Below are 72,089 nucleotides of genomic sequence, written 5' to 3' on the forward strand. Positions count from 1 at the left end.
TAAGTCTGCATCTAGGCAGTGACTGTGATTCTTCCTTTTGGGACACTGACAAGTCCTGGCACATCCTCAACTACTGGGGGCCACTAAGAACAAAGAATGTATCTGAGACAAAGGATACTTGGGTTGAGCTGACTGACAAGGTTCATCCCCTACATGAGAACCAGCACCCACCACCCTGCAGCCCAACAAGACTAACATTGTTTTATCTACTGCACAGAAACCAACAAAAAGTCAAGGAAAATGAAGACACAAAAGAGCATGTTCCTCTCAAAATAGAACTAGATAAATCTTCAGAAACAGATCTTAGTGAAACAGAAATAAGTCATTAAACTGATAGAGTTCAAAATATCAGCCATAAATATGCTCATTGATTTAAGAAGAGCAATGTATGAACAAAATAAGAACTTTTAACAAAAAGAAAATATCTTCAAAATAACAAATAGAAATCACAGCACTGAAGAAAATAATAATTGAACTGAAATATTCAGTAGAGGGCTCAATAATAGACTAGATAAATCAGACAAAAGGCAACAATCAGTCCATACCTACTAATAATTACCTTAAGTGTAAATTTGCTAATCAAAATATAGAGTAGTTGAGTGGAAAAACAAATGAGCTTATGCTGCCTATAAGAGACACACTTCAAATTCAGAGATGCACATAAATTAAGAGTGAAGGAATGGAGATATATTCCATGCAAATGGAAGCCAAAAGAAAGCAGGGGTAGTAATACCCATATCAGACACAACAGACTTTAAGCCAAAAACTATAGCGAGAGACAAGCAAGATCATTATATAGTGATAAAGGCATCAATTCATCAAGAGGATATAACATTAATAACTGTTTCCCCAATATACATGCATCTAAATACATAAAGCAAGTATTAACATATATGAAGGGAAAAATAGACAGTAATCCAACAATAGTAAAGAACCTAGATATTTCTATTTCAACAATGGATAGATCATTCAACCAAAAAAATCAATAAAGAAACAATGGACTTGAATGACACATTAGACAAGGTAGTCCTAGCAGACAATTACAGAACATTGTATACAACAGCAGAAGAATACAGGTTCTTCTCAAAAGCACATGGAACATTCTCCAAGATAGATCATAACAGGACACAAAACAAGTGTTACTGAACTAGAATTTAAAATGCTTAGAATCTTAATAAACTAGATCAATGCAACTAAGAACTGTCTAACAGACATACAATATGGACACAACTTTTGCTAGACTTACCAAGATAAAAGAGAGAAGACACAAATAAATATATTATAAATGAAAGAGGAGACACTACAACTGATACCACACAAATACAAAGAAAGGATAATAGGCAATTATTATGAAAAAATTATAAAGCAACATATTGGACAACCAAAAAGAAATAGATAAATTCCTGGAAACATAAAACCTACAATGACTGAATCGGGAAGAAACTGAAAATCTGAAAAGACCAATTACTAGTAAGGAAATTAAACCTGGTGAATAATACCAAGAATTTACAGAAGAACTAATGTCAACTTTCTCAAATTCCTGCAACAAATAGAAGAACAAGGCATACACCTATGCTCATTTTAAAGGCCATCATTACCCTGATACCAAAGAAGACAAAGATGCTACAAAAAAAAAGAAGAAGAAAATAACAGGACAATATCCCTGATGTGAACATAGATGCAAAATGTTCAACAAATATTAGCAAAACAAATTCAACAGGATATTAAAGGAATCATACAACATGGTAGAGTGGGATTCATTCCAATGATGCAAGGACGGTGCAGCAGCTACAAAACAATCAGTGTAATATGTCACAGTAACAAAGTGAAGGATAAAAACCACATGATAATCTCAATAGATGCAGAAAAAGTATTTCACAAAATTCACCCTTCTTTCATAACAAAACTCTCAAACAATATGGCTATGGAAAAAATACCTCAACATAACAAAGTCTATATACAACAAAACCACAGCTAATATCATACTCAATAAAGATCAGGAATAAGATTGGGACTTTCGTCATGGTCCAGGATGTCCACTCTTACGATTCTTATTCATTTTCATATTATTCATTTATTCATATTATTCAATTTGCTAAAATTGGCTTAAAATTCTGAGAGTGGATAAGAAAGACAAAAGGTAAGATTAGACTGAAATGTTTTTGTGATATCTCACAGGATTGTTGTTATTGTTCAGTTGTTAAATTGTGTCCAACTCTTTGCAACCCCATGAACTGCAGCAAAAATGCCAGGCTGCTCTGTCCTCTACACTCTTTCAGAGTTTGCTCAAATTCATCCATTGAATCGACGATGCTATTCAACCATCTCATCATCTGCTGCCCTCTTCTTTTGCCTTCAATCTTTCTCAGCATCAGGGTCTTTTGTAATGAGTTAGCTCTTCGCATCAGGTGACCAAAGTATTGGAGCTTCAGCTTCAGCATCAGTCCTTCCAGCGAATATTCAGGGTTGAATTCCTTTAGGAATGACTGGTTTGATCTCCCTGCTGTCCAAAGGACACTCAAAAGTCTTCTCCAGCACCACAATTTGAAAGCATCAATTCTTCAGCACTCAGTCTTCCTCATGGTATAACTCTCACATCCATACATGACTACTGGAAAGCCCATAGCTTTGACTATATAGACCTTTGTCAGCAAAGTGATGTCCTTAATCTTGTCCTTCATTATCCTGCCTATTGTTCAAGTGAGTTATATTAATTCCAATCAGCAAATATATAATGCAGTCTTTCTGTGCCAGGTACAATTCTAAATTTTGAGGATACAACTGTAAAAAAATATAGACTCATTGCCTTTCCTCTAAGAGTCCGTAGAATTCTTTGAAAACATTTCTTTGTATTCATGATGATGGTTTCCTATTATCTAGAACATATAATTTCAACTTCTACTTTAGGCATTTAATTATCTACATGAGTTGAATGAATCATTATTTATCTATAATAGGCACACATACTTTTTGTTCCCTCAATGCAGTTTGACCCTTCTTCTGGAAACAGCACAAATTTCACTTAAAATCTCTCCCCAACCCTCAATGTATATGATTACTTGATGAGAGGGTAGAGTATTTACCCTACCTGTAGTTCAGAGTGGGCCTGTAACTGAAAGCTGACCCATCTGAGCCTTTTATATCAGAGACCACAGCTCAGATAGGGACAATAGGCCCTAATCACACCACTTAGACCTGAAAAGACTTCTGCAGAAGAAGCATAAAGTTGGAGGTGGTCATGGTATACTAGGGAAGAACAAATATGATTCCATAAAGGATCTATTTCTTTGAATCTTTGTATTTCATTGTTTTTGCTATAAGAATGTTGTCTGTAGCTTGAAATACACAGAATAGCCCATTTTCAAAGCTCTGACCTTTAAAGGTATGTAACATTATTCCTATACAGAAATAAAACATTGCAAAACAGAGAATACCATTTGCCTTGTTGGAAGCTTATAGGAATATTGTGACCAAACCTTCATGAACAGCTGGAAGAACAAAGGATCCCTGCATCAAGAAGTCTATAGTGGTCAATCACACTCCCTCCCCTTCCAGTATAAAAAAGTCTGAATTCTTAACTCTGGAAGATGGTTCTTTTGGATACTAGTCCACCATCTTCTGGATCTGCTGGCTTTCTGAGTAAAGTTGCTACTCTTTGCCTCAACAACTTGTTTCAGTATTTACTGGTACAACAAGCATCATGAGCTTGGACTCATCAACAATGGAGAGGATGTAACCACAGACCAATCAATGACATGGACCTGGGCAACTGGGGGTTCCTCAACCCCTCCCCTGTCCCTGGAACTTACATTCTGCTCATTGTTCCCACATCTGGAACCATTTTCAAATATGCAGCCTTGAGAGAGTGAGATATTGTTGAGACCATCTGGATGATATATATGACTGAACTCAGTTAAGCCTGTGGGCAGGTATGGAGAACCACTCTTCTTGAAGCTGCCAAAAACAAGCTTCAGTGTATAAGTTTCCTTGCTTATTAAATGTGCCACATACCAATCTGAAGTGGCCTTCCTCACCGAGCTTTCCTTCCCTTATATCTTCAGTTCAGTTTAGTTGAAGTCTTCAGTTCAGTGTAGTTGCTCAGTCATGTCCGACTCTTTGCAGACCCATGGACTGCAGCACGTCAGGCTTCCTTGTCCATCACCAACTCCTGGAGCTTGCTCAAACTCATGTCCATCAAGTTAGTGATGCCATGCTACCAACTCATCCTCTGTCATCCCCTTCTCCTCCTGCCTTCAATCTTTCCCAGAATCAGAGTCTTTTCAAACAAGTCAGTTCTTCGCATCAGGTGGCCAAAGTTGTGGAGTTTCATCTTCGGCATCAGTCCTTCCAATGTATGACAAAAACCACTACAATATTGTAAAGTAATTAGCCTCCAACTAATAAAAAATAAATGGGCAAAAAAAAATATTCAGGACTGATTTTCTTTAGGATTGAAGTGTATATATGTATGTATCTGTCTATGTATGAAGTCTAGTTTGTGATACAAAAGGAAATCATTAGAAAAGATCATGTCCCTTTTATAGCTGATGTTGCTAAGGGATCATGAATATAGAATATAGGATGAAGCTGCTAGGAGCTCAATATACAATATAAAGAAAAGAATCTGCCTGAGATGGAGCAAGTGGACATTAGCAACACGATACAGAGGCTACATAATTTTTTTTCATGGAATCTAGCTCTACTTGAAACCATTTTTGCCTTATAAATGTTTCTAGGTAGGTTGAAATAGGGATTTTGTTATCGTAAGCAAAATCTTCCAGTCTATTTAGTAGCATAGGTTTATAAATATAAATTATGGAATCAGATGTTATATGATCTAACTTCTCTTGTTTTTAAATGAATGAAGATGAGTAAGTTGTTTACTTTTTCTATGGCTAAGTTTTCTTATCTGTAAAATGGGAATGATAATAGTATCCACATCCTAAGATTGGTATAAGGACTAAAGCGGATAATGTGCCCTTCTATCAATTAGCTGGCACAAAGATAGGCAGAACAAAGTGAAAAGATGATTTTTATCATTGCCAGGCTTCCCTAGTGGCTCAGCTGGCAAAGAACCTATCTGCCAATGCAGGAGACACAAGAGATGCAGGTTCAATCCCTCCAAGATGCCCTAGAGAAGGAAATGACAACCCATTCCAGTATTCTTGCCTGGAAAATTCAACAGACAGGGGAGCCTGATAGGCCACAGTCCATGGGGTGTCAAAGACCTGAGCACAACTGAGCGCACATACACACACAATCATTGTCATTCATGTTTCAGCTTTTAGTGCAAAAGGAACAACTCAGTTTCTGGGAGTTACTTGTCTGCCTCAATGTGTTTAGTGTGTTTAACTTAGCACTACTTCATGTAACAAATATTTACTACACTCTCAAGTGTCAAATGTATTGTATTTTACCAATCATAAAAGGATGAAAATATGTGATTATTGCTTTTGACATTAAACCAAGCTTAAATGCAGTATGAAATGCAATTCATATGAAAAGCAGCGTTCATATAAGAGTGTGTTTATACTGGTGTGTGTAAGAACAGACATATGCAAGGCAATAGAGGAATGAAATAACAGAATATGGAAGCAATGCAGAGGTAAAAAGTGGACTATGCAACTGAAAAAAGAGGACTGTAACCAGATAGAAAGTGAGGTTGAGGGAGCCAGGTTTGTTCAACCTGCTCTGAAATAAATTATACCATGAACCAGTTGTTAAAAATATATCTATAATTATTATGCAGACAGAAACCTGTTTCCCCATTACAATAGAGGGAATGTAACTGTGAGGAATGTGTAATAAGGTAGAAAGGCTGAATCTCTCCATTGCTGTCTGTAGAGCTTCTCTACCTCATATCAGCATAGGACTATACACAACAAGCTCCATATCATGAAACAGTAAATTTCTACCTTCTATGCACTCTTGTATATTGTGAGCTTGTTCTATTGTCAAAAGTCCCAAAGACACAGATGAAATGAAAGAGTGGGAACGATTCATACACATTTGTTGACAGAAGCTATGTCTCCAGCCCCAGACTCCAAACCATTGTCTGCAGCTTTCTATACCTGCACTTGACAGCTTCTCTTCCTGAAATATTCTCCCTCAGATATTTGAGATGCACACTCCCTCTGTTTTAAAATATTTTCACCTTAGAGACAATTTTCATCATCATCATATCAAAAATGGTACTACCTACTGATATCTTACATTTTATTCCACTTTATTTTCTTCTAGAACTCTTATAAACTCTTCATGGGAATACAGACATTGTTTTTGTTTTTTCAAAATTCTAGCACCAGGTTTCAAACACCATACTTATTCTGGACACTTGTGATATATGTGGGAAATGCAATAGCTGCTAAAAAAAATATTTACTAAATGGATAAGTAAAAATGAAATTAGGTAAAATTAATTTTAAAATCATTTTATCTTGAGATAATTATAGACTCACATGAAGTTGTTAAAATAATTAAATTTATGTTTAGCCAAAATACTTTTAATTAGTTAAATTTCCCACAATGGAAGGTAGTCAGTTTTTGTAATAAGCTATTATCTGCCACCTTCAAAACTACTCTGAAAGGAACACTGCTCTGCCAATCAGTCAAGCTGAATATATTGTCTATTTTTCTTATGTTATGTACATGCTTTGTACAATTCATAAAATAGAATAATTTTTAATTATAGAAAACAAATTGCACATCAAATAACACATACAAAAATAAGTGAAAAAATTTTCTATTCTTTCATTTTTATATAGTCATATTTTATAAAGACTCAAAGAAAATCATGACATTACAAACCCATCAGGTCACATCATTTTCAGATTTTTTTTCTTGTATATGACTAGTACAGATATTTTAACTAAAACAACAGAAAAGAAATAGAAATTATAAAAATATAAAAAATTCTCAAAATATAAATTATAAGGATGAGATCTGTTTAAAGTGAAATTTTACTACCTAATGATTCAAATTGATTTCTTTCTAGGATGATCCCTTTATTTATTCACCAAGTATTCATTCAACATATATATATATTGCACACTTAAAATATGCCAGGAAATATTATAGGGAATTTATGACTCAGAGAAAAAGGAATCATCTTGCTTTCATGAATATTAAATTGGAGATTGTAGACACACACTCAGCATATACATGTTCACATATACACTCACAGACAAATCAATAAAATATGTACTCTAACAGTAATCTATCAATAAATTTATGGAGGAATAGAAAGCAGGGCAGAAGTAAAGAATGACAGGATGATGGGGAATTGTAATTATAAACAGTTAAATAGTATGGTTAGAGAAAATCTTCATTGAGGTGATTCACTCAAAGATGGGAAGGAAGTAATCAATGAACCACACTCTGTGGGAAGAGTAGTGACCCTAAATCAGTTACATGCCTACTGTGTTTGAAACAGTGGAAATGATATAGGGGTAAGGAAGCAGGTGGTTTGGTTAGATAGGAAATAGAAGCTGAATAATTTAGGGCTTTGGGGCCAATGCGAGACCTTTGAATCTGATGGAAGGGATCTGAGTATTCTGAGCAGAGGAATATCATACCCTTACTTTTGTTTCTCTGTGATCACTCCAGCTGCCACAGGGGCAAAAGGAAGACCAGTTAGAATTGAGTTGTAAGCTACTCTTAAACCATCATCAACCTGTAAGAGTTGAGAAACGAAAAATAAAAACATTTTCAATACTGTATGTATGGAGAATAATGAGTATCTCAGGAAGCTTTAAGTGAGTATTAAGTAGCTGAAAAAAATTTCCCTGGAAGAATGCTCCAGGCTGCCCCTTTCATCATTGGCCTAACTCTCTCCTAACTATGTGTAAAATACTCGTATTTCTTTCTTTCTCTCCATTGTGTTCACCTTTTTGTTTAAGGGAGCATAACTGTTAAGCTTCTGTTATGCTTTTCATCTTTCAAAGCTTTGTACATTAAGCATAATCCATACTTTGTATCATACATCAAAACAATTAATGTACAGTACTGAATTAGAGAGTTAAACATAAAAAGAACTTCATCTCCACTTGATGTACAATATATGCAAAATTTCCATTTGAATTAATGAAATTCACTCATGAGCTCTGTGAAGAGATAATTTTCAAGAGCTAGATTTATCAGAAAAAATATATATATAGATTTATATATTGTTTAATTGACTTATAAAGTGCTAAAATTAAATGCAAAATTTTTAATATTTCAATGTAAAATAGAGTATCTTCAGATACAGTATCTGTAAGACTAATTGTTAAATGTCTGGCTTTTACATATATGACTCTATGATTTTTTAATTTTTTTTCCTAAACATCCACTTAGTGTTTACAGTCCTCAAATACTCTAACAATGTTTCAATTGCAATGTTTCCCTTCTAATGCCAGACCATTTAGGATGTCTATCCAAATATAAGGCATCTTATTAGGTACCATGGGAGACTTAAAATAGAGAATACTTGTCCTGATGGAATTTGTAATCAGTTATTTTAATGCAAATTTGCACACAGTAACAGTTATTTTCAAGTTATTGGTTTACAAATTTTGCTAGTACAGATAATAACTGAACTAGACCTGAAGAAAGAATGAGTTCAATAATCACAGATAGACTGTGCCCACCTCCCATCATCCCCCACCTTAAGGATAACCTATCCCTTTGATGGCCTGTTTCAAATCATGTGGTTCTTTTTTGAAAGTCAAAAGCACTGTGTATTTGTAATTCTGAAAACAAATAATAAGGCATTATTTTTATTTAGCATACAGTTTTGTAGTGTTTCGGCATCCCTGAGGGATCAGATGTTAAAGAATCTGCCTGTAGTGCAGAGGACCTGAGTTTGATCCCTGCGTTGGGAAGATCCCCTGGAGAAGGGAATGGCTACCCACTCCAGTGTTCTTGCTTGGAGAACCCCCATGGACAGAGAAGCTGAGTGTCTCTTATACACTATAAGCACCAATCTATGAGTTTCATGTACATCCACTCATTAAATACATCTTGATCCCATCGTATAGATAAGCTTATTCTACACTTGCTCCCTGCCCTCCATACACACAGAGAGAGCACATTATCCACAGCAGTGAGCCACTGGGAACACATCCCTTACTGGCTTTAAACCTTCCAACAGCTTCCCAAGTCAACCAAGAGATAATGCAAATTCCTTACTATGGTCTCTAAAATATTACATAATCTGGTCCTCGCCTGATTCTCTGTTCTGTTATTCTCTTGATTCCCCACGGTCTGGCCGCGTTGATTGCCATTCTGTACCTGCACTCACCAATCTCGTTCTCCCCTCGGGGTGTTTGTACTTATTCTTTCCTCTGCTTGTAAATGTTCCTCACGGTGTTGTCCCAGTTGCTGCACTGGTGGCTTTGAACTGGAGCTCCTTTGGGAATGCAGTTCAAGGGCATCCGGACCTGTCTGGTCCAGGGGCAGCAAGGAGGTGACTCTTCCCTGGCACCTCAGCCAGCAGGAAACATGTTTCATCTACTACCCCTACACTGCCTGGGCCCTGGTGTCCTAGGAGTCTGACTTTTATGACCAGGCCTTGCCCTTCCCCGTGGCATGCTGATGTAGGACTTCGTGACCTGGGATAAAGACGCTGGGATGGCGCAACTGATGGACCGTGACCTCTGGAAGCTCTCACAGTCAGGATGGAGGAAGCACAACTAGGGACCCAAAGTCAACTTTGAGTAAGAGAACCTAAGGACGGCTGGCTTCAGAGGCTGCCCCAGGGTCACCCGGAAAGTGGTGTTGAGAATGGTCTACCAGTCCCAGAGGACCACCGCTGCAAGCAGGACTCAGCCACCGACCCTGCCTGGACCACGCCTGGCTCTGGGGAGCAGCAGGTGAGCTCACAATGCTGTCCGTCTCTCATAGGCACAGGCAGCCGGCGGCTCCGCATAAACCCGGTCTGGCTCCCCAGAGACTTTGGTGAAAGGTGTGACGGCCTGGGCACGTCTGTCCTAGGCCAGCGGGTGGAGGGAGCCTTCCCCTCACCCCGCAGCCCTCCGCTGAGCTTAGAAGAGCCGTGTGGCCCGGGGGCAGCGCGCCTTCCCCGTGGTCACGTGGGCAGCTGCGCATGCGCCACCTGTGGGCGCCGCGGGTGTGTCTGTCCTGCGGCAGGCTGATTTCTACTGAGAAGCAAACCAGCAACGCCCCCAAGTCTCTCTCCTTTCTTCAAAGGAAGCCCAGGTAACCTGCCGCCGAGACTGGCAGAGTTGACCTTCAGCCAGGACTGAAGGAGGGCAAGTCCAACCTAAGCGACTCTTTTCCCAGCGTCATAAACTCACACTTCGGCACTTCAGTCCTGCTCGAGACTAGTTGTGATGCAGTGTGCGTCAGATGAGATCAAGTCCCCTTTTCACTGTGGCCATTCCTTTGGGCTATTTAATTTCTCCCCCTCCACCTCCTCTAGCGTTGTAATAGGCCTTGTTTATTTTATTCCACAAGGTCCCTTTGGCCGTGAGAGCACTTGAAGAGAGTTAGGCTCTTGGTTAAGTAATGACTAACTGAGTGACTATATGAACTTCAAATTTATTTTTAAAATTTTAAGTTTCTAAACAAGTTTTTGCCATCCATAGACAGAAATTTTAAATGTTTACTTGATTTCGGACCACTGTTATGAGTTAACCTGTTCGCCAAGAGTTGGATGCGACTTAGCGACTAAACCACCACCACCCATTTATTACTTCTGTAGTTTAGTTTAGTCTCTTAAGTCGCATCCATCTCTTGCGACCCCATGGACTATTGCCCTCCAGGCCGCTCTGTCCGTGGGATTCCCCAGGAAGCATACTGGAGTAGGTTGCCAGTTCCTTCTCCAGGGGATATTCCAGACCGAGCTAAAGATTACCCTTTGTTCAGCAAGCATTTTATCTATTGGGGATAATAATGTAATCTTTAGAAAAGCACTGAGGTGGATTTTAACCTGAAATATTCTTCTAGTAAATAGTTTTAAAATATTTTAGAATTTTATTTGCATTGGCAGGAGGATTCTTTACCACTGAGCCACTGCAGAATCCCAATAAATGTGTATCTAATACTCATTAAATAAATGGTTTTTGCTTCCATGCGCAGTGCTATGGTCAATCTCAATAATGTTTTCTTTAGAGCAGTAATATTAATTGGATGTTATTATATATGAAGAAACTGAGGTAAACTGTTTTTCAAGAGACCACAAAGGAATAGGCAGAGTTGATAGTATTTTAACCTGCTCTGTCTAACTGTTGAGCTAATGGTCTAAATGACCCCACTAGACTTACTCTTTCACTATCACGGTCTCCGATAATAATAGGGAAGAAACTTTGTATTCTATTACAAGTTAGCCACTAAAGGGATGTTGTTTGCAAGCTTAAATTATACGTAACTGCCCATCTCTGGGACTCCTACTTCCCAGGTGGTAAGCATTAAGCTCAAATACCTTTGTTTAGCTTATGAGAGACACCCTGACCAGGTTCACCTGTGAATGGCTACAAACAGAAAGATATTAACACATCTCATCTGGAGTCTGGGTTTCCCTGACTCCAGCTCGTAGAGAATCTGCCTGCAATGTGAGAGACCTAGGTTCGATCCCTGAGTTGAGAAGACCCCCTGGAGTAAAGGTAAAGGGTCCACTCCAGTATTCTGGTCTGCAGAATCCCATGGACTGAATAGCCCATGGGGTCACAAAGAGCTGGATACGACTGAGCCACTTTCACTTTTCTGGAGTCTGGTCTTAATTTTACTCCCTCCCTTTTTAGTGTAAAAGAAGCCTGAATTCTAACTCAGGGAAGTTGGATCTTTGGGATTCTAGTCCACTATCTCCTTGATATGCTGGCTTTTCAAACAAAATCACTCTTCCTTGCCCTAGTAGCTCATCTCTCCATTATTGCTCTGTTGTGCGGGAAGCAGTATGAGCTTAGACTTGGTAATGATAACTTGCTTTTCTGATTGGCGTTAGTGTCCTAAGTAAAGGCCCTCAAATATGAAACATGTCTGTGAGTGGACTTGATACATATCACTTGCATGTGCTGTGGCAGTTACTGACTGAGATCCCTGTTGTATAATACCCTTATTTCCTAGAAGGGGCCTTCAAACCCATGTGTTACAGGTAGAGTATTCTCAAGGAAAAAAGCTGCAAACCCACATCTGAATTTACCCTAGGAAAAAATAAACCTACATTCTGTTATATGACTGTGATCTCGTGGTTAATTTGTTGTCACGAAGCCACAGCATACATAGTCTGTTTTATTCTCATAACACTGGTAAATTTTAGTTTGGAAAATACACAATTACTTTCTAAAATCTGTTATGTCTAACTGGTAGAGACAGGTAATAGCACAAAGTATAGTTTTTGAAAATACATAATTATTTTCCAAAATCTATGATATGCCTCTCCAGTAGAGCCACATACTAGCAGACAAATTGGTGAACAGTACTCTCTTTCTCTCTCTATATATATATACACACACACACACACACACACACACACACACACACACACACACATCCTTTTTACTCACAGCCTCTTGGCCAAAATTAGTGCCTACCTGCAAGTGCAAACACATCAAGAATGTAATGGTGAGCTCTGTCTCTAAGAATTCTAACAGTAAGAGTGTTGTATTCTCAGAGGAAATACTACAAAACAAACATTGACCCTAATTGTTCTTCACTAGGCATAAAACCTTCAAGTAAAAGTGTAAAATATTTTCAAATTGTTTACCAGAAAAATATTTCAGGTAAAAATCCACCTCAGTGTTGTCCTAGCTAAAGAGTACCCTTTGTTCAGCAAGCATTTTATCTATTGGGGATAATAATGTAAAGATTTGGGTAGAGAATGAAAAAAATACACCTCAGTAACCACATTTCTATTGACAGAAGTAATTGGAAGGTTGCAATGAAATAGTGCTCATAATTATGCAAGTCATTGTAAGTCAACTTGGCTTGGAATTTGCACATCTAAAATAATAATTTTATGAATTTAATTATTACCACATGAAAGAGTACAAAATTATCTTGCCTGACTAGAATCATATTTATACCAGTATAAAATAGTTTATCTCAATTTTGGTATTTTTGTGGTTATTTAATGTATATTGAGTATCTGTAATGAACAAGTTTTTAAAATCCAGTATTGTAAATTTCTTTGATAGTATCAGCAGATGCCATTTTTAAAAATTAGCAATTTGTTCAATGGAGTAAAGACAATTTAGGATGCCACATAAAAAGAGAATGGATTATTTTCATCAGTTAGGGCTGCTGTAACAAAGGTACCATAGGCTAGATGGCTTAAATAACATTTATTTCTCACAGTTCTAGAGGCTGAGGTGTCCAGGTGCCAGCAGATTCAGAGTCTGATGAGAGTCCTCTTCCGGTTTCATAGATGGTGTTTTCACTGTGTCCTCCTCACATGGAGGGAGAGAGCTCAGGGCTCTTAATCTCCTTAAAATGGTACCAATCCCATCACGAGGGCTCTACCCACCCTGATATCCTCCAAACTTAATTACCTCACAAAGGCCCCACCCACTTCTAAACAGTCCCCACATCACATTAGGTATTGGGCTCCAACAGATGAATTTCTTGGGGGACACAAGATTTCAGTCCAGAATGATGCAACAGTATGGGATTTTACTTTGTTTTCTCTTTATAAGAACAAAATTAAAGCAATTCTATATTTCTATTCCTTTTAAAAACAAAAAAGCATCACAAATTAATTCATTGTCATAGCCAAGAGATACCAAGTAGTAAGTAAAGTTTATATGGTATTCTAGATCAGAAAAAGTACATTAAATAAAATATAAGAATTCTGAATAAAGTGTGGACTTATGGTACATTAACTGTGACACATGTATCATAGAGTAATATAGTAATGGGGGAAACTAGGTGTGTAGTATATGGGCACTCACTGTATTATAATAATTTTTTTGTAAGGCAAACTATTTTAAAATAAAAGTTTATTTGAGAAAGCAACTCATAATCCTGAAAATAATATTTTTTCAAAACAACATAATTCTTTCTATATGAAGGTGAATTTTGTCTTTTTCTACCTGAGTATCATGTTATGTTTTTGATAGTAATCTTTTATATTGTGTAATTCAAAAGCCCATAAGGTAGAACAGAATTAGAAATCTCATAGAATATAGTGAAAACAATTATGGATATAATATCCCCTGTACCCTTCAGGGTGACATACTTGAAAAAGTTACATGCAGTCACTTCAGCATATATATACTGTTTGACCATGGATATTAGACTGATCTTTTCCTTTCCCCCAAGGAAAACCTCAAAATGCTTTCACATTGATTGTAAAATATGTAAAATAAAGAAGAAATAGTTATCAAAGGAAATATATGATTGAAATGTGTTGTTGGGGAAATACGGTTAAAACTAAATCTCCTATTATCCCTGATAACTTCCACAAAACTAGAAAAGAAAGAAACAGTTTCATTATTGAGTAAACATTGAACCAGAAGGTGATGCCTATCAGAGGCAATCTGCTAAGGAGATTGCAAAGACAGAAAGACATCTCACCCTTTAAATAGTCAAGTATATACCCATTGTCTACTTGTTTTCAAGATAAACAATATCTAGTCCTCAAGTGAGAGGATTTGCCACATCACCCACCATACATAATTCATCCTCAACTCAGCTAGTAATTGGATGACAGTCTGTGTTAGTTTATTGGCTTTCTCAAAGGAAACATAAAATCCTATCTGTTTGACAGGAGATAGTTTTGGAGTAAGGTGCCCACAAGTTTAGTTTACAACCCTATGACAGAAATAGAGAGGTAGGGGCAGTATGTTCCTTGATTTCCTTTTAAAGACATATTTCTCAGGTTCTTGACAAAGACATTTCTGGGTTACAATGCTCTAAGGCTTGTCCTTAGCGGTTTTGAAGGTATCTGAATACATTTCAAAGAGTTTACAAGAAAAAAAAATAGTTAAATTTTCTAAAGTAAATCCTCTAAGGAAGACCCAGAGGGATGGGGTGGAGAGGGAGGTGGGAGGGGGGACCGGGATGGGGAATACATGTAAATCCATGGCTAATTCATTTCAGTGTATGACAAAAACCACTGCAATGTTGTAAAGTAATTAGCCTCCAACTAATAAAAATAAATGGAAAAAAAAATGTGGGCAGAAATGCAAAAAAAAAAAAAAAAAAAAGAAAAATGAGAAAGTAAAGCACCTTCTCTAAGTTTCAATGGGGAGAATAAAGCCTCTTTTTTTTAAATTAATTTATTTTTTATTGAAGGATAATTGCTTTACAGAATTTTTACTGTTTTCTGTCACCCCTCAACATGAATCAGCCATAGGTATACACATATCCCCTCCCTTTTGAAACTCCCTCCCGTCTCCCTCCCCATCCCACCCCTGTGGGTTGATACAGAGCCCCTGTCTGAGTTTCCTGAGCCATCCAGCAAACATTTCCCTTACAGTGTCTACATGCACTTCAGTCATTTGAACTATCACTCTCAGAAATATCAGTGGAAACTCAGAAGTAGACCCAGAAAATGAACGCACCTAAACTGACTTTGGAGAAGAAATAGTAGAGAATTAGAGTCAAATTATTTATATGTTTAAGTTATATGACTATTTTAGCAATATTTTGAAAGCCAAAATAATTACCTTTTAAGTACAATGTTCTTGAAAACATGGAATTATTATACAAATTATTATTGCCCTAAGATTCTAATTATAAGCAGTTAGGCTAAGTGATATTTTAATATCAAAAGTCCTTAACTGAAAAGTTCCACTCCTGTTGAGTAAGCTCATTTGTAAGCTTGTAAGCTCATTTCAAAGTAGAAGATATGTACAGGACACTGTACACTTTGCACATTCACATTTTACATTTATGATCCACTGGAATTTGAACAGGAATGTTTTTCCCATATAAATATTCAAATGATCCCATCACCACATATTGAAAAGAATATCCATTTTCTCACTCACTGCATCACAGTGATAGTTTTGTCATTATTCAGTTTACCATATATAAGTGGTTCTGTAGTGATAGTTTTGTCATTATTCAGTTTACCATATATAAGTGGTTCTGTTTCTGGACTACAGTTTATAATGAATCTTCATGTCTGGCACTGTGAATACTCCAAGTTAATTGTTTTTCAAGCTTGACGATTCTAGGTTGTAATGATTCTATGTCATAAAGATTTTGTGTTATAAAAATTACCATATTTTTCTCTTTTCTGTATGTTTCTTTCCTCAATGAGTCAGTGTTACAAAGAGTTGTTTTGCTTGTGGTAGGAATAAGAACATGAGAATGTTGAGGGTTGTTAATTGGTCTTTGCTAATCCTTCCTATGCATGTGTATTATATTAATTGGTTAAAATGTTTATGAGAATAAGACATTTGTCAAAATTGTGCTAGAGAAATAACAAGATCCGTCTATAACCTAATTTTAGGTAGGCTCCTCTAAGACCTCGAGGCCTGAACCTTGGCCTTTCATTCTTGTTGGACCTACATGGCCCAGTTTTAGCCAGAATCCTCCTTAGAACAGTTTAGCCAGAACCCCCACCCTTGATATCTTACCTGATGAAATTCTTCATGCATACCATACCCCAGGTGATATCTGACAACCATGGCCTACCTTTAATAAGAATCCTGTTTAAGCAAAATCCTCACCCCTACTCTGATGATTCCTCTTAGAAATTTCCCACCCACTGAGTCCCATCCCATTCCTTTCTTTTCCATGTTGTATTTGGATTAAACTAAAGTCTATATTGAGATTTCTTTTGCCCATAATAATCTGTTTTTATCATGGTCCAGGTGGAGAAGAGGATGGCAGAGGATGAGATGGTTAGATAGCATCACTGACTCAATGGACATTTTTTGAGCAAACTCCAGAAGATAGTGAAGGATAAAAAAGCTCAATGTGCTGCAGTACATTTGGTTGCAAAGAGTTGGCTATGAGTTAGTGACTGACCACACACATGCAGCTTTGGTTATCTTGAACAGTTGTGGTGCCATGACTTGGATAGGATCAACTTCACCATTTGACACCAGGACCTCTCACCCAGGAACCCAAATGCATGCCTTTGAAGCCTTTGTCTTCACTCCTGGGTGATTGATCAGGGATCGGTTGGTGAGTCTGTCTCCCAAAGCAGTGCTCTAAATGACGGTCCACTGAAACACAGTAAAGACAGATTTTGATTCCTAAGATTCCAGTTATTCTCTGAAGATGGATTAGAGGTCCAGGCTTCCTTGTTTGAAAGATACCTACTGGGCTAGAGAAAAGTCTTTCTTGCTAGCTCTTTGTTTGGTGTGATGATTTCACACAGTGACTCAGAGACTGGAAATTTTTCTTGGCTCATTGTTTCAAGTAAGAATTCATTTCCTGACTCCTTGGTCTGGAAAATTCTTTCTATTTGTCTCATATAGAAACTCAGTCTCCAGCTCCTGTTCTGGAGAAGTTTTCCTATCTCTTTGTGAGGCCTCTTTGTTCTCTTGGTCCTGCTTTTACCATGGAAATGTCTCTAGTAACTGAAAACCCCATTCTTGAAACCATATTGACTTCATGCACCATCGACCTTTTCCCTTTGTTGTTGATATAACTTTACAAATAGTAACATGAAACATCAGTAATCTCTTTGGGATTTAAGATTTCCCAAAACTGGATCCACGAGGAACTTTCCCTTCCCATCTTCTGTCCCTCTCTCCTTTTATCACCTTCAGTCTTCCCTTAACCTCCCTTGAGTTCTCTGTAATATCCTGCTTCAAACCTCTAGCTCCTCCATCCCTTTGTCAGACTTTTCCTTTCCCATTATACACCCCCTCAGTTACCTGCCCACATCATATCTTTCAAGAAACCAAGGAACCCCCCAAAGCAAGTTTTTGAGGATGAATGAAACAAAAGAGAAAAAAGACTACATAGAAACACACTGGATACCTTATCTATTCATATGAGTTTTGGAAACATCCAGAGCTATTTATTGTTCCCTTAGGCTCTTACCTAAAACAAAGCCCACAGTCTCCAAAAGATTACTTATTAGGGCAAAGAAAATCTTAAAAATCACCTTCATAAATATTGGTTAAAGGCTGTAGCTTTCACATTGAACAGGTACTCTTAATTTGTTCCATCTGTTATAAACACAAGAAAGAAAGAGAAAGTTAAGGTACTCGGTTGTGTCCAACTCTTTGTGACCCCAAGGACTGTAGCCCACCAGGTGTCTCTGTTCATGGGATTCCTCAGGCAAGAATAACTGGAGGGGTTGCCATTTCCTTCTCCAGGGGATCTTCCCGACCTGGGTCTCCTGCATTGCAGGCAAATTCTTTACCAGCTGGGCCACCAGGGAACTCCAATAAACACAATTCACACACAAACATAAAGTAAAGCAAGGATAAGAGTATATTACTCTATTCATCTGATGCATTGTTAAAATTTTATTTAATTAAACAAAATGGAGTATACTTACTTTACAATGTTATATTAGTTTCTGCTCTACAATGTATATCAGCTATAAATATTTATATACATATGCCCTGACCAGAAAGCTGAAGAAGCTGGAGTTGAATAGTTCTATGAAGACCTATTAGACCTTCTAGAACTAACATGCAAAAAAGATGTTTTTTTCATTATAGGGGACTGGAATGAGAAGTAGGAAGTCAAGAGATACCTGGAGTAACAGGCAAATTTGGCCTTGGAGTACAAAATAAGGCAGGTCAAAGGCTAACAGAGTTTTGCCAAGAGAATGCACTGGTCATAGCAAACACCCTCTTCCAACAATACAAGAGAAGACTCTACACATGGATATCACCAGAGGTCAATACTGAAATCAGATTGATTATATTCTTTGCAGCCAAAGATTGAGATGCTCTATACAGTCAGCAAAAACAAGACTGGGTGTTGACTGTGGCTCAGATCATGAACTCCTTTGTGCCAAATTCAGACTTAAATTGAAGAAAGTAGGGAAAATCACTAGACCATTCAGACATGACCTAAATTAAATACCTTACTATTATACAGTGGAAGTGACAAACAGATTCAAGGGATTGTATCTCATAGAGTGCCTGAAGAACTATGGATAGAGGTTTGTGACATTGTACAGGAGGCAGTGATCAAGACCATCCCCAAGGAAAAGAAAGGCAAAAAGGCAAAATGGTTGTTCAAGGAGGCCTTACAAACAGCTGTGAAAAGAAGACTGGCTGAAGGCAAAGGAGAAATGGAAAGATATACCCATTTGAATGCAAAGTTTCAAAGAATAGCAAGGAGAGATAAAAAGCCTTCTTTAGTGATCAATAAAAAGAAATAGAGGAAAATAACAGAATGGGAAAGACTAGGGATCTCTTCAAGGAAATTAGAGATACCAATAGAACATTTCATGCAAAGATGGGCACAAAAGGGACAGAAATGGTATGGACCTAATAGAAGCAGAAGATATTAAGAAAAGGTGGCAAGAATACACAGAAGAACTATACAAAAAGATCTCATGGCCCAGATAACCACTATGGTGTGATCACCAACCTAGACAGATATTCTGGAATGTGAAGTCAAGTGGGGCTTAGGAGGCATCACAACAAACAAAGCTCGTGGAGGTGATGGAACTCTAATTAAGGTATTTCAAATCCTAATAGATGAGGTTGTGAAAGTGCTGTACTCAATATATCAGCAAATTTGGAAAACTCAACAGTGGCCACAGGACTGGAAAAGTTCAGATTTCATTCCAATCCCAAAGAAAGGCAATGCAAAAGATGCTCAAACTAGTGCAAAATTGCACTCATCTCACACTCTAGTAAAGTAATGTTCAAAATTCTCCAAGCCAGGCTTCAATTTTATGTGAACTATGAACTTCCAGATGTTCAAGCTGGATTTAGAAAAGGCAGAGGAACCAGAAATGAAATTGCCAACATCTGTTGGATCATCAAAAAAGCAAGAGAGTTCCAGAAAAACATCTATTTTTGCTTTATTGACTATGTCAAAGCCTTTGTGTGGACCACAACAAATTCTGGAAAATTCTTAAATAGATGGTGATACCAGACCACCTGACTTGCCTCTTGAGAAATCTATATGCAGGTCAGGAAGCAACAGTTAGAACTGGACATGAAACAACAGACTGATTCCAAATAGGAAAAGGAGTACATCGAGGCTGTATCTTGTCACCCTGCTTATTAAACTTATATGCAGAGTACATCATGAGAAACGCTGGGCTGGAGTAAGCACAGGCTGGAATCAAGATTGCTGGGAGAAGTATCAATAACCTCAGACATGCAGATGACACCACCCTTATGGCAGAAAGTGAAGAAGAAATAAAGAGCCTCTTGATGAAAATAAAAGAGGAGAGTAAAAATGGTGGGTTAAAACTCAACATTCAGAAAATTAAGATCATGACACCTGGTCCCATCACTTCATAGCAAATAAATGGGAAAAGAGTGGAAACAATGACAGACTTTATGTGGGGTGGCTCCAAAATCACTGCAGATGGTCACAGCAGCCATGAAATTAAAAGAATCTTGCTCCTTCAAAGAAAAGCTATGACCAACCTAGACAACATATTAAAAAGCAGAGACCTTATTTTGCCAACAAAGGTCTGTCTAGTCAAAGCTATGGTTTTTCCAGTAGTCATGTATGGATGTGAGATTTGGACTATAAAGAAAGCTAAGCACCGAAGAATTGTTGCTCTTGAACTGTGGTGTTGGAGAAGACTCTTGAGTGTCCCTTGGACAGCAAGGAAATACAACCAGTCCATCGTAAAGGAAATAAGTCCTGAGTATTCATTGGAAGGCCTGATGCTGAAGCTGAAACTCCAATACTTTGGCCACCTAATGTGAAGAATTGACTTACTGGAAAAGACCCTGATGGTGGGAAAGATTGAAGGCAGGAGGAGAAGGGATGACAGAGGATGAGATGGTTGGATTACATCACTGACTCAATGGACATGAGTTTGAGTAAACTCCAGGAGTTGGCGATGGACAGGGAGGCGTGGCGTGCTGCATTCCATGTGGTCACAAATAAGCAGGGTAACAATATACAGCCTTGACGTACTCCTTTTCTTATTTGAAACCAGTCTGTTATTCTATGTCCAGTTTTAACTGTTGCTTCCTGACCTGCATACAGGTTTCTCATGAGGAAGGTCAGGTGGTCTGGTATTCCCATCTCCTTCAGAATTTTCCACAGTTTATTGTGATCCACACAGTCAAAGGCTTTGGCATAGTCAATAAAGCAGAAATAGATGTTGTTCTGGAACTCTCTTGCTTTTTCAATGATCCAGTAGATGTTGGCAATTTGATCTCTGGTTCCTCTGCCTTTCTAAAACCAGCTTGAACATTTGGAAGTTCACGGTTTACTGAAGCCTGGCTTGGAGAATTTTGAGCACTACTTTACTAGTGTCTGAGATGAGTGCAATTTTGCAGTAGTTTGAGCATTCTTTGCCATTGCCTTTCTTAGGGATTGGAATGAAAAGTTATCTTTTCCAGTCCTGTGGCCACTGCTGAGTTTTCCAAATTTGCTGACATACTGAGTGCAACACTTTCACAGCATCATCTTTTAGGATTTGAAAAAGCTCAACTGGAATTCCATCACCTCCACTAGCTTTGTTTGTTGTGATGCTTCTTAAGGCCTACTTGACTTCACATTCCAGGATGTCTGGCTCTAGGTGAGTGTGAGTGATAGCATAGAGACGCCAAATATATTTTGTTCAGTTAATAAATATATATGTAATAAACATATTCCTCTTGTCACTTTGATAAGATGTACCATGAGGAAGTGTAAACCTATAACAATTGTGATATACTATATTTGTAAAATTTGCCAGTTTGCTATAAAATCCTAGTATGTGACAGACATTTCACAATTGTCCACTTCCTATAACTTTCTGTAAAAAGAAGTTACTTGTCATTTTAGAATGAGAGAGAAGAAAATACAGGGGGAAAATAATCCCTAAATGAATGTATTAGAAAAATAATGATGTGGAAGTTTTGTGGGAAAGAACTCTTAGAAAAAGAGTCAAAAGGTTTTTACTTTTTTTGTTGTTGCTTGTTTGTTTTAATAACTATTCAATTTTTTATGATTTATTTATTTTTGGCTGCACTGGGTCTTCGTTGCTGCACACAGGCTTTCTCTGGTTGTAGATAGTGGGTGCTGCTCTCTAGTTGTGGTGTGGGGGTGGCTTCTCTTGTTGCAGGGCACGGGCTCTAGGGTGTTCAGGCTTAGTTGTATTGCACTGGCTCAGTTGTCTGGCAGCATATGGAATCTTCCTGGACCAGAGATCAAACCTGTGTCCTCTGCATCAGCAAGTGTTTTCTTATCCACTGGGCTACCAGGGAAGCCCTGTTTTATTTTGTTTTAAGTGAGTTCAGTAGTGGACTGATACAAAACTAGAGTTTGGTTTTCTTAATGTTAAAACAGCAAAATTTTCTTGGATTGTTTGCCTACTATTAATAAAAGATGATGAAATATTTCTCCATAGCTTTTTAAAGTAATCTATCTAGAAATCCAAGATTTTATATCTTATTAGGATATTTTCCTGTGATTTATGTTAAATTATGTTCTCAGTTATTTAAGATAAACTAAGTGTTTTTTTATAGTGATCTGTGATACCATTTAATCAAGTATTCAAAAATTTTGACATTTTGACAACCTTCCCAAATCAATTTCTAAATTAACCCTTTTTGTTCTCAAACTGACTTTCAAATTTCCCAGAGAGCTCTTGGAAAAATCTAAAGGATTTTTTTCCTTACATTTAAAAAAAGAGATTCTAAGCTAATTTGATTTATTTGATATGTTGAATTACATAAAAAGGCATTATCCTATAAGAAGGGGTGCCTTAACCTACCCCAGGTTATATTGACATGAGTAAACATTATTAATATAAGTATTTTAGAAATTTTATGAATTTCATAGAAATTTGTCACTACCCATGATCATTTGGGTAGGATAATATCAGTCATAATTCCAATGATTATTTTTAAACATTTTATGTCATGGAAATGACCAGATTGTTTTTTGTCCTGTGAATGCCCATATCTTTACATGGCCATGGCCATTTTTATTTCCCACCCACAGATATTCTCTGTCCTACTCTGATTCTCTTTGAATGAATTTTCAATCAGTTAAGGCCAGAATGCTTCCTCTTCAATAGCAAGTGACTGTGTCAGAGACCACTGAAAGGACTATGACAGATATCTGATGCACAGCCTTCTGACAGTATTGTTTAATCCTAAAAGCATACCACTGGACTGAATACAGATTTCCAGAACTCTCTGAGGAATTAATCGAGTCATAAAACTGTTAACCCAAGATCAGGCAGAATAAGAATAAATTACATGCTACTGAATGGCTAATAAAAGATGATTACAGTTTTTCTTTGAGATGTTGCTAGTTCTTTAATGTTCTATTTTCCGTATATAAGGCACCCTTTTCTTCAGGAGATCCCGATTTGATTCTTGGGTCAGGAAGATCCACTGGAGAAGGGATAGGCTACCCACTCCAGTATTCTTGGGCTTCCCTTGTGGCTCAGCTGGTAAAGAATCTGCCTGCAGGGCAGGAGACCTGGGTTTGATCCCTGGGTTGGAAAGATCCCCCTGGAGAAGGGAAAGGCTACCCATTGCAGTATTCTGGCCTGGAGAATTCCATGGACTGCATAGTCCATGGGTCACAGTGTCAGACACAACTGCACAACATTCACTTTCACTTTTCTCTTAAGATCTAAAAAATCTGTAGATTATACTTTTATAAACAAAAATCAAACATTTGTCTTTCACTCTTCTCCTCCAGAATTTGAAAACTAGAATGACATATTCTTTCTTTCATTAAAAAATATAATTATTTGTGGAAGTTCAATGAGAATCTCTCTTCCTTGTAACAGGATATAATTAGAAATATCAATTATATTGCCAAAATTTTCCTGAAATACCATGTTTGAAAATAATGCAAAGATCTGGATGTGACCAAATAACTTTAAAGATCAAAGGTTGATTTTATGGAACCAATGCTTAAAAGTTACCTTTGGAAAAACTGGCCTGGTACCTGGCTTATAGGATTCCTAGCCTTACAGGTGAATACTGAAGGTTACCTCCTCATAGGCCCGGGAAGGTTAGGTTGTTTTGGGCCATCAAGAAAAAGCAAATACACCCAAATCTGTAGGTAATGCAAAGTCTGGTTGTGAGTTCTTGATGTGGTGATCTAGGCTCAAAAGGCTTTTAAAAGTCTAATCTGAGATTCTTTATGGAAAGTTTCAGCAAAGCAAACTTAAAAAGGCTTATCTGGTCGGTTATCATTCTTGTTCCCCTTGTCTAAAAAATCAGGCCAAATCTGATGTGATCACACTTACTTGGTAAGCAAGAATCAAAAGAGGTGACTATGGAGACAATTTTTTTTTTTAATGATTCAATGGGAAACTATAAGACACTTATGTAGATTATTAGATTATAATTTTGTTCATTTTCTCTAGTTTCCACTTCGTAAACTATATTACTTTCTAGTTCTTTATTTACCTGTAAGTTGATCTGGTACTAATTCTGTTCAGTTCAGTTTAGTCACTCAATTGTGTCCAACTCTTTGTGACCCCATGGACTGCAGCACACCAGGCATTCCTGTCCAACACCAACTCCTGGAGCTTGTTCAAACTCATGTCTATTGATCTTAGTTTTTTGAATATTGAGTTTTAAGCCAATTTTTTCACTCTCCTCTTACACTTTCATCAAGAGCCTCTTTAGTTCCTCTTCACTCTCTCCCATAAGGGTGGTGTTATCTGCATATCTGAGGTTATTGATATTTCTTCTGGCAATCTTGATTCCAGCTTGTGCTTCATCCAACCCAGCATTTCTCATGATGTACTCTGCATTGAAGTTAAGTCAGCAGGGTGACAATGTACAGCCTTGACACACTCCTTTCCCAATTTGGAACCAGTTGGTTGTTTCATGGCTGGTTCTAACTGTTGCCTCTTGACCTGCATACAGATTACTCAGGAGACAGGTAAAGTGGTCCGGTATTTCCATCTCTTTAAGAATTTTTCACAGTTTGTTGTGATCCACATAGTCAAAGACTTTGGCAGTCATTAAAGTAGATGTAGATGTTTTTCTGGAGCTCTCTTACTTTTTCAATGATCTAATGGATGTTGGCAATTTGATGTCTGGTTCCTCTGCCTTTTCTAAATCCACAATTACTAACTAATTCTGTTAGTAATTATTAATAGCATTTCCAATTTTTCTCTCATTCCCATGATATGGCATCCCTTAGAACTAAAGCTGCCTTTTTCCTGAAACCCTGTAAACTGAAGCTGAATTGATGAATTAAAAAAAAAAAATCACAAAAAACTGATCATTTATGAGAAACCTCAGTCCTATTGCTATGGAACACTCAGAAAGTTTGCTGGAACACCCAAGTACCTCAACTGCACACGAAGGATATCCACTGAATTGCTGCTGCCATCCTCACTAACTCCACCAAAGATGCTTCCAACCCAGCATCTAGAATCTTCCCGATTGACTGCCCTCAGGACTCAGAAGCTAGGTGTCCACCTATTAGTCTCTGACTTAACTTCAGGGGGGCTCCTCGAACGCCTCTAAGTCTTGACTTTGGCATCTGTCCTTTGGGGCATATGGCTCAAATTTAACTGGTTTCAGTCCAGCCAGAAGCCCCCACCCTTGATGTCTGATCAAATTCCACATCTCCCACCATCCTCCAAGTGATATCTGATCACCCTTGCCTATCTTCTACAAGAATCCTGCTAATTTATTTAACAGAAATCTCCCCTAATTTTGATATTTTCTCTTGATTTTTCATCCAGTGATCACCACCCTGCCTGGTTACATTTCCTTTTACCCATGTCATATATGGAATTGAATTCTATCCTGAGGTCTCTTTCACTTGCTGTGATACTTCCTGAATAAAATGATTTTTTTAATCACTCTATCTACTGTTGAGTTCCAGTTTTCTTTAACAATTATTAGTCATATATACAAAAATCATTTTAGCAATAAAAATAATTAAGATGCCAAGTGAATAATATAAAAAGAAGTACTAATTAATTGAATTTGAGCTAATTTATTTAGATCTAGAAAGCTAGATATGATTTTATTTATTTAAGACAGATTGTAATATAATGTAGAAATAAAAGTGAAATGATACAATCAGGTGAAACTTAAAAGACTGATCTAGCTGATACTGCAGCTTTTGTAATGGACATAATCCTATTAGTACTAATAAGAGTTGAGATTTTTTAAGTAAAATGTTCTAAGTACTTTGCAGGGATTATGTCTTTTAATCCTTACAAGCACCTTATGCAGTAGAGACTATTATCCCCATTTTGATACGATTCTAGATATAGATTTTAAAATAAAACCCAAATGAAAATGGAAAATAAAACATTAAAGTTCATAAACCAAGTACCTTGTGTATGTCAGGGTTGGAGAGAGGTCTGGAATGAGAGAGAAACCATGATTTTAGAAGGCAAGTCCTAAGTGCAGAAGTGACACATTCTAATGCAATTGTAATTTTCTCAATCAAATAATTCATTTCAAGAAACAAAGGGAGAAGAACCAAATCAACAAAATTAGAAAGGAAACTGGAGAGATCACAACAGACAACTCTCAAATAATTCATTTCAAAATATCTCATTATGAGCTTGTCTAGCTTGTTGTAAGCCAACTCACTTAAAAAAACAAGTCTCCATTAGGTGTTTTTCATCTCATTAATTCTTGTTTCATATAAACACTTTTCCCTGTGACCCCTATCAGCTCCTGCCAGCACCAGGAGGATATTGCAATATTCCCTATAGTTTTATCCATCCTAAAAATAATTTTGTAAATATTCCCTCCACAATGTGGGACGGGGTCAGGATAATGACTAGGTTGTGGTAGAGCCCATTTCCTGAGCCTTAGAACTCTTTTATAGTGTGCCAGGAAAGTTCCAAATTTTTACCTCATTAACTGTAGGTCATATTGAATCCAGGCCTTAATTGACTAACATAGTTACATCTCTCATAATTACCTCTCTCGCAGGTGTTCAGTCCAATCCATTAAATTTAAAATTCTGGATAAGGTACACTAATGACTAATGATAAGGAATGCAGCCGATTGAGCCTTCTATTTTGTCCAACTTGCTCTCACCCTTATAATATCCTCACTATGTACCTCATACTCCTAACAGAATAGATTTGTGAAATCCTGTCTTTCCTATATAGGCTATTTCCACACATTGGCCTTTATCTGTCATGCTAGGGTATTCTGGGAAGAATATCACTGAAGGCTTGGGGGCAACGAGAATGGTAATGGTAGATTCTGAGGAAAACAATCTTCAACTTTTGGAGCAACTTCTCCAGATGAAGTTACAGGAAGTCTTTCACATAGAAGAGGACTGGTTCCTTCAAAAAGAGAAGGGATGTCCACATCTAGTGGCAAGGGAGGCTTGGGGGAATTTGTGAGTTTGATACTCATGGCCTTACCTATGTCTGCCTAAATTTCCTCACCCCATGTTTTACGGTCCTATTTCTTCCCTACTCACATCCTTCTTTTAGCACAGGAGATTTGGGATGTGGAGTGGGGGTGGGGGTGGGGCATTAACTGGCAATCTAACTCACTCTCTCTTACTCTCAGATTCAGCCTGACATTCCTTTCCTGGCTATTATAGGAGATGAAGAACTTTTAAATTTCCATGGATCTTTTTTAATTGTCATGGTTTCTCTTGTCTTAATATCTGATTAGAAGTCTGTTTTTCCAAGCTTTCTAGACCAAAAACTAAGTTCTTCCTTGAGTTCTCCCTAAATCAGTTTTAAAAAATCATTGAAACATTTGCTAAAATGAGTTTGGTATTAACTTTGACTCTTAATCCTATATCATATATCATTTCAGCAAAATATATTGATTACATTATCTGAAAATATTTGAATGAAAAGAAGCTGACTCTAACCATTTACTGGTTTCTCCACTACTTCAGTCTAGTGAAAATCACCACTGAAATAACTTTCTCACTGTTTTCACTGCTGTCAATCTTAGATGCTTGTAGAATATTTTACAGTCAATGTGATCCTATAAAGATAAAAGTCATTCCATGATTTCCATCCTTAAAATTCTACAAAGAATTCCATCACATGTAAAATAAAATACACATCCTTACTATGGCATATAAGGCCCTAAAAATCTAAAATCTGGTTTTCTTTATATCGTGATTTTCTACTTCTTTTATTTCACAAGTTATGCTTTTGTCACACTGGCCTTCTTTTTCCTTGACCACTACTGACCTGACTTCTGCCCCTTGAACCCTGCCACTTGCTTTACCTGAATTCTTGTTCCCCAGTTTTTCAAAGGCTCACAAAATTCATTCAAGTCTCTGCTGAAATTTTACCTTCTCAGATAACCTATTCTTAATATATAATTTTATACATTATGATTTTATATACATAAAGAATATAGGAAAATATGTAATCAATGCCTGCATGCTATGTCACTTCAATCATGTCCAATTCTTTGTGACCCTATGGGCTATAGCCTACTAGGCTCCCCTGTCCACGGGGTTCTCCAGGAAAGAATCTGGGGTGGGTTGACATTTCCTCCTCCAGGGGATCTTCCTAACCCAGGGATCAAACCCGAGTCTCTTACATCTCTGGCATTGCCATGCAGGTTCTTTGTCACTAGTGCCACCTGAGAATCCCCATGTAATCAGTAGTTATATATAATATATATGTTTAGTAATTATAAGGTACACATTATGCATATAATATAATAATTTATTTACTCTACTTATATGGTTATAATATTATATTAAATAATTTGTTTAGCTAATACACATATATCAATATGTATAGTTTAGTTATACATATAATGTATAATTTTATATAACTTCATACATATATAATTTTATATATTTTAGGGCTTCCTTCATAGCTCAGTTGGTAAAGAATCTGCCCACAGTGCAAGAGATCGGGTTTGATCCTTGAGTTGGGAAGATCCCCAGGAGAAGGAAATGGCAATCCCTCAAGTATTCTTGCCTGGAGAATCCCATGGACAGAGGAGCCCGACAGGCTAGTTGATGGTTATCACAAAGAGTCGGACACAACTTAGTGACTAAACCACCACCAAAGGGTATAGGAGGATGTATGTATAATAATAGTTATTATAATAATAATTATTAAGAGAGTATGATATGACCAAGTGATCTAAATAGTAACTCTTAAATTTTTATCAAGATTTCATTGTTATAAAAGATAATTTTATAAAATTCTCATTAAACACATAGATATAAAGCACATTTTTTCTTTATAGAAACTTTTAAAATAATTGATATAAGTGAAACAGTCTGTAGACTATAATTTGATACCTTTGAAATAATTTGATATATATATCTTAATTATATTCTAATTATTTTTCTTTAATAATTTATTCCTGGTTTTTAATTGAAAGCTCAGGTACTTTTGGTTCTTCAAAGCACTAGGATTTTTTTCAGTAGGTAAAATTTACATTGAAACTTAGGTGGGGTAGAGTCCTGTTGAATTAGGTCCATTCTTTTACTTTAGCCAAATGTTTCATATAACTTCTTAAAGTGGTGTGAGGCAATTGCAAGGACAAATTTGCTTTATTCACTTAAATTTCCTGTTCCAGGGTTTATAATTTATTTATTTGTTTTGACTTTAGGTAGAAGAAAATAAGAAAAAATATACAGGGAAAAATATAACAATAGTTATGCAAACTTTATTAAAGAACTACATATTTTGGCTTAATTCTCTAGACTTTACTTAAACTTTTGTACTCTCAATTACTGTAAACTTTAATTTGGTCGATAAATTCCATCACAAAATTCTATTAGACAAGAGTATCTTGTCTTAGAGTTAAGTTTTGACTTAAATTTAGGAGTGTATCATTTCAAAACTGTTTCAGAAATGAAAACTCTTGGAAACTCTTCTCAGAGAAAAGACTTACAGTCCCTTAAAAAAAGTGGGAAGGGAATATAAACTCATTTAATCAAGATTTTTTTTTTTTTTTTAGCAGAAGCTTAAATTGGTTTCATCATAGCTGGAGATATCTCTCTTATGAAGTGACTACTGGGGAAGATAATGGCATTTGTTTCTCATAGGGTTATATTTATTTCCAAATTTAGAAAATAAGTGGAATGATAATAATACTCCTGCCATTTAAATGGCAGTGGTATAGATGTTGAATTACAGTTCCCTTTAAGCAGCAATTGGAAACTAACCTATTAAAATAAAAAGTTAACTGGAAGCTCTGTGGTTTCATAGATGCCTATGTCTTCTTTCTATTGTTCTAATTTTGTAACAGCAAGTATCAAGTAGAACTGAATTTTTACCTGGGTGGTGGTAGTGACTCAGCCTTGACTAGTTAATGTGAAGTAGGCAGGCATTCAGCTCAGATGCTTTTTTTCATTACATTGTGGGCTATGCAATGCTCTGACACAATTTCTTTCTGTAAGGCTAAAATGAAGGTGATTATACTCATAATTCCCATCATTTCTAATTCCATCAGCATTCATAGTATTTGCTTGGTTCCTTATTCATATGAAATCACTGGCCTCTATACTGTCTACAAAGAAAATAATAAAATGTACACAGATGTATTCATAAGAAAGCTGATTTATGGAAAATATTTAATGACAGCTAATTAAAATAGAAAAGAATGTTCTTATCCATGTTCCTTTCATAATTTACAAATAAGATTGTAGCATCAAAAGATCTATTACCTATGTAAACAACTTTTTGTGTAAATATTTTATTCATTTATTACCTTTCTTCCTATTATTTTATTGTGCAGATGAAATATATCTTTCTCAAAATAATATATATGGTTTTTATTTAAAAAGGACTATGTATATTTTATATATATATATATATATATATTTATATATATATATATAGTATTTTTCTTTTCAAATCTGAAAGACATTTTCAGAGACAATTTGCAAACTATAATTTCTGATGATTAGAAATTTATAGCATATATATAATGAATCTAGTCTATGACAGAAATATTCTACAGGTTAGTCTTTTATTTAAACTCATTGCATTTGCCAGAAAAAAAAAAACTTTTCCCAAATTATTAACTGATAAAAATTTGGAGTCAATAATGTTAATAATCTGAGTCACACATTTACACTGGTTTAAAGGAAACAAAGTTTTCTGATATACTAACCCAGTCTTTTTACATTACAGTATAATAAAATAGTATCTGTTTAAACAGCAAACCATCCTATTGCCTAATCTTGTTAAAGTCGTATATTTTAACCAGTTCATTAGTTACTCATATCTAATAATTGTTTATTAATAGAATACTTTTTAAATTATACTCTGGGGCATAAATATATATCCCAGCAAGATTTTTGCTTTGAATTAAAAGTAATCAAACAACATTGATTATATTATTTATTGTAAAAAATAATTATCTTCTATCACAAGGAAACATTCATCTCAGTGTTAACCTTTAATAGTTTCCCCCCAAAAAAATTATTATCAGAAATTATGTACATAATGTGTGCCAGTGTATATGCTGTGTAATCTTATCTCCTATAGCTTTTGTCTTCTGTATTATTTTAGGATGTATCATGCATTTTTTTATAAATAAGCATCTAAAATATGGATGTTTCTTTTCTGAATGTGTGATTAGTTTCTTTCTAGCCAAAGGAGGTTTCCCCCATGATCAAATTCCATCATTTTTCTGTTTTGGGATTCTGCCTGAAATATGCTTATTTTTATTTGTGAAAAATGTGCCTGAAGATCTGCAAGTGCAATTTTGTAACACTTATATAAGCATATTTTTTTCTAATTTAAAATTGAGCTTACAGCTAGAAATAGCAGAACAAATGGAAGAAATAGCATTATGAATTTGTAAACGCTTTGAATACAATAACATGGCTAAGAAAATGAATGACAATATTTTGGCAATATTTTGTTTGAATATCATACTAAGAGTAGACAGAAAATATTCATTAAATAAAGCATATATATATATATACACACACATATATATATATGGAATATATCATTCTAAGTTTTTCTCTAGACATACAAGGGTTAATATTATAAAACACTGGAAACTGAGGTTGCATAAACTGCATATATTAACATGACCCCATCATTTTTTATTTTTAGTTTTTCAATATGATATGCCAGTTATTGATTTATTGTCTCTCAGCTATAAACTCACCCTTTTTGCCTGCTCTGTGAAAATGAATCTGACACTTCTAAATATTTTCCTGTTAACACCCGACACAAGATCTGTCAGTGGAGGGAAAAAGACATTGGAGAAGAAAGGTTTGACTTCCTGTCCCTGTTGTGCTCATTTGGCACGCTCCTCTGAGTGTGCCAGGCTTGCTCTAACACCAGGCTCCTACAGTGCTTACGGTTTTCTCCACAACTTGGTTCCTGCTTTGCAAGGAAGCCAGCAGCATCTAACAACCAACAGCTTTCCTCGGATACCCTGGTGAGTTACTTCCCCATAAATAGCTTTCACCATCACCCTGAGGAGCAGATTTCTGGCAGAATCATCACCATAGCAATTTCTCTGCTCTTCTGTGAGCCATATCTTTGCCTTCTCCAAAACCCAAGGCCCATATGTGTGTTTTATGAGGGGGTGCTATTTCTTGGATGCTCTGTCTCAGCCCTAGAAGTAATACCTGTTCTTTTATCTGTTATGCCTGTAGTCAGTGTATTTACTAAACTGAAAGTGAAGTCGCTCAGTTGTGTCTGACTCTTTGCAACCCCATGGACTGTAGCCCACCAGGCTTCTCTTCCATGAGATTTTCCAGGCAAGAGTAACAGAGTGGGGTGCCAGTTCCTTCTCCAGGGGATCTTCCCGACCCAGAGATCAAACCCAGGTCTCCTGCATTGCAGGCAGATGCTTTACCCTCTACACCACTAGGGAAGAGTCTGGAGTAAATGTTAGCTTGTGCAGCTTGATGTGACTGTATCAGTTAACTTGGTTGGTGGACTGAAACTTGGACTCAGAAGTAGATTACAGTTGATGAGACTCAATTACCAGAGCAACTTGGCATAATTTGGAGAAGGAAATGCAGAAGCTTGGGCTTCACAGGGACAAATCAACATAGCCATTATTTTAGTTTCCTTGATCTGCTCTAGCAAACTACCAGAAACTTAGCAACTGAAAACAACATGAATGTATCTTCTTATAATTCTTAGGATCATAACTTGAGAATCAGTCTCAGTAGGCTAAAATCATGGTGTCTGCAGGCTATATTCTCTCTGAAAGCTTTACGGGAGAGTCTCTTCCTTTTCTTTTACATCTTCTAGCAGTCACCTATATATTTTTTGGTATATAGCCCTTTTCTCCATCTTTAAAGCTACCGTATTACATCTTTTCCCCAGTTGAGCTTCTGCTTCTGTCATCACATATTTTCTCTGCTTCTGATCCCTCTTTCACCCTCTTATAAGTATGCTTGTGATTACATTCATTGAACCCATATGAATAATCCAAGATAATTTTCCCATCTCAAGATTCTTACACACTTACAGCATTCCTTTTGCCATATAAAGTAAGCAATTTGTAGGTTCCAGGGTGGAGACTTGGACATCTTTTAGGGACCATTATTCAGCTTACCACAACATCTGACATTTGGCATGCATCTACTGACCTGACTAATCCTTTTTTTCCTGTATTAATTTGCAGGGATTACCAGAGCAGTTTGCTTTTACCTGGAAGGGTCATCAGTGCTGTTCCAGAATGTAGTTTCAGTGCTATGCTAATTTTTCTTCTCCTTGAGATAATAGAGCCTATAGGTCTTTTTTTAAAAAAATTGTATTTATTTTTTAATCAAAAGATAATTGCTTTATGGAATTTTATTATTTTCTGTCAAACATCAACATGGATCAGCGATTGGTATACATATGTCCCCTCCCTCATGAATTTACCTCCCATCTCCCTCCCCATCTCACCCTTCTAGGTTGATACGGAGCCCCTGTTTGAGTTTCCTGAATTATACAGCAGTCCGCATCGGCCATCTGTTTTACATACAGTAATGTAAATTTCCATGGTACTCTCTCCATACAGCTCACCCACTCCTCTCCCCCAACCCCATTTTCATAAGTCTGCTCTCTATGTCTGTTTCTCCATTGCTGCCCTGCAAATAAATTCATCCATTCCATCTTTATAGATTCCATATATATATATGCATTAGTGTATAGTGTTTATCTTTCTTTTTCTGACTTACTTCACTCTGTATAATATCGTCTATAGATCTTGATCATCTTCACAAAACATCTAGGTGATTCACCATCCTAGTGGTATTGTACTGATTGGATCTGATGAGCAGGAGTAGCATATAAAGTTTGCCTAGGAGAGGGCAGAAGTGATGTATACTCCAAATTTCATGAGCCTGCGTCCTCAGTGCACTTTCTGATACTTCAGTGGTATGGAACATGTCAAGATACCCCCTTTAAAGAGAACAACCGGTTGCTGCACCTTTCACCATCTAATATGAGAAAAGAGGCACAATACTTGATAGGCCATTTTGGACTTTTTTAGGTAATATATACTCCATTTCAGTGTGTTACGTTGACTTATCTGCGGAGTTACTCATAAGATTTCCATTTATCAATGGGTACCAGAAAAAGAGAAGACACCCTAGCATATTTAGACTTCAGTATAAGCCACTCTTGGGTCTTATTATTTAACAGATCTAATAATGTTTGTAGTATACATGGTATATAGGCATTCTATATGAGCCCCTGGTAAGCAAAAATAGAAAATCCCAGAGAAGACCTCTAGGTTTTTGAACAAAATCTGTGCCATCTTCAGCAGATAACTAGTCATCTTTTGCAAATCAGATTCAGACTTGCTACTCTACTAACAAAAGATGTTGGTAGAGACTAACAGCCTAATCATTGAACTCTAGGTGACCAAGACACCTGTGTTTCATGTCCTTTCACACAACATTGGGTATGATTAAGGAACTCATTTCAGAGTAGGAGTGAAGCAGTGGGCTCATACTCTAGATATTAATTGATTTTACCCTATACTCCATAAAATGAAGAAACTGGCCTAACTGAAAAGTAGAATGGCATATTGAAGGCTCATTTTGGCAAGAGTTAGAAGAGAACCACCCAAAAGAATGAGATTCTGCTTACAAGATGCAGTATATAAGTTTAATTAGAATTCCTTATATAATGCTGTCTCCCCTGTAGCCAGGGTCCCTAGAACTGGGAAATAAGATGTCGAAATGAGAGTGGCTCCTGTCATTTTTTTTCTAATCAGGAAGACTTAGTATTTATTAATTATATCATATAGTTCAGTTCAGTCGTTCAGTCGTGTCTAACTCTCTGTAACGTGAACCGCAGCACACCAGGCCTCCCTGTCCATCGTCAAATCCCAGAGTCCTAAAGCATGAGAAACGCTGGACTGGAAGAAGCACAAGCTGGAATCAAGATTGCTGGGAGAAATATCAATAACCTCAGATATGCAGATGACACCACCCTTATGGCAGAGAGTGAAGAGGAGCTAAAAAAAAGTGAAAGAGGAGAGTGATAAAGTTGGCTTAAAGTTCAACATTCAGAAAACTAAGATCATGGCATCTGGTCCCATCACTTCATGGGAAATAGATGGGGAAACAGTGGAAACTGTCAGACTTTATTTTTTCTGGGCTCCAAAATCACTGCAGATGGTGATTGCAGCCATGAAATTAAAAGATGCTTACTCCTTGAAAGAAAAGTTATGACCAACCTAGATAGCATATTAAAAAGCAGAGACATTACTTTGCCAACAGCCCAAAGCATGTCCATTGAGTCAGTGATGCCATCCAAACATCTCATCCTCTCTTGTCCCCTTCTCCTGCCCTCAATCTTACCAAGCATCAAGGTTTTTTCAAATGAGTCAGGTCTTCACATCAGGTGGCCAAAGTATTGGAGTTTCAGCTTCAGCATCTGTCTTTTTAGTTCTTCTTCACTTTCTGCCATAAGAGTGGTGTCATCTGCATATCTGAGGTTATTAATATTTCTCCCTGCAATCTTGATTCCAGCTTGTGCTTCTTCCAGTCCAGCGTTTCTCATGATATACTCTTTAGTTGCAAACAAATTTACATATTTCCTATAAAAAGCAACTTATCTCTCTCCTACTTTTTAGCCACGTTATTGTGTTTAATTTAGTACAATGTATAATTTTTGTTCTTGATGTACCTGAAGGATTTAAAATCATCTCCATAAAGTGTATCCCTTTTCTTTACTTCTTTAAAATTTATTTTTTAATTGGAGGGTAATTGCTTTCCAATGTTGTCTTGGTTTCTGCCATGCAACGATGTGAATCAGCTATGTTTCAGTTTAGTTGCTAAGTCATGTCTGACTCTTGCAGCCCCATGAACCTTAGCCTACCAGGCTCCTCTGTCCATGAGATTTTCCAGGCAAGAATACTGAAGTGGGTTGCCATTTCCTTCTCCAGGGGACCTTCCTGACCCAGGGATTGAACCTGGGTGTCCTGCATGGCCAGCAGATTCTTTACCAACTGAAATACAGGGAGGAAATCAGCTATAATTATACATATATCCCTCCTCTCTTGAGCCTCCTCCCTTCTCATCACACCCCTGTAGTTCACCAGAGTGCCAGGCTGGGACCCCTGTGTCATATATATATTCAATCTCCTGTCATAGTGTACCTAAAACTCAACCTATGTAGAGCATATTCATTCTCTATCTGATAACTTTGAGCTCTATTTCTTTGGAGATATTAATTCTTAAGGTGGGATGATCCTTGCCAGGGTACACAACAATGGTTCCACTAAGTTGAAAGATGAGAGTACCGCCTGGATTTTTGGAGCTCCTTATGCAGCTAAATAAATAGGAAAAAAGAGGGGGGTGGTTAAACTACTTGCTATTGTGATTGATCTAGACTGCTAAGTGAAAATGTCTTGTCTATACAGTTAAGTCAAGGCAAACTATATTTGGATCTCGGGATTTTTCTGGGGGTACTTCCTATCCATGCCTAATAGTAAATGTTAATGAAAAACTACAGCAATCATAAAGGTCAGTGCAATGAGGGCTCAAACCTTTGTAGAATGAAGGTTTAGGTTTCCACATTAGATGAATAACCCTGACTAGCAGATGTTCTGAGGGCAAAGGACATACTGGAAGAGTAGCTGAAGAAGAAAGGCATAGATATTCAGACCTCATGAACAATTACAGAAATGAAAACTATAGTAGCTTTGTATATTTTCTAATTTCTTATATATATGTATATATATTTATATATTAGCCATTGTATTTCCTCTTCTTCCTATTTTTATTTTATATATAGCAGCCAACTGTCCCAGTAGAAAATTCCCCATGAAGCACTTCCCCTACTATCCTACAGGACAGGGTTCTGGTAAGTTCCAGAGGATGGATTTTTAGGGAATTCTGTCAGTGCTAACGGTGACTGCTCTGCCATTCAGTAAATCACAGTTTGCCATCTTCATCACATTATGGGTCTTTGAACTGTAGGCAGGGGCTCCTCCCTACCCTGTTTCTGTGGGAAGTGACTGCTTCTATATTTGTTAGAAAATTCTTTAGAGTTATGTTTACTTATTACCAGACAGTTTATCATTAGACCAATTGCTATTGTGGTGTAAACAAATTACTGTGTAGTTTCTCTCCTGAAGATCATGGTATCTGGTTCCATCACTTGACAAATCGATGTGGAAAAAATGGAAACAGTGACAGGCTTTATTTTATTGGGCTTTAAAAAAATCACTGCAGATGGTGACTGCAGTCATGAAATGAAAAGATGCTTGCTCCTTGGAAGAAAAGCTATGACAAACCTAGACAGTATATTAAAAAGCAGACACATTACATTGCTGACAAAATTCCATATAGTCAAAGCTATGGTTTTTCCAGTAGTCATGTATGGATGTGAGAGTTGGACCATAAAGAAAAAGTGCCGAAGAATTCATGCTTTTGAACTGTGGTGTTGGAGAAGACTCTTGAGTCCCTTGGACGTTAAGGAGAACAAACCTGTCAATCCTAAAGGAAATCAAACCATGAATATTCATTGAAAGGACTGATGCTGAAGCTGAAGCTTCAATACATTAGCCACCTGATGCGAAGAACTGACTCATTTGAAAAGACTCTGATGCTGGGAAAGATTGAAGGCAGGAGGAAAAGAGGACGACAGAGGATGAGATGGTTGCATGGCATCGCCAGCTCAATGGACATGAGTTTGACCAAGCTCTGGGATTTGGTGATGGACAGGGAAACCTGGCATGCTGCAGTCCTTGGGGTCATGAAGAGTTGGACATGACTGAGTGACTTAACTGAATTGAACTTCTGTCTTGAGTGGTCATAGACTTATATATATAATAAATTATACTGATTGATTTTTAATGTTTAAATAACCTTCCATTCTTGCTTATAAATCACACTTGCTCATGATACATCATTCTTTTAAGTATTTTTGATTCAGTTTGCTAAAGTCTGTTGCAAATTCTCTTATACATGTTCATTGGTGTGAAGGTTTAATTACTTACAAGAGCTTTAGTATTTGTATCAGGGTGATATTGGCTTCATAGAATAAATTAAGAATTACAGTTTACTTCAATTTTCTGAAGAGTTTGCATCAAATTGGTATTATTTCTTCTTTAAATGTTTGACAGAATTCACCAATGAAATTATTATTTGGGTTTGATGCTTTCTCTTCATTAATTTTGAACTATAAATTCAGTGTCTTTCATAGATATAGTGCCATTCACATCTACTTCTTGAATAGCTTTGGTAGTTTGTGTCTTTCAGGGATTTATTTTTTCCATTTCATCTAAATTGTCTTATTTATTGGGAAAAGAAAATGTTGACCATTTCCCTATTATTCTTTTGAAAGTGTGGAAGTGTTAGTCACTTAGTCATGTCCAACTCTTTGTAACCCCATGAACTGTACCCCACCAGGTTCCTCTGTCCAAGGAATTATTCAGGCAAGAATACTGGAATGCATTGCCATTCCCTTCTCCAGGGAATCTTCCTGACCAAGTGATCAAACCAAGGTCTCTCTTGCATTATAGGCAGATTCTTTACCATCTGAGCCACCATGTATAAACTATAATCATTTCACCTATCTCACTCCTGATACTAGTTAATTTGTGTTTTCTTCATTTTCTTCCAGTCCTCTAAAGTTTCATAAGTTTTGAACTTTGTTGATTTTTACAAAGAACCACTGCTTTCTCTGTTTTTTGTTTTTTTTTGCCTTAATCTCGTTGTTTTCTGTGCTGATCTTTAGCATTTTTTTTAATATTTATTTTTGGTTTAATTTACTTTTCTTTTTATACTTTTATTAGATGGAAGATAAGAGTCAACCTAAGATCTTTTCTAAAATAGGGATTTAGTACCATAAATTTTTCTCTAAACACTGGTTTAGTGGCATTCCATAGAATATGATGTGTTATGTTTTTATTTTCATCTAAGTAAAATAAACTTTCTGATTTCCCATTTGTTTTCTTGATTGATAAACAGTGTTGGAAAGTGAAGGTGAAAGTTGCCCAGTTATGTCCAGCCGTTTGGGAACACATGGACTGTATTTTCCAGGCCAGAATACTGGAGTGGGTAACTTTTCCTTTCTCCAGGGGATCTTCCCAACCTAGGGATTAAACCCAGGTCTCCCACATTGGAGGCGGTTCTTTACCATCTGAGCCACAAGGGAAGCCCAAAAATACTGGAGTGGGTAGCCGATCCTTTCTCCAGCAGATCTTCCTGACCCAGGAATCAAACCAGAGTCTCCTGCATTGCAGGTGGATTCTTTACCAACTGAGCTATAAGGGAAGCCCCTATGGGGTTGGAGGAGGCCACCAAAAAGATTTAACTTACAGTTAACCCTCAAGCTGAGCCTGGGCAATCAAAGGTCTGCATAGCTCCTCTTGAAATGTGTGTTCACTTGCCTTCTCTGTTCCCAGAAGCTGCTCTAAGGATACAGCCTTGAAATAGAAATGTGGTGTGGAGGCTTTCTGGACAGTTATATGACTGAACCTAGTTCAGTTCTTCTGTGCATATGACTGAACATGTAGAAAGAATGTATATAAACTCTAAGGTGGTGCAGAGATCTACTGAGCCACACAAGATTAAGCCTTTTAAGTTGTTCTGCTTACTAAAACTGCCACCTGTACTTTGGGGTGGCATGCCTCTTGCTTCAGTCTTTCCCTGCCAGCTGAGTTAGAGGGGATGGTTTCAGATTACACACAGTAGCTCCTGAAGAGATCTTGAAGCAACACGTGTTATTATCAAATTTCCAAACATTTGGGGATTTTCCAGAGATCTTTTTTATTGTTGATTTCTAGGTTAATGTTGTAGTGTATTGCTATATTAGTGGGAAGTATTTGGTATGATTTGTATCTTCTAAATCAGTTGAGATGTCTATTACCCAGAATATGATAATCTTCATAATATTACACATGCACTTGAAGAAAGTATGTATTCTGTTTTGTTGGATGGAGTGTTCTGTAAATATCAACCAAGTCAAGTGGTTTTAAGTCAAGTTATTTGTGTCTCATATCACTAATTATTTTCTCTATAGTTCTATTGGTGAGAGGGACTGCAACTTTACATTTCCCATTTCTTTTGCACTGTTATCAAATATTGCTTCATGTGTTTTGAAGCTCTGTTATATGCATAAATGTCTGGGATGGCTAAGATTTCTCAATGATTATATGCTTCTGTCTTCTATCACTATGACATTACCTTCTTAATCCATGATAATAGTATTTACTCTGAAAAATAATTTGTCTGATATTAATATAGCTCCTCCAGTTCTCTCTCAACTTGTGTCATTTTGGTATATCTTTTTCATCCTTTTACTTTTATTTATGTGTACCTTTATAAAGAAAGTGGGTTTTTTAAGATAGCATATAGTTGAATCATGCTGTTTTATTTACTCTAACCATCTCTGCCTTTTAATCAGGGTGTCTGTACTATTTTAAATTTAATGTGATTATTAATATGGTTAAGTTTAGATCTATTACCTTGCTATTTATTTTCTGCTTGTCACATTTATTATTTGTTCTCTGTGATGGTTAAATTTTCTCTGTAAACTTGGTTAGTCTCTGGTGCCCAGTTGTCTGATAAAACAATGGTCTAGATGTTGTGGTGAAGGCATTTTTTTAGATGCAATTACCATTTAAATTAGTAGACTTTGAATAAAGATGATTACCCTCCATAATGTGGTTGGGCATCATCCAAATAGGTGAAAGACTGGAGTCCCCAGAAGAGTAAGGAATTTTTCCTTCAGATTGCTTTCAGACTCAGGACTGCAATATCCACTGCTGCCAAAATTTCCAGCCTGCTGTGGCCTGCTCTGCAGACTGCACACTTGTCAGGCCCCAGAATCATGAGCCAAATTCTTAACATAAATCTCTGTCTATCCCTAATCTAAAACAAATATATTTATTTTATCTTTTAGATAATATATGTACATATATAATGCATATACATACACACATTCTTCAGGGAAACTTCCCAATCCAGAGATTGAACCTGAGTCTCCTACATTACAGGCAAATTCTTTATCATCTGCACCGCCAAGGAAGCCTATATATATATGACTCCTGATTTATTTTTCTCTGGAGAACTCTGACATACATTACATTTTCCCATTTTTTGCCATAATGTGACTTGTTTTTCATAGTTCAATTTTAATATCAGCAATTGAGTTTTAATTAAATGTTTGCTTTAGAGTTTATGCTCTATATCTCCAAGTTATCATAGTCTACCTGCAAGTGATGGTATATCACTTCATGCTTGGTATAAAACCCTTATGAGAATATAATTCCCGTTCTCACCTATTGGCCTTTGTACTATTTTTTCCTACCTTTAACTTATATATTATAAACCTCATATAGCATCAATATCATTTTTGTGGAAACCTTCAATAATTTTTAATTAATTTACAATAAAATTATACTACATATATTATACATATATAATGTATAATTATATACATTATTATATACTACATATATTATACATATACTACATATATACTACATATATTATATACTACATATACATACATATATAATGTGTATTATATAAAATATCTAATACTATAAAATTTACCATAACATTATAAGTAATTTATATACTTATAAATAAAATGTTATAAACAAAAATGTTTTACATGTTCCAACATGACTACCAATTGGGGAGTTCTCCATTCTATTATATATATCAATGTAGATCCACATTTCTATCTGGTATTCTTTTGCTGCTACGTGAAGAATTTCCTCTAACATTTGTTGTTGAAATGCAGGTCTGCAGGTGATGAGGCTTTTCATCTTTCCTGTCTGGGAACTACTTTATTTCACTTTAAGTTTTGAAAGATATTTTTGTTGAATACAAGTTCTAGGTCTATGGGCATTTTTTTACCTTTCTAGGACTTAAGTATGTAGTTCTACTCTCTTTTCATTTCTCCAACCAGAAAAAGTACTGCCATCATTATTTTGTTTCTCTGTAGCTGATATCTGTTTTCTCTGTATCTGCTTTAGAATGTTTCTCTTTATTAGTTGTCTGAACAATTGTATTTAGTGTGTCTTGATATAGTTTAAATAGTTTTATTCATTTGAAAATTTTGGGCATATATCCACAAACATTTTTTGTCTGTGCTTTTTTCATCTGGGAACCCTAATTGTATATATATATTAGGTCTTTTGTTGTTGTTGTTCTTAAGCTTACTGATGCGCTAATTTTTAACTGATTGTTTTCCTTGTCTTTTACTTTGGATAGTTACTATCATTATCTTTAAGTTTCACACATTTTGGTGCAGTGCAGTGGTCTAATCGCCATTAATCTCATGCAGCCCTTTTATTATTTCTGATATTATAATTAAGAAATTCAATCTATCACCTAGCTTTTCCCCAATATTCCCCAGAGAATAAGTTCTTTAAAAAGTGTTGTTTTTTTTTTTTAAGTTTTAATACCCTTTTTTAATAACGAAAACCTCCTTGCCAATTGTGGTTAAGTTTCATTGCCTTTTTCTTTCTGATTACAGGTTATATTTTTCTGGGTCTTTTCATGTCTTACAATATTTGGTTGGTTCCGAGACATTGTGAATTTTACTTTGTTGGGTGCTAGATATTTTTGCATCCCTAAAAATATTGTTGAACTTCCTTAGGAGGCATATTTAGGTAGCTTTGAAATGGTTTGATCTTTTTAAGTCTTTCTTTTAAGATTTGACAGGAAAGACTAAAGCATTTGGACTTGGCTAATTATTCCTCACTACGGAGGCAAGATTCTTCATAGTATTCTACCCAATTCCTGTGGATGATGATATTTCCAGTCTTTCTAGAAAGTAGTGCACTATTCTTAGTCATTATATGAGCAACAGGTACCATTTCCATGGCCTGGAAATTCTTTTAATACAGTAAACTGGGGCAATCATAGGACTCAACTCATTTATTTCCCATCATTCAGGAATCAGTGTTTTTTGTTATCTAATGATGGACATGAATTTGAGTGAACTCCGGGAGTTTGTGATGGACAGGGAGGCCTGGCATGCTGCGATTGATGGGGTCGCAAAGAGTCAGACACGACTGAGCGACTGAACTGAACTGAATGACTAGTCTCCACTGTTTCACAGGTTTTGTCTATTTTCTTAGTAGTTTAAAGTAGAAGGGGAAATCTAGTCCCTGTGACTCCATTTTGATTGATAAAAGGATAACTCATTTATAAAATAAAGTTTCTGTTTCCCTGAAAAAAATGCACAAACAAAAATTATCCTAGTTCAAGTGTGAAATCTACTTAGCAACATTATTAAATTTATTAGAGCTGCTGATGATTCAACTGTAACTGAAGCAGGAAGTCAGCTCCCATTTACCGTTTACCATTTTAAGTTTGGCTGCCCTGGTGACTCGGATGGTAAAGAATCCACCTGCAACGTGGGAGACCTGGGTTCGATCCCTGGGTTGAGAATATCCCCTGGAGGAAGGCATGGCAACCCACTCCAGTATTGTTGCCTGGAGAATCACCGTGGACAGAGGAGCCTGGCGGGCTACAGCCCATGAGATCATTGGACACAGCTGAGGGACTGAGCACACACACTCTAAGTTAGCTGTTCCTTTCTTGTGGCCCTCCAGGCCTCTTCAGAGTTCTGTAATAGAATGTAAATTACATGAGCGAGCAAAAATAATCGTGACTTCGTTATCTGATTTTAACCCTTCCACTTCTTCCTTGGACAAAGTAAATGTCAGCATGTTTTATGAAATCACAATTATATGTCTGAAAGAGTGATCTTTCTGCAATACCCTTTTGAGAGAGTGGATGTAGTTGTACCTCTTGGAAACAGCTCAAATAAATGGCCATTCACAATATGTGGTTTGGATCTCTCTCCTCGAAACTGGAAGCAGGTAGATATCACAAGAAGCTCAAAGAGACATTTTTTAAAATTGATCCTTAGAGGAGGAGGTAAATTCCCTTGAGTTCAAATACATGTAAAAGGGGACTCTGTGAGTTAAACTCTGATTGAAGTTTCCAAACGCCAGAAACAAAGAATATATACTACAAGGAGTGTAAACAATTCAATAAGGGGAAAATAGGGTTTTAAACAGGAAAGAGATTTGTACTAATACTGAATTTATCAGCAATACTACATTATAAGAAATTGTAAAATACCATCTATAGACTATTGAGAAAAAAGACTGATGCCAGAATATTACAGTCGTTAGAAATAACATACATCCACTGAAGGAGCAGTGACATACCTTTGGGACATCTGACATAATGGAATGAGTTGCTCAGTAAATCTCTCTGAAAACAGTGCTAAAACTGGAGAAAGGATGAAATGCAAATATATATTCAAGTTCTAATAGTTGACGTGCATGCTAAGTTGCTTTAGTTGTGTCTGACTCTGAGCAACCCCATGGACTGTAGCCCTCCAGCCTCCTCTGTCCATGGAATTCTCCAGGGAAGAATACTGCAGTGGGTTGCTGTGCCGAGAAATACAAATATTGAGAATTGTTTATGCAGGAATATTATTAAACTTCTGGTTAAATGAAAACAGTGTGAGAATGCAATATTTGAAGTGAAAGTATTAGTGGCTCAGTCTTGTCTGATTCTTTTCTACCCCATAGACTAGGCTCACCGTCCCAGCAGGCTCCAAATGTCCATGTGGAATTCTCCAGGCAATACTGGGTTGGGTAGCCTTCCTCTCTCCAGGAGATCTTCCCGACTGAGGGATCGAAGCCCAGTCTCCTGCATTGCAAGGCAAATTCTTTACTATCTGAACCACCAGGGAAACCTTGGAGACTTGTTTTCATCCTCCCAGCTCCCTTTCAGCCGTTGAAGTAGTACTACCAAAGACCAGCCATGTAAGACAACAGCTTCACCACCAGAGGGAGCCCAATTCATTTGTAGAGGCCTGGGTATTAAGCTAGTAATGTTAGTGATCTCCGGACAAATAAATGTAAAAATCTGCAGATCCATGAGGCAGGGATTTGATCCTGATTGAGGCAAGCAATGGACTAACAGAGGACCTAGAAATTCAAATGAAAGATCCAGAGCATAAAGTGGCCTTAAGGGTCATGGTAAGATTACCATTTATCCAGTAGTTGATTGGAAGACTGCATTTTCAGGAGAAAATGGAGAGGATCTCACTTAACCATATATTCCTGACTAACTGTGAGAATCTCAGAGAAAATATAAAATGGTCAGCTAAAAGTAAAAGTGAGACACATTTGAAAACTACCTTGAATATCGCCATCTGCCCACCCACAGGCATACAAACATATCATATCCATCAGTAGACGATATAAGCCTTTCACACTAGAAGTATTTGAGCACAGCCTCTGCCCAGTGACTACTTGAATTTAAATTTAAAATAAATCTGATTAGAGACATCTATGGCAAGATACCATGAGATTCCACAGATTTAGTTCAGTAAAGTTATTAAATAATAACAACACTGCAAAACCCAGTAACAAAAACAATAGAATAACCAGAATGCAAAGTTGCTAAAATATAATATCTAAATTTTCAGTTATTCAACAAAAGTTAGTAGTGATTCTCAGACAGTCACATCTCACTGTTTGCAACCAAAATTCTCCTGGCAAGAATACTGGAGCGGGGTGCCATTTCCTCCTCTACGGAATCTTCCCAACCCAAGGATCAAAATCACATCTCTTATGTCTCCTTCCCTGGCAAGTGGATTCTTTACCAATCGTGAAACCTGAGAAACCCCAACAAAAGTTAAGACACTTGCAAAGAAATCAGAATGTCTGACACATATTCAAGTAAGAGCATTAGATGAAACTGTTTTGATAGTGAAGTTAGCAGATTTTTTAAATCAATATTATAAAGACGTTGAAAAAACTATTGGAAACCATCTTCAAAGAATTAAAATCATGATAATAATGATGCCACTATTACAGAACATAAAATAAATTACTAAAATAAGTAGAAGAAAATTATGGAGTTGTAAAGAATAAAAATAAAAGACACAATTCTCTTCAGTTCAGTTCAGTTCAGTCACTCAGTCATGTCCGACTCTTTGCAACCCCATGAACCGCAGCATGCCAGGCCTCCCTATCCATCACCAACTGCTGGAGTCTACCCAAACCCATGTCCATCGAGTCGGTGATGCCATCCAACCATCTCATCCTCTGTTGTCCCCTTCTCCTCCTGCCCTCAATCTTTCCCAGCATCAGGATCTTCTCAAATGAGTCAGCTCTTCACATCAGGTGGCCAAAATATTGGAGTTTCAGCTTCAACATCAGTCCTTCCAATGAATACCCAAGACTGATCTCTTTTAGGATGGACTGGTTGGATCTCCTTGCAGTCCAAAGTAATGTCTCTGCTTTTTAATTTGCTTTCCAGGTTGGTCATAACTTTCCTCCCAAGGAGTAAGCGAGTATCTTTTAAGTTCATGGCTGCAATCACCATCTGCAGTGATTTTGGAACCCAAAAGATAAAGTCTGACACTGTTTCCACTGTTTCCCCATCTATTTGCCATGAAGTGATGGGACTGGATGCCATGATCTTAGTTTCTGAATGTTGAGCTTTAAGCCAACTTTCCCACTCTCCTCTTTCACTTTCATCAAGAGGCTCTTTAGTTCTTCTTCACTTTCTGTCATAAGGGTGGTATCATCTGCATATCTGAGGTTTTTGATATTTCTCCCAGCAATCTTGATTCCAGCTTGTGCTTCCCCCAGCCCAGAGTTTCTCATGATGTACTCTGCATATAAGTTAAATAAAGCAGGGTGACAATATACTGCCTTGATGTACTCCTTTTCCTGTTTGGAACCAGTCTGTTGTTCCATGTCCAGTTTTAACTGTTGCTTCCTGACCTACATACAGGTTTCTCAATAGGCAGGTCAGGTGTTCTGGTATTCCCATCTCTTTCAGAATTTTCCACAGTTTATTGTGATCCACACAGTCAAAGGCTTTAGCATAGTCAATAAAGCAGAAATAGATGTTTGTTTGTTTGTTTTTTCTGGAACTATCTTGCTTTTTCAATTATCCAGTGGATGTTGGCAATTTGATCTCTGGTTCCTCTGCCTTTCTAAAACCAGCTTGAACATCTGGAAGTTCACAGTTCATGTATTGCTGAAGCCTGGCTTGGAGAATTTTAATCATTACTTTACTAGCGTGTGAGATGAGTGCAATTGTGCAGTAGTTTGAGCATTCTTTGGCATTGCCTTTCTTTGGGATTGGAATGAAAACTGACCTTTTCCAGTCCTGTGGCCACTGCTGAGTTTTCCAGTTTTTGTTGACATATTGAGTGCAGAACTTTCAGGATTTGAAATAGCTCAACTGGAATTCCATCACCTCCACTAGCTTTGTTCATAGTGAAAGACCCACTTGACTTCACATTCCAGGATGTCTGGCTCTACATGAGTGTGAGTGATCACACCATCGTGATTATCTGGATCGTGAAGATCTTTTTTGTACAGTTATTCTGTGTATTCTTGCCACCTCTTCTTAATATCTTCTGCTTCTGTTAGGTCCATACCATTTCTTTCCTTTATTGAGCCCATCTTGCATGAAATGTTCCCTTGATATCTCTAATTTTCTTGAAGAGATCTCTAGTCTTTCCCATTCTATTGTTTTCCTCTATTTCTTCACATTGATTGCCAAGGAAGGCTTTCTTATCTCTCCTTGCTATTCTTTGAACTAGATGATCTCAAAAGCAGATTTGAAATGGCAGAAAAAAGAACCAGCACATTTCAAGACAAAGAAATAGAAATCGTCAAGTCTAAAGAACAGCAAGAAAAAGAGAAATATATAGTGTTTTAGAGATTTATGAGGCAAAGAACCTTATTTTAAAATTGAGAAAAGGATATGAATTCACTGGAGGATAGACATTTTACTGGAGAGTATGTGTCAAGTGTAATCAGCACATGAAAAATGCTCAACACCAATAGTCATTAAGAAAATACAAATTAAAGTATAATGTACAATCATTATATTAATATACCCCAAAAATGGCTATAATAAATAAAAAGACAAACATAACAATGTTAAGATGCTTTGGAGAAGCTACAGTCCTCAAGCATTGTTGTTAGGAATATTAGATGGCACAGCCATCTTAAAGAAAAGTTTGATATTTATTTTAAAAATGTTAAACATAGATTTGCCATATAACCTAGTTATTTCATTGTTGGGAATTTACATAAAATGAACAAATGTATATCTACACCAGATTCTTATATACAAATGTTCATAATGGCACAAAAGAATTTGGACTATCCAAATGTCCATAAACTGGTGAATGGGCAGAAAAACTGGTATAAAGAAATAACATAATGTTATTCAGCAATTAAAAGGAACACAAAATCTAAGACACAGTATGCCAAATGAAACTGGTTGCAAATCCTGTTTATTTTTTAATTCAATATATGAAACATCCAGAAAAGAAGTTCTATATAGACATAAAGCAGAACAGTGATTGTCAGGTTGAGGATAGAACCAGGATCTGACTACAGGACAGGAGTGAGCTGTTTGGAATGATGGAAATTTTCTAAAACCGAATGGTGAAACGGTGAAGGTGGTTTCACAACTGTGTAAGTTGACTAAATAAACTCATCCTCTGCCACCCCGTTTGTCCTTCTGCCATCAATCTTTCCCAGCATCAGGGTGTTTTCCCGTGAGTTGGCTCTTCACATGAGGTGGCCAAAGTATTAGAGCTTCAGTATCAGTCCTTCCAATGAATATTCAGGATTGATTTCCTTTAGGATTGACTGGTTTGATCTCTTTGCAGTCCAAGGGACTCGAAAGAGTCTTCTCCAGCACCACAGTTCAAAAGCATGAATTCTTCAGCACTCAGCCTTGTTTATGGTCCAACTCTCACATCCTTATGTGACTACTGGAAGAACCATAGCTTTCACTATATGGACCTTTGTCAGCAAAGTGATGTCTTTACTTTTTAACATGCTGCTTGGGTTTGTTATAGTTTTTCTTCCAAGGAGCAAGTGTTTTTGTTTTGTTTTGTTTTTTAATTTCATGGCTGCCGTCACCATCCTTAGTGATTTTGGATCCCAAGAAAATAAAGTCTGTCACTGTTTCCACTTTTTCCCCTTCTATTTGCCATGAAGTGATGGGACCAGATGCAATGATCTACGTTTTTAGAATGTTGAATTTTAAGCCGGCTTTTTCACTCTCTTCTTTCACCCTCATCAACAGGTTCCTTACTTCCTGTTCAGTGGAAGCCCCAAATAAGACATAAGAGTATATAATTCTAAAATATTTTGCTTCACTGAAATTGTCTACACATGTATCAGATGCTTTTTAGTGAGCACAAAAATGCTGATATACAAATGCAGAATTGTGAGCTAATTGAATTTAGTAGATTAACCTTTTATGATAGAACTGAGAGTTCTTAGAATGAGAAGATTGTTCAACATTAGAAATTAAAATACATAGTTCATTTCATAAAATTATTATTTTAAAAATAGAATAATTAGTGAAATCTTCATTCCATATTCCATATATGTGCTGTGCTTAGTCGCTCAGTCTTATCTGACTCTGTAGCCTGCCAGGCTCCTCTGTCCATGGGGATTCTTCAGGCAAGAATACTGGAGTGGGTTGCCATGCCCTCATCCAGGGGATCTTCCAAACCACGGATCAAACTCCAGTCTCCCACACTGTGGGCAGAGTCTTTACTGTGAGTCACCAGCAAAGCGCATTCCATATATGGTGTGTCATTATCAGGCTCTTTAGGAATAACTTGTTTCTAAACACAGGGAGCAAATGGATCATTATGATATGACAAAAGCTGTAGCTTCTTAGAGTAAAAAAAACCTAGAAGAAAACATATTGAGAATGATTCAGGCAATTGCTAGTTCTGTATCCAAGAACACTAGACCCTGGTAGAAACATACATGCTGCTTCAAGCTTTAGGTTGAGGATGAAACACATTGAATTACAGCAGAAAAGAAGAATGGAATCTACTGAAATTCCTTAGTCTCAGCTTCGCACCTAAGTTTTTTCATAGATTTTTACTGAGTTTACGAAACTAAAATTTTAAAATCATTGTATTGGTTATCTATTGTTGAATAACACATTTATTCAAAACATAGAAGTTTTAAAAAGCACATTTATTATCTTCCAGTTTCTAGGAGTCAGGAATCCAAATGTGACTTAGCTGCGTGATTTGTATCAGGGTCCATTCCAAAGCTACAGTTAAAATGTTGGTTGATCTATAATCTCATCAGAAGGCACAACAATCTTATTTTGTGGTTATTGTACCTTGGAGGTTGTTGTACTGAAGGATACAGTTCCTCACTGACTGGTGGCCAGAGGCCACCCTCAGCTCCTTGCTCTATGGGTCTCAGCATAGACAACTTACAGTATTAACACTGGCTTCATCAGAGAAAGCATACAAGAAAAGGCAAAAGAGGGTGTGAGCAAGACAGAAGTAGCAATATTTTATAGCTATCTCTCAGAAGTGACATATTTGCGTTTCTCATTTTTTAAAAGTGGATCACTAAGTATGGCCCACACACCAAAGAGAGAGGATCACACAAGTGCATTAATATCAAGAAGGAAGCTATTACCACAGGCATCCATGATAATTATTAATAAAATCTGTAGGATAAAATGAACAAATCAGCTGTTAAGCAAAAATCTATGGAAATGATACAGCCTATACATAAATCAAGTGAAGAATATTCTGGCATAATTTGTAGAAGTCAATTTTCATATTGATAAGAATATTTAGTTTCATCTCACGCATATAGAGATCTAATTAATAGTTTAAAAATTTATCATTGATTTTCTTGAAATATTTCAAAAATCATGTTTCCATCATGACTTTTCCCAAATTATTTTCTTCTATTTGACCTTATCTAAAAGACTTGTACTATGGTTTCTTGAGATCTATAATTTTTTTCAATGCCCTATTAACCCATCTTATGTTATAGCACTTGTATTTACAAATGAGCATGCTTGATCAGAAAAGGTATACTTCAGTAGTCACTCTGTTTTTCTTTATACTTCTAAAATATAATTTAGGATTTCCAAATTCAAATGAGAAAAAAATGTTAAATTAGTATAGAGTGATTTGTTACTTTAAGCTTATTTAGGTTTCAGGAAATTAGGCGGAATGTAGCACTTTAAAGTAAAAATTTAAAGACTAAGTATATAAATGTAAACTTTATTTCTTAAACAACAACAGCAATAAATAAATAGTCAACACATCATCTCCTAAAGGCATAATATGTGTTATTCCCACAGCACCAATCCAAAAAGAAATACTTGGTTTCCTATCATATCCACGGGGTATTATGATTTTCATTTTTCACACTCTAGGAAACAGTTATTGTAAAGTCTTATTAAACATTTGTAGAAATATTATGTTTGTAGATGAATGATTTTACCAAGTAATCTTGGAAACAAACCTTTAAGGAGAATCCCAAAAGAAACACTTGTGTTTTATTCTTCAGTGAAAAAATATGGGAATAATTGTATCTTATTAGTAAAAATAGATTAGGAATATTAATTTAACTCTTGACAAACCAGTGAACATAAAAGATGGTTTTTAATTTACTTAAAAAGTCCATACTGACCTTCCAAGTAAAAAGCACTTACCTAGGCAACAGATATATACAGTGATAATAAAGACATCTCTCTGTAGTCCTGTGGAAAATGTAATAGATCAGTAGAAAATTATTTTTTTAAAGCATGCCTGTATATGTGCTTCCTTACATATATGAAATATGAAAAGACTCATATAGCATATTAGAATAATGGCCTCAAGATTTTGCTAAGCACCCTTGAATTTATATCTATCAATGTTACACATTTGTTAAAAGGTTTAAAACTTTTATACATTTAAAAATATATTTTGAAATCAGAAAAAATTTAGCTCTAGTAGTTCATTTTAGGGAGGGAATAAGGTTTTAAAATTGTTATCCTTTATTTACACTGAGATCTTAGTAGTGTTTACATTTTGATTTAATAAAATTATCTTACAAAAAATTTTAAATCTGTTTTTCATACATTTTTAACAATCATTTAAAATGAATTTTATGTTATGAAAAACCTTTTGACTTCTTAAATGGAATATTTAGATGCTTCTTATCTATACATTTACAATTATATCAACATAGCTATGTCAGTATAGCTGCATGATTTTATTGGACTTTAATTTTCTTATTTCTTAATGGAAGCACATTCTGAATAAATAGCAGAAATATTCTATTGTGATCTGTCTAGTTTTATATGAATTCACTTCAAAAAGTACATCTGGATTGCCAATTTCAAGGGCATTAGCTGTTATTGCCTTAGAACTAGATTAGATCTGACTTTAAAAGTGGTAGTTTTTGCTGTTCTTGTTTTAATTTATTTATTTTAATTGGAGGATAATTACTTCACAGTATTGTGGTGGTTTTTGCCATACATTGACACAAATGAGCCATGGATGCACATGTGTCCTCCCATCCTGAACCCCCTTCCCTCTTCCCTCCCCACCCCACCCCTCTGGGTTGTCCCAGAGCACCAACTTTGAGTGCATTGCTTCATGAATTGAACTTGCACTGGTCATCTATTTCGCAATGGTAATATGCATGTTCCAATGCTATTCTCTCATGGTATCCAACCCTTACCTTCTCCCACATAGTCCAATAGTCTATTCTTTACATCTGTGTCTCTTCTGCTGCCTTGCATATAGGATCATCATTACCGTCTTTCAAAATTCCATGTACATGCTTTAATATTCTGTATTTGTGTTTCTCTTTCTGACTTACTTCACTCCATATAATAGGTTCCAGTTTCATCCACCTCATTAGGACTGACTCAAATGTGTAATTTTTATAGCTGAGTAATATTGCATTGTATATATGTACCACAACTTCCTTATCCATTTGCCTGCTGATGGCTATCTAGGTTGCTTCCATGTCCTCGCTATTGTAAACAGTGCTTCAATGAACATTGGGCTACATGTATCTCTTTCAATTCTGGTTTCCTTGGTGTGTATGCCCAGCAGTGGGATTGCTGGGTCATATGGTAGTCCTATTTCCAGTTTTTTAAGGAATCTCCAAATGTTCTCCATAGTGGCTGTACTAGTTTGCATTTCTACCAACAGTGTAAGAGGGTTCCCTTTTCTACACACCCTCTCCAGCATTCATTGTTTGTAGACTTTTTGATGACAGCCATTCTGATTGGTGTGAGATGATACTTCATTGGTTTAAACTGTATTTTTTAACAGAGGAAATCTGAATGTCTTTTGTAGTAAAAAGAATCTTATAACCACTTAGGTGAGTTTAGATGGTCATAGACCAAGTGACCAATTGTGGTAGGTTAGACATAGCAGGGTATTCACAAACACAGGTGACCATTTATATGTTCATTCTTGATTTTTTGCCCACAAAGCTAATCCAGCTTTGTTCTACCTCTGCAAGCTAAGAGCTACTGAAATGTTAATGGTCCTGCTCCATTGTAACAGTGAATTTGGCCTAGGAATGTTTTATTCTTTGCAAATAATGAGAAGCTAATCAGTTGAGGATCAGAACAGCTGTTTTGGGATCTGGAGAAAACTAGGTTTGTAGAAACTCTGAACAGGAGGAAAAATGTGATTAACATGCAAAGATGAGTTCCATCAATCATTGGTGGTTTTCTTCTGTCACCTGAGTGCTATGGAGGAGCTAATTAGCTAAACAAAAACTGTTAGTTATTACTAACATGTAATATTACATTAATTACAGAATACCTAGAAGTTCCCAGATACAGCAGACATGAAGAATCAACATAAGACCCAGAAGAGATGGTATTTAAGGAGTCTCAGCATATATTCCTGAACAAAGTAATTTTGTTTAGAATTTACAAAGCTATGAGATTATATTTAAATTATTTGCTTAGAAATTAGAAAAGACATAGAATACATTTTTAAAGGAAACAAGAGGTAAATGTCTGATGTTAATGAAATCGGCAACAAAGAAATCCTAAACTCAGTCTGATTGTTTGAATGAATGGATCAATAAGATTAAAAAGAGGGAGCAAAAAAAAAAAAGATATTTTAGAAATGTAAAAATGTCAGCTATAATAAGAAAAAGAATAAAAATTATGGTAAATCAGAAATCCTAAAAGAAACTATTGATATTTTAGCAAAAAATAGCAAAATTTACCTGAGAAATACCTGTAGTTAACCTGGCTATTATATTTGAAAAAAAAAGATTCTAAGTTAATCTTTTTAAATAGGCATTTGGTGTTGCTGGAGAGGGTGTGGAGAAAAGGGAACCCTCTTACACTGTTGGTGGGAATGCAAACTAGTACAGCTGCTATGGAAAACAGTGTGGAGATTTCTTAAAAAACTGGAAATAGAACTGCCATATGACCCAGCAATCCCACTTCTGGGCATACACACTGAGAAAACCAGATCTGAAAGAGACACGTGCACCCCAATGTTCATTGCAGAACTGTTTATAATTGCCAGGACATGGAAGCAACCTAGATGCCCATCAGCTGACGAATGGATAAGAAAGCTGTGGTACATATATACCATGGAATATTACTCAGCCATTAAAAAGAATTCATTTGAATCAGTTCTAATGCGATGGATGAAACTGGAGCCCATTATACAGAGTGAAGTAAGCCAGAAAGATAAAGACCATTACAGTATACTAACACATATATATGGAATTTAGAAAGATGGTAACGATAACCCTATATGTAAAACAGAAAAAGAGACACAGATGTATAGAACAGACTTTTGGACTCTGTGGGAGAAGGCGAGATGTTTCAAGAGAACAGCATCGAAACATGTATATTATCTAGAGTGAAACAGATCACCAGCCCAGGTTGGATGCAAGAGACAAGTGCTCGGACCTGGTGCACTGGGAAGATCCAGAGGGATCGGGTGGAGAGGGAGGTGGGAGGGGGGATCAAGATGGGGAATACATGTAAATCCATGGCTTATTCATGTCAATGTATGACAAAAACCACTACAATATTGTAAAGTAATTAGCCTCCAACTAATAAAAAAAATTAAAATTAAAAAAAATAAATAAAAGAGGCATTTGGAACAGGTATTTCCAAAACCAAGTTCCAGCTACCTAGTAAAGTACAGATAATACAATGTTATTTCAGTGATACAGGACATAAATATATGCACAAGCCAGTCAATATTAGAAAACTAATACGTAAATGTAATAGCAAAACTGATACACTAAATTAGAAACAAATGTTTATATTTTGCTTATGACTATAAACATAAATATTTTAATTAAACATTAGAAAATAATTTACAAAAATAATATACTATTTTATTAGCATAAACTTTTAGTAAGACCCCGCAAAATACAGTGGCTCAAAACAATAAATGTTTATTTCTTTTCTTTTAAATGTTACAGTACATGGCTCCTCTTGTGACACAGCCTAGCAGGACACTAATGCCCTTCATAACACAGGACCTTTGGTGTTTATCAGCTATTGCTATTTGCAGCCAGTGATACAAAGAAAGTCAAGGACAGGATTCTTGGTTTTTAATGAAATCAACTGAAATAGCTCATTATCCTGAATTCTGCCATGAAAACACAGTTAGCTGAGGGAGGAGTAAAAACTGTAGTGTTTGATCTAATGGCCATTTTTACGACATATGTGGTAGATTCTACTACCAAAAGAAAAACAAGTAGATATTAGATACTCTGAAAATTATTTTCTCTTAAGAAAACTGAGTAGATTTTATTCCTGGAAAGCAAAGGGAGTTTAAAATCTGTTAAAACAATCTGTTACACTCTCAAATTGTGTGTAGGGAAAACACAGCCATGTTAACTTCATGACCAAGCATCTCATATAGGCCCTTAGTGCCAAAAGCAATCTTACTATATTTTACTAAACCATTTACTCTCTACTCCCGTAGGTATTTTATAGCTTGTACTCTCTTCAAAGACCTCGTAACACATGCTTTCATTTCAGATATCGATAAACTCGCTCTTTATTTCATTGATAAAAACACATCACCAGCAATTCCTCAGCTATGTATAACTGAACCACACGTACTGCACTCTCTTCTGTCATAGCATAGGAACTGTCCATGTTCCCCAAGGGCAGCGTTCCACTTGCCTTGAGGACTGAGCTTTTTTCATTATTATCTTATTATCCAACATCATCACACTTTACTTGTCTATAGGACCCTTTCAACAGCAACAGAACATGCTGTTATTATTTTCCAACTAACAAAATAAAACCTCCCTTTAACTCAATTGCTGTCAGTTATATTTCTCTCTTACTTAAAGTAAAACTCCTCTTTCTCTAGAGCCAACCCAGTCAAGTCTAGTGTCAACCTGTCACTAGTACACTAGTGAGTCAAACTATGATCTCAGCATCACATACTCTGAACAAATTTCAGTCTTTTTCAGCAGCATTTAATACAGTAGATCACTCCTTCCGTTTTAAAACACTTTCTTCACATTCCTTTTGAATTTTCATTCTCTCCTGATTATCCATATAACCACTAGATATTCCAACTTCGTCTTCTTTATCAGATCCTTCTTTTACCTGCTTGAAGTGCTTTTTGTTTGTTTAAGTACTGTGTCCTGCCATCTTTTCTGTCTATATGATCTCCTTGGATTACTTCTAATTACCTAAATACAATTCTAAATATTATCTCTATAGGATTACTCCAGGTCTTAATTTTCTTGGATTCCAGACAGGTATATGAAACTTTTACTTGTGACCCCATGGACTGTAGCTCACCAACCTCCTCTGTCCATGGAATTCTCAAGGCAAGAATGCAGGAGTGGGTTGCCATTCCCTTCTCCAGGGAATCTTCCCAACCCAGGATGGAACCTGGATCTTCCACATTGCAGACAGATTCTTTACTGTCTGTGTCACCAGGGAAGCCACGTATATGCAACTGCCTATTCCAGTAATTCCCCTTGGATTTTGAATAGGCACATAATCCCAAAACTAAATTATTTATATTTTTTAAACTTTCTCCTTCACCTGTTTTCCCAAGGCCAGTGGATATTGTTTATTTACTCAGGTGTTGACTAAACCAAAATTTTAGAATCATACTTCGTATCTTTCTTTCACCTCATCAAATCTATCAGCAAATCTTGTTGGTCCTGCCTTCAAAACCTGATGACTCACCAATATTGTCTCTTCTGCAACCTTGGAATACATTAGCATGATCATAACCTCTTGCTCACTACTGCAATCTTCCACTTGGTCTTCCAGCTTCAGTTCTTACTGACAAACCATTCAGGTAAATCAGATATATCAGAATTTTCACTTCCTAGAAGATGGACTATTTGGGAGTAGATTAATGCATGTGTGTCATCACCTAGGAAAAAACAGGCAAAATACCCTTTGAAATTATTTGAAGGCAACAGAAATATCTTGAAGTAGTCTAATACTCTAGCAATGTGAAATTTTCATACCAGTAGATTGTAGACACTTTTCTAGAGAAGCAGTTACCAATTACTGGTACAAGCATAAAGCTCTAGCAGACAGTCACTTCTGGAAGACAAAAAGTTAGACTGTTTTTCTTTGATATTAAAGATTACTTCCCATATACAGTTATTGCAAAATTACTGGCTATATTCTCTGTGTTGTACAGTACATGCTTGAGACCATCTTATACCAGATAGTTTGTACTTTCCACCCCGACTCCTATACTGCCGCTCCCCTCTGCTAACCACTAACTTGTTCTCTGCATCTGTGAGTCATATATCACATATATATGGGATCTAGAAATACAACAAACTAGTGAATATAACAAAAAAGGAGACAAGTAGATATTTTGAATATTAGGTGAAAATAGAGATAAGATTAGAGACATAAGATGATCAAATATAAATAGAAGGTTAATAGAAGATATACAAACCAAATAGAGAGGGAAAAAGTAGAACATAACAGAAGAGTATATGACAGCCAAGTATGACACATTTAAAATTATCTGTCTCATAATTATGATTTATTATCTTCCTGCCACACAAATGTCCTTGCTTTTCTTGAAAATTACCATAGTCCTCACCATAATTTAAAACTTTTGAATGTTAACTATGTTTTTCTTTAATGTCAAGAAAATTGCAAGGATACTGACTATCATTGTTTAGGATATACTAATGAATGTGGTTAGACAAAAATAAGAATCATTTATACAAATATTGCATATCAGAGAAAATTATCTCCCTTAATGATAACTCGCTTACATATTTAGAAAGCCCAACAATAGATAAAATATTCTATGATTATTCAAAGAATTGTCATTACAAAATAAATCAAAAACTTATAAACTAGTACAATTCATACATTTTATTTATAGAGGAAGGATTAAACAATGGCCCATACTAGGCCAAGTACTTTCTAGGTACCTGCAAAACACCAGTAACGTATGTAAAGATCCCAGCCTCACACTTGAGGGCTTGAAATCAATAGAAATAATGAATAAATTATAGCACACATCAGAAAGTGATAACTGTCACACCCAAAAAGGAAATTTAGAAGTGGGTTATTATAAGCAGAATAACAATTATATCACTTCCCTACAATTCATCCTGTCTATTCAAACTTTAAAAGAGCTTTCTCAAGTGAAACATGGCTATATGAGTCAATTGCTCAGAACCCTTCCTCAACTTTCAGATCATGTTAGCATGATCTAAATTGTGCTTCATGATTTTGCTTTAGTCTGCACATTCAGAGTCATCTATAACTACTACCCACAGGTGATGAGAAACCTTAGAGATACTGAAATGCTTCTGTTTTTAAATTATTTTGTTATCTTGAGAACTAGATAGCTCATATTTGAACTATAATATCCTGCTGAGTTTTATTATCTTTTCTGAAGCATTTTGTGACCTATCCCAATAGAGGTAATCAGTATTTCAATTTCATCTATGATATACATATGTATATAATTATATGCATTGTATATTTTCATTTAACTTACTTCACATAAATAATATATTTATATAATATATAATTATGCCATTGCCATATATATATACACATATATATCTATTGTAATGTTTCTTTTCTAGGTAGTGAGAACTTGAGGACTGAGACATTGCCATTTTTATCAAATTTTTGTCTCACAAGAATGGAAGACATTTGGCATATTACAATTATCTCAGCATATGTTTGAATGACTGACAAATGAAATGACATGAAAAAATGATTTAACTATGGACTATGAAACCTTCTTTTCAAAGAGTCATCTGTAGTTATTCAGAGAACACCAAGTATATTATAGGAATGAAAAATAGAAAAGGAAAATGCTATTATTGAATCAATTGCCTACAACTATTTTCGTTTGTGTTCTTAACATGGTATGGCACATAGTGTTAAGTAAATATTTTTCTAAAGAAATCATTTATTTATGCAGAAGACTATTTGATGGTTTACAAGGCTTAGAAGGAGTGGCATTGGCAGGTAGCAGAATTTTCAAATGAGCAGGCCATATTTCAGTAACACATAGTATATGTGAATGTAATATTAGAAAATTTCTTTAATTTTAATGAGGTATTGATATTAGATGCAGGCAAACTATCTCATATACAGAGTATTTATAATTTTTTGACAGAAAACCAAAAGTCTGATTAAATATAAAACCTAGAAATATTATAAAAAATTGTTCACAGAATAAAGTCTCAATATCCAATCAAACTTAAATCTCATGCAAAAATTGGAGAAAATATTCTTATTTTCCCTAGATCATGAGCAAGTACTTTTTTACTGTTGAGTGTTCTTTTTTTACTGTTATGTTACAGATACCAAAAAAATGCAATTTAAATTTTCCCCTTAGCCTTGGGAAATGGGATATAGTCTACTGCTATTATTATTATTATTAAACTTCAAATAAGACAGATATTACACAAAAGAACATACTTTTTACCTTCAATAGTTTTACTTGGAATTTCTATTTGTCTGTGAGAGTACAAATATCCAGTAAGTATTATATCTTATTCTGCATGGTATGACATATGTTTGCAATGGGAAATTTTAAAATATTCAAACCATCTTAAGAATAACTAAATAGTGTTACTTGATATGATACATAGCAGTTCCACTGGTCATCATATTTTATAGTTATAATTTTCTTTAATTTTTTCAAGAGAATGTTAATCTAAAATGTTTTCAAAGGGGAGTTGCCTTTAGAATCAATCTATTTAATAACAGTCGTTGATGGATCGGACATTTGTACTAAAAGTGTGCCAGTTTTGTGATTTTATGTAGCTGAATATAAGTTATAAAGAACATAAAAGAGCAATCAACAGTGAAAAATAATTTTAGGAAAAATGAGTTTACATCTTAAGTAAATAAATTAACATAAATCTAAAGCTTAAAAAACTGTAAACAGTTCTAAAGAACTAAAAAAAATTTGAAGCACTCATACATGAAGCTTTTTCTAAATAAAAACTGTTGAACACTATGCAGTATGATTAATTATTTTTATTCATTTTATATTATGATTCCAGGCAATTACATATTATATTCTTTCCGTGGTATGTAGGAACAATCATATAATATAGTTTTTAATGACTTAACTGACCTTCTCTGAGGGCAGAATGGGTGGGTGTCAATTTATTAGTATATGGAAAAGTTCACTGGATTCTATCTTTTGTCACTCCATATACATTACTATTTAAATGAGAAATGTTTTTCTTATTTAATATAAAAATAAATATTCTTGATATGATTGATTGAACAGATAATAATAGCAGAATTTCTTCATAGCTAGCCTTGATCAAAGCCCAAGGCATATAGATATGGATTAGCTACATGGAAGAGAAAGGCCATACCCAAAGGGTGTAAAAGAGGTATTAATCTGGATAATCAAGGTTCTGCTACAGAGTCAATGCACATATCCATTCCCTAAACCTGTTTTCCTCTTTTAGTGTCCATTATGTTTGAGTCATAGTTCTAATTATAGGCATAGAATATAGAAGAAAATAGGCATAGAATTCTAAGGTGAAGCTCTTAGAATGTTCAAAAACACAAGTTGAGTATTGAATGACCTTTATCCTCTTTGGTTACAACAGGGAAAGTAACCAGATTTTGTGACTTCTTTCTTCCTTCGCTCCTTTTTCTCTCCCTTCCTTCCTCACTTTATTCCTTCCTCTTACTTCCCTTTTTCTTCCTGTTCTTCTTCATCCTCTCTTTCTCCGTTCTTAGATGATTCAATATTCAGATACCCTTGGAAAAACAACTGGTTGTTTTTGTGCAACAGATATATTAGTGGGTACATCCATATACATTCATCTACTTGAGATGCTGAAAGTTTATGCAAGGTAGCATCACTAACAGTGACATGAATATTTCCAAAATAAAATTTTTGAAATTTTTATTTTTCATATTCATATTTTTGTTTCTATCAATATTAGTAGCAGAAATTTTAAAATTCAGAGTTATAAGTTCTAAGTATGTCAACATTTTGGTCATTATATATATTTGGGAATTATATGAAATATTTTATGAATAGATGGAAATTAAGTAACACCTAATTTTATATAATGGCTATGTTTATTAAAAATATAATATTTATGGAAAATGACACAGGTATTCTTAAAAATATAACTACAAAGATGAAAACATTTGGAGACAAATTTTACTATTTATAAATTCATTTCATTTACCCCTTTTAGCAATTTCTTAATTGTAGTATGCAAATTTATTGAAACTTTTCTGAGACATGAAAGCTACTAACAGCATCACTCCTTTATATTTTTTTCAATTTTAAAATGAGATAATTATATCATCCCTTGAAATGATGGCTTAAGAAACCAATTTTATCTTGTCACTTTGCTAGGGAAGCTGAAGTGGGAGAAAATTACTTTATGATAGAAATATTCAGAAATTGTTCCAGCAGAGTGTATTATGTCACATTTATAGCCTTTTATTTTAGGGGATGTGAAACCTTCCATGTGTTCTGTAAAAGATTTTGTACTGTTTAACTTGTGTGACTTGCAATTAATCTCAGTGTAACAGAACAGCAGGAAATATTTCTGAGTTTTAAAATTGTTTTATTTTCCCAGTTTTCTTTACAATGTGTAATCTGGAGGTGTCATAAGAAAATTAGTTTTACTAAAATTATAATACAATATTCTTGTAACTCCTGGCACTTTAGTAACAATTGTTCTTCTGTAGGTTTCTTTCAAAGTTATTACTGTGGCAAGGTGATCATTTTACTCTCACAATAAACTGTAATTTTATTGCTGTCATCACCTGTATCCTACTGCCTTATAGGGTGTCTCCACCGCCCCTCTGCTGAACCCTCAAGATCAACTTGTTTCCAAATTTCTAATAGTCTTAGGATTTAGTCAAACCATTTCTCTGAGCCTCATTTTTTAATATGTGAGATAAATAATTATACTAGTTGAGTTCTCATCTTTCTCCTAGCCCTAAAATTATATGAGGTTTTTGTGAGTGTTCAGTCTGGACTCCCCAAAGACCAACTCCTTCTTATGTCATCTTGAAATGACACCACCATTTATCCATTATCCAAGTTAAGGTATTCATAATTAAATTCAAAGTGTATCCTCTTTTACCCTTACTCACACACACACACACACACACACACACACACACAATTCATGTATATTTTATGCTTTTTCATGTCTGTTTTCTTCCTCATTCTCTTCTCACTTTTGTTGCTCAATATAGACTTTTATTAGGTTGTTAAGTTGATCCTGAATTCCTGGCACATCTTCCAAATTATACTCCTTTCTAGGCTCTTCCTATCTAAGTTTCCCTTCTCACAAGTCTGCCAGTCATAGTTAAATGAATTGCTGAGCCTTCTGCATACCAAATTTCTGACCCTTCGCGTATTCCTCTACATTATAACATCTAACATTCAAGATCTGAACAACTGTTTCCAACCCTAGCTCTATTGCTCATCGCATAAGCATATAAAACTCTGGTCCAACTGAACTGAACAACGTTTTTATCTTTAAAGTCATTTTCTGTGGGGTTCTGTTATTACTTTGATGTTGCTTGGTTTTATTTAATTTTATTTGCTTTTTTGTGCTATGCTCAGTCACTTAGTAATATTTGACTCCTTATGGCCCCATGGACGGTAGCTTGCCAGGCTCCTATATCCATGGGATTTTCCAGGCAAGAATATTGGAGTGGATTGCCATTTCTTCCTCCAGGGGATCTTCCTGACCCAGGGATTGAACCTGTGTCTCCTGTTTAACACTGAGCCATCTGAGAAACAAAAATAAGCAATGGGGCTGCATCAGGCTAGAAAATTCTTGCATATTGAAGGAAACCATTGATAAGATGAAAAGGCAATCAACTGAATGGGAGAAGGTATTTTCAAATTATATATCTGATAAGGAGTTTGTTGTTTTTCCTTTATACAGGTCACTTGATTTTATTTTTTTTATTGGAGTATAATTGCTATACAATGTTGTGTTCTTGTTGTTGTTCAGTCGCTCAGTCTTGTCTGACTCTTTGTGACCCCATGGTTTGCAGCATGCCAGGCTTCCCTGTCCTTCACCATCTCCCAGAGCTTGCTCAAGCTCATTTCCATTGAGTCAGTGGAGCCATCCAGCCATCTCACCCTCCATTGAATCAGTGGAGCCATCCAACCATCTCACCCTCTGTTGTCCCCTTGTTCTCCTGCCTTCAATCGTTCCCAGCATCTGGTTCTTTTCTAATGAGTGGGCTCTTCTTATCAGGTGGCCAAAGTATTAGAGCTTCAGTTTTAGCATCAGTCCTTTCAGTGAATATTCAGGATTGATTTCCTTTTTGATTGACTGGTTTGATCTTGCAGTCCAAGGGACTCTCAGGAGTCTTCTCCAACACCACAGTTCAAAAGCATCAATTCTTTAGTACTCAGCCTTCTTTAAGGTCCAACTAACTCTCACATCCATACATGACTACTGCAAAAACCATAGCTTTGTCTATATGGATCTTTGTTGGCAATGTAATGTGTCTGCTTTTTAATACTCTCTGTAGGTTTGTCATAACTTTTCTTCCAAGGAGCAAGTGTCTTTTAATTTCATGGTTGCAGTCATCATCTGCAGTGATTTTGGAGGCCAGGAAAATAAAATCTGTCACTGTTTCCATTGCTTCTTCATCTGTTTGCCATGAAGTGATGGGACCAGATGCCATGATGTCAGTTTTTTGAATATTGAGTTTTAAGCCAGTTTTCCAGTCTCTTCTTTCACCTTATTCAAGAAACTCTTTAGTTCCTCTTTGCTTTCTGCCAGAAGAGTGGTGTCACCTGTATATCTGAGGTTATTGATATTACTCCTGACAGTCTTAATTCCAGCCTGTTCTTCATCCAGCCAAGCATTTTGCATGATGTACTCTGCATATTCTAATCCAGCCTGGCATTTCACATGATGTACTCTGAATTCTAAAGTCACTTCTAAAGGAAATCAGTCTTGAAAATTCATTGGAAGGACCGATGCTGAAGCTGAATCTCCAATAATTTGGCCACCTGATTCAAAGATTTTAGCAAGTAGTACTGGGAAAATTGGTCAACCACCTGTATAAGAATGAAACTAGAACACTTTTTTTTAGAACACTTTTTAATACCATAAACAAAATTAAACTCAAAATGGATTAAAGATCTAAATGTGAGACCAGAAACTATAAAACTAGAGGAAAACATAGGCAGAATACTCTCTGACATAAATCATAGCAAGATCCTCTATGACCCACCTCCAAGAGTAATGGAAATAACAACAAAAGTAAACAAAGGGGACCTAACTAAACTTCAAAGCTTTTGCACAGTGAAGGAAACTATAAACAAAGTGAAAGCAGCCTTCAGAATGAGAGAAAATAATAGCAAATGAAACAACTGACAAAGAATTAATCTCCAAAATATACAAACAGCTCAATCCCAGAAAAATAATTGACCCAATCAAAATATGGGCCAAAGAAATATACAGACATTTCTCCAAAGAAGACAAACAGATGGCTAACAAACACATGAAAAGATGCTCAACATCATTCATTATCAGAGAAATGCAAGTTAAAACCACAATGAGGTACCATGTCATGCCAGTCAGAATGGCTGCTATCAAAAAGTCTACAAGCAATAAATGATGGAGAAAAGGGAATCCTCTTACATGTTGGTAGGAATGCGAACTAGTACAGCCACTATGGAAAACAGTGTGGAGATTCCTTAAAAAACTGGAAATAGAACTGCCATATGACTTAACAATCAATCCCACTGCTGGGCATATACACCAAGGAAACCAGAATTGAAAGAGATACATGTACCCCAATGTTCACTGAAGTACTGTTTATAATAGCTAGGACATGGAAGCAACCTGGGATGTTCATCAGCAGGTGAATTGATATGGAAGTTGTGGTATATATACACAATGGAATATTAGTCAGCTGTAAAAACAAATTTGAGTCAGTTCTAAGGAGGTGGATGAAACTGAAGCCTATTATACAGAGTGAAGTAAGTCAGAAAGAAAAACATGAATACATTATATTAACATATATATGTGGAATTTAGAAAGATGGTAACAATAACCCTATATGCAAGGCAGCAAAAGAGACACAGCTATAAAAAACAGACTTTTGGACTCTGGGAGAAGGCGAGAGTGGGATGACTTGAGAGAATATCATGGAGACATGTATATTACCATGTGTGAAACAGATGACCAGTTCAAGTTTAATGCATGAAACAGGACACTCAAAGCAGTGCTCTGAGACAACCCAGAGGAATGGGATGGGGAGGGTGATGGGAGTGTGTTTTGGGATGGGAGGACACATGTATACCGTGGCTGATTCATGTCAATGTATGGCAAAAACCATCACAGTATTGTAAAGTAATTACCCTCCAGTTAGAATAAATAAATAAATTTTAAAGAAGAAGAAAAAAAAGAAAGACTCTGATGCTGGGAAAGATTGAAGGCAGGAGGAGAGGCAGACAACAGAGGATGAGATGGTCGGATGGCATCACTGACTCAATGAATATGAGTTGAGCAAGCTCCAGGACTTGGTGATGGAAGGGAAGCCTGGCCTGCTGCAGTCCATGAAGTCTCAACAAGTTTGTAACGACTGAGCCACTGAACTGAACTAGACTCTGCATATAAGTTAAATAAACAGGGTGACAATGTACAGTCTTGAAGAACTCCTTTTGCAATTTGGAGCCAGTTAGTTCTTCCATATCTGGTTCTAACTGTTGCTTCTGGACTTGCGTACTTATTTCACAAGAGGCTGGTAAGGTGTCCTGGTATTCCCATCTCTCTAAGAATTTTCCACAGTTTGTTGTGATCCATACAGTCAAAGGCTTTAGCATAGTCAATGAAGCAGATTTTTTCTGAAATTCTCTTGCTTTTTCTTTGATTCAATGGATGTCGGTAATTTGATCTCTGGTTCCTCTGCCCTTTTAAAATGCAGGTTGAACATCTGGAAGTTCTCAGTTCATGTACTGTTGAAGCCTCGCTTGGAGAATTTGAGCATTATTTTCCTAGCATGTGAAATGAGTGTAATTGTGAAGTAGTTTGAACCTTCTTTGGCACTGCCTTTCTTTTGGATTGGAATGAAAACTGACCTTTACCAGTCCTGTGGCCACTGCTGAGTATATCAAGTTTTCTGGCATATTGAGCACAGCACTTTCACAGTATCATCCTTTAGGATATGAAAGAGCTCAGCTGGAATTCCATCACCTCCACCAGCTTTGTTCATAGTGATGCTTCCTGAGGCCCACTTGACTTCGCACATCAAGTTGTCTGGCTCTAAATGAGTGGTCACACCATCGTGTGTGATCCATCGTGGTTACCTGGGTCATTAAGATTTTTTTTTTTTTGTATAGTTCTTCTATGTATTCTTGCCACCTCTTCTTAATCTATACAATGAAATGAAGCAGCTATATGTATACATATATCCCTTCCCTCTTGGGCCTCCTTCCTATCCCCCTTTCCACCTATCTATGGTCATCACAGAGCACTGAGCTGTGCTTTTAATATTCAAAATGTGGAAAGAACTCTTACAACTCAATATCGAAAGAAACAACTTGATTTTTTTTAAATGTACAGAGGAACCAAATAGATATTTTCGAATGAAAACATACAGACGGCCAACAGACACATGGAAAGATGCTTCATATCACTAAACTAGCATGGCTCTGCAAATAAAAACCAAAGTGAAGATCACCTGATACCTCTCAGTTTGTCTATCATCAAAAATACAACACATAACAAGTGTCAGCAAGGATATGGAGAAAAGGGTACTATCGTGCATATTTTGGTGGGGATATAAATGGGTACAGCCACCATGGAAAATAGTGTGGAGGTTCCTCAAAAACTTAAAAATATGATCCACCAATTCCTCTTATGGATATTTATCCTAAGAAAAGAAAGACACTAATTAGAAATTATATATTCTCCCCTATGTTCATTGTAACATTATTTACAATACATGATATCTATGTGTGTGTGTGTATATATATATATGCCTAAATCTATGTCTAGAAATAGTATCTTTTAAAAAATAATAGCAAAACATAGTACCTTTTTTCCACAAACATGCTAAACACCATTGAAATGAATGACTAAGATTGCTTCATAAAGTTGTTTGTATTTGCAGAAATAACTTAATTAAGTTTGAAAAACCTGACAGATGATTGGAGTAGCATGAGATTTAGTTGAATTATTAAACTTCTTTTACCAGTTCTGCATGAAATCAAGATGTGTTCATACTTAAGCTACCTGGTTAGGACCTTATTTGATATTTGAATATTGTGCAAATAGTCATCATTTCTATTTATTGTCTTTGAGAAAAGTTCTCACCTCTAGGCACAGTTGCAATTTAATTCTGACTTTATTGAAACAAAAAGAAAACATACACACACACATATAATCTTTCACATACATTTATGAAGAGAAATCTAAATTATTTGTTTTATTTCTTTGTCTTATAAAACATGTATATATATATACATATATATATGTAACTGATTTATCATTTGGCATGTTTTAATATCTTTTATTTTTTAAAATATAGATTCCAGGCATGATTTAATATTAATAGCTTTTTTGGAAAAGTGTATATTATGTATTTTAGAATTATAGAGTAGAATTAGAAAAAAAACAACTTAACTAAGAGAAATAGCAATAGAGGAAAAGAGTTTGAAGGAGATAGGCATTTTTAAACAATTAAAACTCAGGTATCCTGCATGAACAAAAGCTAGGAAAAGATGACCATTTTTATTAAAAGACATAAAATACTTTGTGAGGACTGATAATAATTGTTCTTGATCTATATTCAAATGTATCTTGGTATTTTACTTCATGGACATGGAATCAATGGGATAGTAGAGACTAACTCTGGACCATGCAAAACAATGCATTCAGTTAAATGAAAAAAAATCACCTAATAGAGGAAAAGTATGCTCAGTTATACTGACTCTTTGCAACACTTTGGACTGTAGCCCATCAGGCTCCTCATTCTATGGGATTTTTCAAGTAAGAATACTGGAGTGGGTTGCCATTTAATTTAGGAAAAATACCATCACTCAGATTGGTCATTTTTTGTTGTGTGGAAAATCATTGAGATAATTAGCTGAAATTTTCAAGTAAATGAAATACTTCATCATTGTGAAAGCATCATCAGTATAAGTAAAATATCAACTGGAAAACTTAGTCTCATATGAACACTGGACTTTCCAGTTCTGGCACTTATGAGTAACTTTTACTAAGTCATTTAAGTTCTTTCATACTCAGTTACCTCATCTTTAGAATGAAATACCTAAATCAAAGAGTGGTGTAACTTTAAAGTGAAATATATTGATTAAAAGTGGACATGAAATCCACCACCTAGTAGAAACTTCCTCATCCTTCTCCAGTCTAGGGTCTCTTAGTCAAATACATGATTTGACTAAACCACTTTACTGTGACTTTTATGTTTTACTATTCTATGCCACTGGAGAACATCACAGTGTTTAAAAAATTCAGGCAAGCAGTATAATAGAAAACAATCTAATTTTAAACTGGGATTCCGTGTGAATTAAATACACTTTTTTATTTATATAATTCATATAGTGCATCAAATATCTTGTTGTTTACCATAAAAAACCCTGAAATCCATAAGCACACATACATTTTTTAAAGTTCTATATTGAGAATTATGTGAACTAAATTTACCACATGGAAGATTCATTCAATAAGAACCCAAAATTATTTAGAGATTATATATGATGTGTTAGGAATAGTACTAAAATGTAAAGACAGAATTAAAAAAATCAGTATGCTTATGCTATTACATGACAAGGAATAAGATCCTAAATTTATAGGATGTTACATTACTATGTGTGTGTGGGGTGGGGGAGTGCTGTTGCACAGGGCAGGGTGATATCTAGCCCATATGATATGCCTTTGTGTAAGTTTGAAAAGAATACTTCTTCCTCCATGAGGATGAATTCCTGAGCCACAGAGTAAGGCTTGGTGAGCTGAGTCCCAACTGCATTTTACCTCCTAGTTGTGCCCTTGGTTGGGATCATTGTACAGTGTATACAAAGTGCAGGACAGCTTTGTGGCCCTAGATCAGGGATTGTAACCCAGTTTTGTTTTGATGATAGCATTGGAAATTTTGCCTCTGTGTTATAACAGTAAATTAAGCTATGGATAAAGACAGTGAAAAATACATTGCCAAGAGGAGTTTGGGAAGTAATGGCAGAACTGTCGCTCTGTACTCTGAGGTTTGGTATTGCTTCCCTCCTCTCATAGGGTGATGAGTACCTATCAGCCTGAGTCCAGGAAAATTCAGATGCAAGCAAATTATCCCCCTTCCCTATCATTTTCTTTCTAAATCTACTGATTGCCTGATTCACATTCTGTCCACATCTCATTCCTTAAGTTTATGTTTTTCACATTATTTCCCCTGACTAAATCTTTCCTCAAAATATTCAATAAGACTTTCCAAATAAAGTAAATGAGGAACATGAATGCATACTAAGTTGTTTCAGTCATGTCTGACTCTTTGAGACTCTATGGACTGTAGCCTGCTAGTCTCCTCTGTCCAGTGGATTCTCCAGGAAAGAATACTGGAGTGTGTTGCTAAGCCTTCTTAAAGGGGATCTTCATGACCCAGACATCAAACCAATGTATCTCAAGTCTCCAGCATTGGCAGGCAGGTTCGTTACCACTAGCACCACTTGGGAAGCCCAAATGAGGAACCGCTAGCCCACGGTTCAATTCAGTTCGGTTGCTTAGTCGTGTCCGACTCTTTATGACCCTGTGGACTGAAGATCGCCAGACTTTCCTGTCCATCACCAACTTCCAAAGCTTGCTCAAACTTATGTCCATCGAGTCGGTGATGCCATCCAACCATCTCATCCTCTGCCGTTCCCTTTTCCTCCTGCCTTCACTCTTTCCCAGCATCAGAGTCTTTTCCAATGAGTCAATGAGTTTTTTCCAATGAGTTCTTTGCATCAGGTGGCCAAAGTGTTGGAGTTTCAGCTTCAGCATCAGTCCGTCCAATGAATATTCAGGACAGATTTCCTTTAGGATTGACTGGTTTGATCTTGCAGTCCAAGGGACTCTCAAGAGTCTTCTCCAAAACCACAGTTAAAAAGTATCAATTCTTTGGCACTCAGCTTGCTGTATGGTCCAAATATCACACCCACATGTGACTACTGGAAAAACCATCATTTTGATTAGATGGGCCTTTGTTGGCAAAGTGAAATCTCTGCTTTTTAATATGCTGTCTAGTTTGGTCACAGCTTTTCCTCCAAGGAGCAAGTGTCTTTTCATTTCATGGCTGAAGTCACCATCTGTAGTGATTTTGGAACCCAACAAAATCAAGTCTGTCACTGTTTCCATTGTTTATCCATCTGTTTCTCATGAAGTGATGGGACCGGATGCCATGATATTAGTTCTCTGAATGTTGAGCTTTAATCCAGCTTTTTCACTCTCCTCTTTCACTTTCATCAAGAGGCTCTTCAATTCCTCTTCTCTTTCTGCCACGAGGGTGGTATCATCCGTGTATCTGAGGTTACTGATATTTTTCTTGGCAATCTTGATTCCAGTTAGTGCTTCATCAAGCCTGGCATTTCGCATGCTATACTCTGCATATAAGTTAAATAAGCAGGGTGACAATACACCACCTTGATATACTCCTTTTCCCATTTTGAAACAGCCGTTTTTCCATGTCCAGTTCTATCTGTTGCTTCTAGACCTGCGTAAAGATTTCTCAGGAGGCAGGTAAGGCATCCTGGTATTCCTATCTACTGAAGAATTTTCCACAGTTTGTTGTGATGCATATAGTAAAAGGCTTTGGTGTAGTCAATAAAGCAGAAGCAGATGTTTTTCTGGAATTCACTTGCTTTTTCTCTGATCCAAGAGAAGTTGGCAATTTGATCTCTGGTTCCTCTGCCTTTTCTAAACGTAGCTTGAACATCTGGAAGTTCACAGTTTACATGCTATTGAAGCCTGTCTTGGAGAATTTTGAGCATTACTTTGCTAGCATGTGAGATGAGTAAAATTGTGCAGTAGTTTGAACTTTCTTCAACATTGCCCTTTTTTTTGGGATTGGAATGAAAACTGACCTTTTCCAGTCCTGTGGCCACTGCTGTTTTCCAAATTTGCTGACATATTGAGTGCAGCACTTTCACAGCATCATCTTTTAGGATTTGAAATAGCTCAACTGAAATTTCATCATTTCCACTAGCTTGTTTGTAGTGATGCTTCTTAAGGCCCACTTGACTTCATATTCCAGTATGTCTGGCTCTAAGTGAGTGATCACACCATCGTAGTTATCTGGGTCATGAAGATCTTTTTTGTACAGTTCTTCTGTGTATTCTTGCCACCTCTTAATATCCACTGCTTCTGCTAGGTCCATACAATTTCTGTCCTTTATTGAGTCCATCTT

This window comes from Odocoileus virginianus, chromosome 5, assembly GCF_023699985.2.
Source record: "Odocoileus virginianus isolate 20LAN1187 ecotype Illinois chromosome 5, Ovbor_1.2, whole genome shotgun sequence".
NCBI classification, from domain to species: Eukaryota; Metazoa; Chordata; class Mammalia; order Artiodactyla; family Cervidae; genus Odocoileus; species Odocoileus virginianus.